The sequence below is a fragment of the Ranitomeya imitator genome, chromosome 10 (assembly GCF_032444005.1).
Source record: "Ranitomeya imitator isolate aRanImi1 chromosome 10, aRanImi1.pri, whole genome shotgun sequence".
Classification (NCBI taxonomy): domain Eukaryota; kingdom Metazoa; phylum Chordata; class Amphibia; order Anura; family Dendrobatidae; genus Ranitomeya; species Ranitomeya imitator.
Window position 1 is genome coordinate 124,599,509 of NC_091291.1, and position 72,089 is coordinate 124,671,597.

Below are 72,089 nucleotides of genomic sequence, written 5' to 3' on the forward strand. Positions count from 1 at the left end.
AGCCCCCCACATATAATGACTGTTAGCAAGATGAAAAGACAAACGTAGGAATGAAATAGATTCAGCAAAGTGAGGCCCGATATTCTAGACAGAGCGAGGATAGCAAAGAGAACTATGCAGTCTACAAAAAACCCTAAAACGAAAACCACGCAAAGGGGCAAAAAGACCCACCGTGCCGAACTAACAGCACGGCGGTGCACCCCTTTGCTTCTCAGAGCTTCCAGCAAAAGTTAATAGCAAGCTGGACAGAAAAAACAGAAAACAAACTAGAAGCACTTATCTAGCTGAGCAGCAGGCCCAAGGAAAGATGCAGTAGCTCAGATCCAACACTGGAACATTGACAAGGAGCAAGGAAGACAGACTCAGGTGGAGCTAAATAGCAAGGCAGCCAACGAGCTCACCAAAACACCTGAGGGAGGAAGCCCAGAGACTGCAATACCACTTGTGACCACAGAAGTGAACTCAGCCACAGAATTCACAACAGTACCCCCCCCTTGAGGAGGGGTCACCGAACCCTCACCAGAACCCCCAGGCCGACCAGGATGAGCCACATGAAAGGCACGAACAAGATCTGGGGCATGGACATCAGAGGCAAAAACCCAGGAATTATCTTCCTGAGCATAACCCTTCCATTTGACCAGATACTGGAGTTTCCGTCTAGAGACACGAGAATCCAAAATCTTCTCCACAATATACTCCAATTCCCCCTCCACCAAAACAGGGGCAGGAGGCTCCACAGATGGAACCATAGGTGCCACGTATCTCCTCAACAACGACCTATGGAATACATTATGTATGGAAAAGGAGTCTGGGAGGGTCAGACGAAAGACACCGGATTGAGAATCTCAGAAATCCTATACGGACCAATAAAACGAGGTTTAAATTTAGGAGAGGAAACCTTCATAGGAATATGACGAGAAGATAACCAAACCAGATCCCCAACACGAAGTCGGGGTCCCACACGGCGTCTGCGATTAGCGAAAAGCTGAGCCTTCTCCTGGGACAAGGTCAAATTGTCCACTACCTGAGTCCAGATCTGCTGCAACCTGTCCACCACATAATCCACACCAGGACAGTCCGAAGACTCAACCTGTCCTGAAGAGAAACGAGGATGGAACCCAGAATTGCAGAAAAATGGAGAGACCAAGGTAGCCGAGCTGGCCCGATTATTAAGGGCGAACTCAGCCAACGGCAAAAATGACACCCAATCATCCTGGTCAGCGGAAACAAAACATCTCAGATATGTTTCCAAGGTCTGATTGGTTCGTTCGGTCTGGCCATTAGTCTGAGGATGGAAGGCCGAGGAAAAAGATAGGTCAATGCCCATCCTACCACAAAAGGCTCGCCAGAACCTCGAGACAAACTGGGAACCTCTGTCAGAAACAATATTCTCAGGAATGCCATGTAAACGAACCACGTGCTGGAAGAACAAAGGCACCAAATCAGAGGAGGAAGGCAATTTAACCAAGGGCACCAGATGGACCATTTTAGAAAAGCGATCACAGACCACCCAAATGACCGACATTTTTTGAGAAACGGGAAGGTCAGAAATGAAATCCATCGAAATATGTGTCCAAGGCCTCTTCGGGACTGGCAAGGGCAAAAGCAACCCACTGGCACGTGAACAGCAGGGCTTAGCCCTAGCACAAATTCCACAGGACTGCACAAAAGCACGCACATCCCGTGACAGAGATGGCCACCAGAAGGATCTAGCAACCAACTCCCTGGTACCAAAGATTCCTGGATGACCGGCCAGCACCGAACAATGAAGTTCAGAGATAACTTTACTAGTCCACCTATCAGGGACGAACAGTTTCTCGGCCGGACAACGATCAGGTTTATTAGCCTGAAATTTCTGCAACACTCTCCGCAAATCAGGGGAGATGGCAGACACAATGACTCCTTCCTTGAGGATACTCGCCGGCTCAGATAACCCCGGAGAGTCGGGCACAAAACTCCTAGACAGAGCATCCGCCTTCACATTTTTAGAGCCCGGAAGGTATGAAATCACAAAATCAAAACGAGCAAAAAATAACGACCAACGGGCCTGTCTAGGATTCAAGCGCTTGGCAGACTCAAGATAAGTAAGGTTCTTATGATCAGTCAAAACCACCACGCGATGCTTAGCACCCTCAAGCCAATGACGCCACTCCTCGAATGCCCACTTCATGGCCAGCAACTCTCGGTTGCCCACATCATAATTACGCTCAGCAGCAGAAAATTTCCTGGAAAAGAAAGCACATGGTTTGAACACTGAGCAACCAGAACCTCTCTGTGACAAAACCGCCCCTGCACCAATCTCAGAAGCATCAACCTCGACCTGGAACGGAAGAGAAACATCAGGTTGACACAACACAGGGGCACAGCAAAAACGACGCTTCAACTCCTGAAAAGCTTCCACGGCAGCAGAAGACCAATTAACCAAATCAGCACCCTTCTTGGTCAAATCGGTCAATGGTCTGGCAATGCTAGAAAAATTACAGATGAAGCGACGATAAAAATTAGCAAAGCCCAGGAATTTCTGCAGACTTTTTAGAGATGTCGGCTGAGTCCAATCCTGGATGGCCTGAACCTTAACCGGATCCATCTCGATAGTAGAAGGGGAAAAGATGAACCCCAAAAATGAAACTTTCTGCACACCGAAGAGACACTTTGATCCCTTCACGAACAAGGAATTAGCACGCAGTACCTGGAAAACCATTCTGACTTGCTTCACATGAGACTCCCAATCATCTGAGAAGATCAAAATGTCATCCAAGTAAACAATCAAGAATTTATCCAGATACTCACGGAAAATGTCATGCATAAAAGACTGAAAAACAGATGGAGCATTGGCAAGTCCGAACGGCATCACCAGATACTCAAAATGACCCTCGGGCGTATTAAATGCCGTTTTCCATTCATCTCCCTGCCTGATTCTCACCAGATTATACGCACCACGAAGATCAATCTTAGTAAACCAACTAGCCCCCCTTAATCCGAGCAAACAAGTCAGAAATCAATGGCAAGGGATACTGAAACTTAACAGTGATCTTATTAAGAAGGCGGTAATCAATACACGGTCTTAGCGAACCATCCTTCTTGGCTACAAAAAAGAACCCTGCTCCCAATGGTGACGACGATGGGCGAATATGTCCCTTCTCCAGGGACTCCTTCACATAACTGCGCATAGCGGTGTGTTCAGGTACGGACAAATTAAATAAACGACCCTTAGGGAATTTACTACCAGGAATCAAATCGATAGCACAATCACAATTCCTATGCGGAGGTAGGGCATCAGACTTGGACTCTTCAAATACATCCTGAAAGTCCGACAAGAACTCTGGGATGTCAGAAGGAATGGATGACGAAATAGACAAAAATGGAACATCACCATGTACTCCCTGACAACCCCAGCTGGTTACCGACATAGAGTTCCAATCCAATACTGGATTATGGGTTTGTAGCCATGGCAACCCCAACACAACCACATCATGCAAATTATGCAGTACCAAAAAGCGAATAACTTCCTGATGTGCAGGAGCCATGCACATGGTCAGCTGGGCCCAGTACTGAGGCTTATTCTTGGCCAAAGGTGTAGCATCAATTCCTCTCAACGGAATAGGACACCGCAAAGGCTCCAAGAAAAATCCACAACGTTTAGCATAATCCAAATCCATCAGATTCAGGGCAGCGCCTGAATCCACAAACGCCATGACAGAATATGATGACAAAGAGCACATTAAGGTAATGGACAAAAGGAATTTGGACTGTACAGTACCAATAACGGCAGAGCTATCGAACCGCCTAGTGCGTTTAGGACAATTAGAAATAGCATGAGTAGAATCACCACAATAGAAACACAGTCTGTTCAGACGTCTGTGTTCGTGCCGTTCTACTTTAGTCATAGTCCTGTCGCACTGCATAGGCTCAGGCTTACTCTCAGACAATACCGCCAGATGGTGCACAGATTTACGCTCGCGCAAGCGACGACCGATCTGAATGGCCAAGGACATAGACTCATTCAAACCAGCAGGCATAGGAAATCCCACCATTACATCCTTAAGAGCTTCAGAGAGACCCTTTCTGAACAAAGCCGCTAGTGCAGATTCATTCCACAGAGTGAGTACTGACCATTTCCTAAATTTCTGACAATATACTTCTACATCATCCTGACCCTGGCATAAAGCCAGCAGATTTTTCTCAGCTTGATCCACTGAATTAGGCTCATCGTAAAGCAATCCCAGCGCCTGGAAAAATGCATCAACATTACTCAATGCAGAATCTCCTGGTGCAAGAGAAAACGCCCAGTCCTGTGGGTCGCCGCGCAAAAAAGAAATAATAATCAAAACCTGTTGAATAGGATTACCAGAAGAATGAGGTTTCAAGGCCAAAAATAGCTTACAATTATTTCTGAAGCTCAGGAACTTAGTTCTGTCACCAAAAAACAAATCAGGAATCGGAATTCTTGGTTCTAGCATCGATTTCTGATCAATAGTATCTTGAATCTTTTGTACATTTACAACGAGATTATCCATTGAGGAGCACAAAGCCTGAATATCCATGTCCACAGCTGTGTCCTGAAGCACTCTAATGTCTAGGGGAAAAAAAAGACTGAAGACAGAGCTAAGAAAAAAAAATGATGTCAGGATTTCTTTTTTCCCTCTATTGGAAATCATTGGAGGGCTCCTTGTACTGTTAGGGCTGGCAATCAGGCAACACAGCGTGCAGTAATCAGCGCACATACAGAAATCTGGCAATAACCAAAAACAATAGGACGAGCTCTGAGACGTGGAATCTCTGTAGACTGCAGTACCTGATCTATCCTCACACAACTATAAGCAGCAGTGGATTGCGCCTAACAACTACCTATGCAACTCGGCACTGCCTGAGGAGCTGACTAGCCTGAAGATAGAAATACAAGCCTGACTTACCTCAGAGAAATACCCCAAAGGAATAGGCAGCCCCCCACATATAATGACTGTTAGCAAGATGAAAAGACAAACGTAGGAATGAAATAGATTCAGCAAAGTGAGGCCCGATATTCTAGACAGAGCGAGGATAGCAAAGAGAACTATGCAGTCTACAAAAAACCCTAAAACGAAAACCACGCAAAGGGGCAAAAAGACCCACCGTGCCGAACTAACAGCACGGCGGTGCACCCCTTTGCTTCTCAGAGCTTCCAGCAAAAGTTAATAGCAAGCTGGACAGAAAAAACAGAAAACAAACTAGAAGCACTTATCTAGCTGAGCAGCAGGCCCAAGGAAAGATGCAGTAGCTCAGATCCAACACTGGAACATTGACAAGGAGCAAGGAAGACAGACTCAGGTGGAGCTAAATAGCAAGGCAGCCAACGAGCTCACCAAAACACCTGAGGGAGGAAGCCCAGAGACTGCAATACCACTTGTGACCACAGAAGTGAACTCAGCCACAGAATTCACAACACTGTGCCCCATATAGTGCTCTGTACCGTTCATTATTGCCCCATAGCTGTGCCATATAGTGCTCTGCACCATTCATTATTGCCCCATAGCTGTGCCCCATACAGTGCTCTGCGCCGTTCAATATTGCCCTATAGCTCTGCCCCATATAGTGCTCTGCACCGTTCATTATTGCCCTATAGCTGTGCCCCATATAGTGCTCTGCACCGTTCATTATTGCCCCATAGCTGTGCCATATAGTGCTCTGCGCCGTTCATTATTGCCCTATAGCTGTGCCCCATATAGTGCTCTGTACCGTTCATTATTGCCCTATAGCTCTGCCCCATATAGTGCCCTGCGCCGTTCATTATTGCCCTATAGCTGTGCCCCATATAGTGCTCTGCACCGTTCATTATTGCCCTATAGCTGTGCCCCATATAGTGCTCTGCACCGTTTATTATTGCCCCATAGCTGTGCCATATAGTGCTCTGCGCCGTTCATTATTGCCCTATAGCTGTGCCCCATATAGTGCTCTGCACCGTTCATTATTGCACTATAGCTGTGCCCCATATAGTGCTCTGCACCGTTCATTATTGCCCTATAGCTGTGCCCCATATAGCACTCTGCACCGTTCATTATTGCCCCATAGCTGTGCCATATAGTGCTCTGCGCCGTTCATTATTGCCCTATAGCTGTGCCCCATATAGTGCTCTGCACCGTTCATTATTGCCCTATAGCTGTGCCCCGTATATGCTCTGTACCGTTCATTATTGCCCTATAGCTGTGCCCCATATAGTGCTCTGCACCGTTCATTATTGCCCTATAGCTGTGCCCCATATAGTGCTCTGCACCGTTCATTATTGCCCTATAGCTGTGCCCCATATAGTGCTCTGCACCGTTCATTATTTCCCCATAGCTGTGCCATATAGTGCTCTACGCCGTTCATTATTGCCCTATAGCTGTGCCTCATATAGTGCTCTGTACCGTTCATTATTGCCCTATAGCTGTGCCCCATATAGTGCTCTGTACCGTTCATTATTGCCCCATAGCTGTGCCCCATATAGTGCTCTGTACCGTTCATTATTGCCCCATAGCTGTGCCATATAGTGCTCTGCACCATTCATTATTGCCCCATAGCTGTGCCCCATACAGTGCTCTGCGCCGTTCAATATTGCCCTATAGCTCTGCCCCATATAGTGCTCTGCACCGTTCATTATTGCCCTATAGCTCTGCCCCATATAGTGCTCTGCACAGTTCATTATTGCCCTATAGCTGTGCCCCATATAGTGCTCTGTACCGTTCATTATTGCCCTATAGCTGTGCCCCATATAGTGCTCTGCACCGTTCATTATTGCCCTATAGCTCTGCCCCATATAGTGCTCTGTGCCGTTCATTATTGCCCTATATCTGTGCCCCATATAGTGCTCTGCACCGTTCATTATTGCCCTATAGCTGTGCCCCATATAGTGCTCTGTACCGTTCATTATTGCCCCCATAGCTGTGCCCCATATAGTGCTCTGCACCGTTCATTATTGCCCCCATAGCTGTGCCCCATATAGTGCTCTGTACCGTTCATTATTGCCCCCATAGCTGTGCCATATAGTGCTCTGCACCATTCATTATTGCCCTATAGCTGTGCCCCATATAGTGCTCTGTACCGTTCATTATTGCCCTATATCTGTGCCCCATATAGTGCTCTGCACCGTTCATTATTGCCCTATAGCTCTGCCCCATATAGTGCTCTGTGCCGTTCATTATTGCCGTATAGCTCTGCCCCATATAGTGCTCTGCACCGTTCATTATTGCCCTATAGCTGTGCCCCATATAGTGCTCTGCACCGTTCATTATTGCCCTATAGCTCTGCCCCATATAGTGCTCTGCACCGTTCATTATTGCCCTATAGCTCTGCCCCATATAGTGCTCTGCACTGTTCAATTATTGCCCTATAGCTGTGCCCCATATAGTGCTCTGCGCCGTTCATTATTGCCCTATAGCTCTGCCCCATATAGTGCTCTGCACCGTTCATATTTCCCCATAGCTGTGCCCCATATAGTGCTCTGCACCGTTTATTATTGCCCTATAGCTGTGCCCCATATAGTGCTCTGCACCGTTCATTATTGCCCTATAGCTGTGCCCCATATAGTGCTCTGCACCGTTTATTATTGCCCTATAGCTGTGCCATATAGTGCTCTGCACCATTCATTATTGCCCTATAGCTGTGCCCCATATAGTGCTCTGCACCGTTTATTATTGCCCTATAGCTGTGCCCCATATAGTGCTCTGCACCGTTCGTTATTGCCCTATAGCTGTGCCCCATATAGTGCTCTGCACCGTTCATTATTGCCCTATAGCTGTGCCCCATATAGTGCTCTGCACCGTTCATTATTGCCCCATAGCTCTGCCCCATATAGTGCTCTGCGCCGTTCATTATTGCCCTATAGCTGTGCCCCATATAGTGCTCTGTACCGTTCATTATTGCCCTATAGCTCTGCCCCATATAGTGCTCTGCACCGTTCATTATTGCCCTATAGCTGTGCCCCATATAGTGCTCTGCGCCGTTCATTATTGCCCTATAGCTGTGCCCCATATAGTGCTCTGCACCGTTCATTATTGCCCTATAGCTGTGCCCCATATAGTGCTCTGCACCGTTTATTATTGCCCCATAGCTGTGCCATATAGTGCTCTGCGCCGTTCATTATTGCCCTATAGCTGTGCCCCATATAGTGCTCTGCACCGTTCATTATTGACCTATAGCTGTGCCCCATATAGTGCTCTGCACCGTTCATTATTGCCCTATAGCTGTGCCCCATATAGTGCTCTGCACCGTTCATTATTGCCCCATAGCTGTGCCATATAGTGCTCTGCGCCGTTCATTATTGCCCTATAGCTGTGCCCCATATAGTGCTCTGCACCGTTCATTATTGCCCTATAGCTGTGCCCCATATAGTGCTCTGCACCGTTCATTATTGCCCTATAGCTGTGCCCCATATAGTGCTCTGCACCGTTCATTATTGCCCTATAGCTGTGCCCCATATAGTGCTCTGCACCGTTCATTATTTCCCCATAGCTGTGCCATATAGTGCTCTGCGCTGTTCATTATTGCCCTATAGCTGTGCCCCATATAGTGCTCTGTACCGTTCATTATTGCCCTATAGCTGTGCCCCATATAGTGCTCTGTACCGTTCATTATTGCCCCATAGCTGTGCCCCATATAGTGCTCTGCACCGTTCATTATTGCCCCCATAGCTGTGCCCCATATAGTGCTCTGTACCGTTCATTATTGCCCCCATAGCTGTGCCATATAGTGCTCTGCACCATTCATTATTGCCCTATAGCTGTGCCCCATATAGTGCTCTGTACCGTTCATTATTGCCCTATAGCTCTGCCCCATATAGTGCTCTGCACCGTTCATTATTGCCCTATAGCTGTGCCCCATATAGTGCTCTGTACCGTTCATTATTGCCCTATAGCTGTGCCCCATATAGTGCTCTGCACCGTTCATTATTGCCCTATAGCTCTGCCCCATATAGTGCTCTGTGCCGTTCATTATTGCCCTATATCTGTGCCCCATATAGTGCTCTGCACCGTTCATTATTGCCCTATAGCTGTGCCCCATATAGTGCTCTGTACCGTTCATTATTGCCCCCATAGCTGTGCCCCATATAGTGCTCTGCACCGTTCATTATTGCCCCCATAGCTGTGCCCCATATAGTGCTCTGTACCGTTCATTATTGCCCCCATAGCTGTGCCATATAGTGCTCTGCACCGTTCATTATTGCCCTATAGCTGTGCCCCATATAGTGCTCTGTACCGTTCATTATTGCCCTATATCTGTGCCCCATATAGTGCTCTGCACCGTTCATTATTGCCCTATAGCTCTGCCCCATATAGTGCTCTGCGCCGTTCATTATTGCCGTATAGCTCTGCCCCATATAGTGCTCTGCACCGTTCATTATTGCCCTATAGCTGTGCCCCATATAGTGCTCTGCACCGTTCATTATTGCCCTATAGCTCTGCCCCATATAGTGCTCTGCACCGTTCATTATTGCCCTATAGCTCTGCCCCATATAGTGCTCTGCACTGTTCAATTATTGCCCTATAGCTGTGCCCCATATAGTGCTCTGCGCCGTTCATTATTGCCCTATAGCTCTGCCCCATATAGTGCTCTGCACCGTTCATATTTCCCCATAGCTGTGCCCCATATAGTGCTCTGCACCGTTTATTATTGCCCTATAGCTGTGCCCCATATAGTGCTCTGCACCGTTCATTATTGCCCTATAGCTGTGCCCCATATAGTGCTCTGCACCGTTTATTATTGCCCTATAGCTGTGCCCCATATAGTGCTCTGCACCGTTCATTATTGCCCTATAGCTGTGCCCCATATAGTGCTCTGCACCGTTCATTATTGCCCCATAGCTGTGCCATATAGTGCTCTGCGCCGTTCATTATTGCCCTATAGCTGTGCCCCATATAGTGCTCTGTACCGTTCATTATTGCCCTATAGCTGTGCCCCATATAGTGCTCTGTACCGTTCATTATTGCCCTATAGCTGTGCCCCATATAGTGCTCTGTACCGTTCATTATTGCCCTATAGCTGTGCCCCATATAGTGCTCTGCGCCGTTCATTATTGCCCTATAGCTGTGCCCCATATAGTGCTCTGTACCGTTCATTATTGCCCTATAGCTGTGCCCCATATAGTGCTCTGTACCGTTCATTATTGCCCCATAGCTGTGCCCCATATAGTGCTCTGTACCGTTCATTATTGCCCCATAGCTGTGCCATATAGTGCTCTGCACCATTCATTATTGCCCCATAGCTGTGCCCCATACAGTGCTCTGCGCCGTTCAATATTGCCCTATAGCTCTGCCCCATATAGTGCTCTGCACCGTTCATTATTGCCCTATAGCTCTGCCCCATATAGTGCTCTGCACCGTTCATTATTGCCCCATAGCTGTGCCATATGGTGCTCTGCGCCGTTCATTATTGCCCTATAGCTGTGCCCCATATAGTGCTCTGTACCGTTCATTATTGCCCTATAGCTGTGCCCCATATAGTGCTCTGTACCGTTCATTATTGCCCTATAGCTCTGCCCCATATAGTGCTCTGCGCCGTTCATTATTGCCCTATAGCTGTGCCCCATATAGTGCTCTGTACCGTTCATTATTGCCCTATAGCTCTGCCCCATATAGTGCTCTGCGCCGTTCATTATTGCCCTATAGCTGTGCCCCATATAGTGCTCTGCGCCGTTCATTATTGCCCTATAGCTGTGCCCCATATAGTGCTCTGCGCCGTTCATTATTGCCCTATAGCTGTGCCCCATATAGTGCTCTGCACCGTTCATTATTGCCCTATAGCTGTGCCCCATATAGTGCTCTGCACCGTTCATTATTGCCCTATGGCTGTGCCCCATATATGCTCTGTACCGTTCATTATTGCCCTATAGCTGTGCCCCATATAGTGCTCTGCACCGTTCATTATTGCCCTATAGCTGTGCCCCATATAGTGCTCTGCACCGTTCATTATTTCCCCATAGCTGTGCCATATAGTGCTCTGCGCCATTCATTATTGTCCTATAGCTGTGCCTCATATAGTGCTCTGTACCGTTCATTATTGCCCTATAGCTGTGCCCCATATAGTGCTCTGTACCGTTCATTATTGCCCCATAGCTGTGCCCCATATAGTGCTCTGTACCGTTCATTATTGCCCCATAGCTGTGCCATATAGTGCTCTGCACCATTCATTATTGCCCCATAGCTGTGCCCCATACAGTGCTCTGCGCCGTTCAACATTGCCCTATAGCTCTGCCCCATATAGTGCTCTGCACCGTTCATTATTGCCCTATAGCTCTGCCCCATATAGTGCTCTGCACCGTTCATTATTGCCCTATAGCTGTGCCCCATATAGTGCTCTGTACCGTTCATTATTGCCCTATAGCTGTGCCCCATATAGTGCTCTGCACCGTTCATTATTGCCCTATAGCTCTGCCCCATATAGTGCTCTGTGCCGTTCATTATTGCCCTATATATGTGCCCCATATAGTGCTCTGCACCGTTCATTATTGCCCTATAGCTGTGCCCCATATAGTGCTCTGTACCGTTCATTATTGCCCCCATAGCTGTGCCCCATATACTGCTCTGCATCGTTCATTATTGCCCCCATAGCTGTGCCCCATATAGTGCTCTGTACCGTTCATTATTGCCCCCATAGCTGTGCCATATAGTGCTCTGCACCGTTCATTATTGCCCTATAGCTCTGCCCCATATAGTGCTCTGCACTGTTCATTATTGCCCTATAGCTGTGCCCCATATAGTGCTCTGCGCCGTTCATTATTGCCTTATAGCTCTGCCCCATATAGTGCTCTGCACCGTTCATATTTCCCCATAGAAAGCTGTGCCATTGTCGCTGCTGCTGCTGCTGCAGTAAAAAACAAACAAACCACATACTCACCTCTCTTGCTTGCAGCTCCTGGCGTCTCGTTCCGGCGTCCGGTCCCGGCGTCTCTGCGCACTGATTGATCAGGCAGAGGGCGCCGCGCACACTATATGCGTCATCGCGCCCTCTGACCTGAACAGTCAGAGCACAGAGACGCCGGGAAGATGGAGCGACGCCCGGCGGCTGGAACGTGGACAGGTGACTATACGATACTTACCTGGTACCGGCGTCCGGCTCCTTCTCCCGGACAGCTGGTCTTCGGTGCCGCAGCTTCTTCCTCTATCAGCGGTCACCGTTACCGCTGATTAGAGAAATGAATAGGCGGCTCCGCCCCTATGGGAGGTGGAGCCGCCTATTCATTTTTCTAATGAGCGGTCCCACTTGACCGCTGATAGAGGAAGAACTGCAGCACCGAAGACCGTGGGACGGCAGGGGGAGCGTCAGGATCGCTGGAAGCAGGTAAGTATTCCTCAGCGCCCTCACCCCCTCACTCGCCGACCCTGCCACCCACCTTGACTCGAGTATAAGCCGAGAGGGGCACTTTCAGCCCAAAAATTTGGGCTGAAAATCTCGCCTTATACTCGAGTATATATGGTATATATATATCACTGCCTACCTGTTGCAGTAAAAAAACAGTGTCTGCAGACAAGTGTGCTCTTGTATATCACATAAAAATACCTGTCAAACATGTCCTCACCAAAACAGCTATGGCTAAGGGCCATACTTATCTCCTGGTGAGGTGGATTCCATAAGACATAGGTCAAAGTGAGCAACACGGGCTGAAGGCAACGGCAAAGGAAGCAATCCTTGCCAGATGGCAGGCGAATTTGAGATGCCCAAGGACCAAGACAGCTGGTATGAAGGACTTCAGGCAGAAAAGTGGAGCTGGAAAGGCTAGAAGACACAGAAATAGGAGTATAGACGTACACAGGAACTGCAGATGTGTAGTCAGTCCAGGATTTGCAGCAAACAAATTTATTAAAGACAGAGTGATATGCTATAAGCAGACAGATGCTTTTTGGTCATGATCTAGACAGCAGTAATAAACAGTTAAATTTAATACTTGCGTGCAGAGAAGATGTACACTGCTGAAGCAGCGCTGAAGTGTGAACAGCACCAGAGAAGAGTTCTTTATGCTTACAGCAAAGGGTCACTGCAGGTCTGAGCCAGGATGTAAAGGCGGATAGTTGATAAACAAACAAGATTTCACTGAAGAAACGATTGAAAGCTGAGAGAAATTAGGCAAACTCCAGAACATGGTAACTGAATTCATGGAATAGTCAGACAACACAAAGCTTAAAAGGTATTGGGTGATTACGTCACATTAATTCACTGGGCTACTTGTGAAACCATGGACAGCAAGAAAGGTTGGGGTCATAGAAGAAGAGAGCAGGACCCGGCACTGAAGCAAGAACCCGGAGTAACATTCATCTCTTTCCATACCGTCCAGGAGGAAGGCACACGTGAGGCTCCTCACCCATAAACACTTCCTTCTGGATAGAGTTTGGGGCTGTGTGATGTTCACACAGGTTCTGTTTGCAACCTCCATATTCATTCTCAGCACACTGACCTACATGCAGCAGAATGTTTTCTATCTATAGGTCAAAAAAATGGATGACCTTGATGGACCACCCTAAAGTGGTCAGCCATTTGGACTTCTAGACTTGGGATCCATTTTTTATCAACAGTGATGCTGCATTAGATAATGGTAGACCTGCCTGTACTGAGGAGCGTCTATGCCAGCTTATAGAATCATCACGGCCCCCATTATTGTGCTGAGCCCAACCAATCAATCATTGATGACATTTGCTAAGGATTAGCCGCAGCAGCAGCACATCTCTAGGAACCAGTAGATGCTTTGTTTTGGGTATGGAATGTCACTGGTCGAAATCATCCAGTAAATGGTTTACTCATTACATTTATGTATGTTAGCCCCAGTGGAGAATGACTATAATAATAATTGTCTATGGGAGAAAGACACTTTTGTGTTATTGTAACCCATAAAACCAAAAGTCCCATTAGCACAATTGGGCTGCAGAGGGAAGAGCACTTAAAAAATCCATATGTCAAAGAGTAAACAAATCAGATAGCTAATTATTGGTCTATTCAATTACCCGTCCGCACTCACTCACCGAAACGAGGCTCATTGTAGACGGGTCATTGTAGTAAAACCTAATGATATAAGACAATAAGCTGCTACCTATATTGTATGCGGGTATGAACTGGTGTATAAGCCCCACGTGTTATTAAAGCCTGGTGTATATGCAGCATGTCTTATTATCAGCTGCTATACGGTGTTAGGTGTGATGATTTGTGAGACCCTTACTTTAATGAAAAAGCCGATTGAGGTTGTGATGAAGACAGACATTCGGTAATAGAGTTTGAAATGGACGTGACAACAATAAATACGGCTGATACCCGGGGCAGATGGATAGGTCATGAGGACTCAAGTGCAACATCTGCTTATAGATTAGTACTTAGCCTCCTTCTGCTCCCTGGGGGCTGACTTCACGTTTTCTTTTATAGTTCACTGATGTCTTACACTTCACATATAACAATCAACGTACCGATCTGAGACTGAAAGTGACCGTTGTCTATCTCATTATCATACTACTAAAATAATCTATCATCCATCCATCTATCCATCCTTCTATCCATCCTCCTATCCATCCTTATATCATCCTTATATCTATCCATCCATCTATCCATCCTTATATCCATCCTTCTATCCATCCATCCATCTATCCATCCATCTATCCATCCTTATATCCATCCTTCTATCCATCCATCCATCCATCTATCCATCCATCTATCCATCCTTATATCCATCCTTCTATCCATCCATCCATCTATCCATCCATCTATCCATCCTTATATCCATCCTTCTATCCATCCTTGTATCATCCTTATATCTATCCATCCATCCATCTATCCATCCTTATATCCATCCTTCTATCCATCCCTCCATCTATCCATCCATCTATCCATCCTTATATCCATCCTTCTATCCATCCATCCATCTATCCATCCATCTATCCATCCTTATATCCATCCTTCTATCCATCCATCCATCTATCCGTCCATCTATCCATCCTTCTATCCATCCTTCTATCCATCCATCCATCTATCCATCCATCTATCCATCCTTATATCCATCCTTCTATCCATCTATCCATCCATCTATCCATCCTTATATCCATCCTTCTATCCATCCATCCATCTATCCGTCCATCTATCCATCCTTCTATCTATCCTTATATCCATCCTTCTATCTATCCATCCATCCATCTAAACTTCTTACTATCTATCCATGCATTCATTTATCCATCCATCTCTCCATCCATCCATCCTTCTATCTATCTATCTATCTATCTATCTATCTATCTATCTATCTATCTATCTATCTATCTATCTATCTATCTATCCATGCCTCCATCCATCCATCTACCCATGACTCCATCCATCCATCTATCCATACCTCCATCCATCCATCTATCTATCCATGCCTCCATCCATCCATCTATCCTTGCCTCTATCTATCTATCTATCTATCTATCTATCTATCTATCTATCTATCTATCTATCTCATCTGTACACCTGTGTTGTGCCTTTATCCTGTTGGCCAGATACTTGATGGTGGTGAATACTTAATTTTCTTAATTTTTGAAAAAAAATCATGGACAGCCAGCATTTGTATGTGGACACATTACAAAATAATAATAATAATAACTTAATAAAATATAAAGATTATAAGGATAAGGTATGATCAGGCCATGTTTTTTGATTTGCACAAGTCGAATCTAACAAAAATTTTTTTTAATTTGGACGAATCTGGATTTTTTTTAACAAAATTTGCCTCAAATTTGTTATTATTTAAAATATACATAAAAATGCATTTAATATATGTTCCTTTCGTTTCCTCTATGAACCTTAATTGATAAGATCCATATATTAAACTTTATAGCGATATAAAAGTATGATGTTTTTCAGACATTAGGCAAATACTTCTCTCTACATGCTCCCTTGTCACAAACATCAAGGGCCCTATTTTGCTTTTTTTATGCCTTGCGGTATTTGTTCATAAATTTTGCGCCATATCAGATATGCTCTTTTTATTTGCCTTTACCCTTTTGCAACTTTTTAGTGCAAGAAGTCTCATCATTTGTAAACTTGTCACAAAATTTGATAAAAAAAAAATATATTCAGGCATACATAAATTCACCCCTGGAAGGGGTGAATTGACAAAAATTTTGCAAAAATTTAGCAACTTTTTAAAAAGTTGCAATTGATGTATCGGACTCAATCATCTGCAAATCAGAAAACACGCCTATAATGGCAAACATAAAAACAAGCAAACAAGCGGATGCACAAAATAGGCACAAATTAAAAGGAGTATATGGGGCAAATGTAAAGCAGGTAAAAAAGCAAAAAAAAAGACAAAAAAGATGCAAATAGAACTTTACCGCATTTAGACAACTGGTGTTAATAACACGCCATTAGCGGCACAATCTAGACTTCCTGTGTTACAATGGTGTATAAAAAAAGATCTATAGAAAAGATCAGACGTCTGAAGTCTTGTTAAAGGCAGAGTAATATCAAAAATACAGGACAAAATGGGACGAGAGGAAATGAAGCCTCTCTCCCGTTCTCCGCTCATCAGTTTTACTATGCTGCAGTATATAAATCCCGTACAGTGGAAATACCAAGTAGTAAGCAACAGCCCATGAATTTTCTACATTCGCAAGTTATCAACAGTGAAGTCAGAGGCGAGAAGGCTTCACCTAGGAACAAGTAGTGAGAAAATAAACCTAGGCTTCTGTTTACATTCATTTTATATATTTTATTCCATTGTTAATCCCCTAATGTGACAGAACAAAGAGGCACCTGAACTCCGATTCTGGGCTAAAGTTGATATTTCTCTTTTGATATACAGTATAGACTGCCTCCTTAGCTAACACTTCTACGGATTCCATGGACAGCGAGGATCACCAAAGGAGATGTCTTGGACCAAGCCAAAACAGTCGTTGGAAACCAAGATAACCAAACAAAAATTAGCAGATTATGGAGTCATTATGCAGAGTCAGTTTTTGGAGAAAGACATCATGCTTGGATCAGTCAGTGGCAGGAGAAGAAGAAGACGGCCAAGAACCCACTAGATCGACACCATCAAGAGCGACCTGGGAATGACCATCGGAGAACTGATAGAAGCAACGTATGATAGAACTGCCTGGTGAGCGATGATCGATAGAATGACCAAGAGTCGTACTTGACCGAACGGATAAGAGTGAGAGAGCTTAAAGGGAACCTGTCAGCAGGATTGTGCACAGTAACCTACAGACATTGTCAAGTCGGCGCCGTTATACTGATTACAATGATACTTGGTAATGAAATCCGTCTTGTGGTTGTTGTGTAATCTTTATTTTCAGCTTTTAGTTAATGATATGCTCGTGCTTTGGGTTGGGCTGTGGAGGGGTCTTCATGTGGTGCTCTGATTAGCTAGTCATAATGATGGCTCAGTGACTCGCCCCATAGTATACATAATGAATATTATATATAAATACTAAAAAAAAACTTCTGCAGGCAGGTTTCATGATTACATGTGTACTGTGTATAATTATTATGGTTGAGGGTATCCTGATATTAAAAAAAAAATCCATTTGAAAATGGCACCCATCGCACCTGCACAGTAGCAGCTATCGGTGTATATAGAGGTGATTTGATGGTTATTACTGCGCAGGTCAGTCGCCCACTAGGGCCGTGGGGTACTCGGTATCGGGTCTGTTACTTAAAGGGACGTGTCACAGCCGCAGTGACCCGGTCCGTGGCCCTGGGCGCCCATGTTAAATTGATAGTCTTTAAAGGGATTTGTAAAATAATAAATGTTCGTGATGCCACCTCTTGTATTCGGTCAGAGATGACCAACGCTGCTTAAAGGGGTCCTGTGGGGTGATGTTATGGCAGCCAGATGGTATAACTTCCCACAGGTGAAGTAGGTTCCCAGGGCTCCCAGTGAATAGATGGAGGATGGTGAGTGGTGCAGTAAAGAACGAAGGGCACAGTTGTGCAGTCTGTTTACCTGGTTTACTGATGGTAGCAGGTAGCCACAGTCCAGAGCACCAGATCACAGGTACAGTCAGGGTCCGGCCGGCTTGGAAGCGAGTTCAGAGTCCAGCTTTATCAGGTGGAGTTAAAAGCCTTCCTTCTAGCGCTGTGTAGTTACAGTCCCTTACTGCCTATGGCTTTGTAGCAAGGATCTCTCAGTTATCTCTGTCCTTTGTTGAACTGGGACACAAATTCATATGACAGGTGACTCGAGCATTTTTACAGGGTCTCTATCATGACCCGGGCTCTATGTTTCACTGTGTCTCTTGGGTGTTAGGTTGAACAGGCGATGTATAATCCAGCTGTCCTGCTGGTTTCTGCTTTGTGTCTTAGAGTCCCACAAAAACCTCAGTTTTCCGGCTACTGTTGTCTGCGCTCAATCCGGGATGTAGCCCAGTCCCAGCTATTCTCCCCTGTTGTCACACTCCTGTGCTTCGCTCTCTGGCACGTTAGCTACAAGCTGTTCTTCCTTCTGTATCTCGCTATCTGGGAGCTACAGCACCTCAGGCTGCGGCCCCTCACTCGTCCTTCTGCCTCAGACTGCTCCAGTCTGCTGTCTGGCACCAACTGTCTAATTCTTCCCAACTGCCTAGCAACTGCCTAGCAACTAACTCCTCCTCCCGACCAGAGAGAGCAGCTCCCCTGAAGTCGGGTGTAGAGCTCCACCTTCTGGCCTGGAGTCCAAAGCGTGTTGTATGTACTGATTACCTGTCAAAAAGGAATCCTCCATCGCTTCCAAGCATGACAACACTCTCCCCATGAGGAAAGCAATGGCACTGTGACAACCAGGACCCTGGGGCATCACACTGGCGTTGGCTGCACCATCTTGCTAGAGAAAAAAAATTCTCCTCCAAGATGGCGCTGCCGGTGCATGCCCAATAGCATCTATCGGTGTATATAGAAGTGATTGGATAGCTGCTACTGCGCAGGCTATATGTGACACCTAGTGAAGGACAATGTAGATACTAGTGGGGTGTACCAATATGTCAAGAACATGTAAAGCCACAGCACATGAACAGCTGCTTACTCATTGTAGGTCCTGACCACTACAGCCTCCCTTGGGGCCCCTGATGTGCATTTTACATGCTTGTTTCTCAAAGGAGAGTAGACAGCATGTCCTGTCTCATACCAGCATTATATACAAAATAGGAAGGCGCCAATAATTGCAGCGCATGCGCCCTGGACTCCAACCTGACTTGTAGGCATGATACAAGATCGACTTAAGTTTAGCAGTAAAGATCTGCTTAGGATTTTGAGGGAATGCATGGTATGTATTCTTATTTTTCAACTGGAGAAAAGCCTCCCTTTCGTACTTCTTGATCGGCCAGACCACGACGTTCCCTCCTCTTGTCTGCTGATTTAATAGCCACAGTGTCTAATGATTGTAATTCTCTCAAAGCTTGTCTCTGCACGGTTGTGAGATTGTCATTCTGTATATTCTTGGGTATCTTTTACAAATCCTCAGTTACTAGTCCACAGAAGATATCTAGCTGTGAACATATAGACAGGGGAGGGAACGTAAATGTCATGAGGAGCAATGGGAGAACAGGAGATAATGAACCGGGGCCTCTGAACTGCCCCTCAGGCTAGGGAAGCCCTGACTTTCCTTAGCTCAGGGGTACCCTTGATGGTAGGGAGGCCTAAGCAATGACCTGTCCCTATCTCCTGTCCAGCCCTGAACCAAACCCTCAACCCCCCAGGATGTGAACCGTAATGGAAACTACAGACAATGACAGACAGGGATCGTTGGGTACAGCCGGGACCAGCTGCTTGGAAAGAATCACCAAACCAGGGATTCAAGCTTGAGGAGGCTAATTTGCATATTCCAGGTGCCTTCTGGGAAAAGCGAAGAGTCTCCCTAAGCTAGAAGATCGTTGGGTACAGCCGGGACCAGCTGCTTGGAAAGAATTTTTGCCTGTAGGACATTAATGCAAGAGAGCTTGGCTGAGTAGATTACACAAGAAGGAAAACACACAGCAAGTCAGCAGGATCTAGGAGCAACATGGCAGATGTGACAACCTACATGGTGAGCTGCAGCATGTGCTACATGTTCACAGATCGACCAGAAGAAGAATCAAATTTCACCTGTCAGAAGTGTAGACTAGTGGCCCTTTTAGAAGAAAAGGTGCGGGGTCTGGAAGAAAGAATAGCAACTTTGAAACTCATCAAAGAGAATGAAGACTTTCTAGACAGAACAGAAGCATCTCTACTGGTCACAGAAGGTGAAAAAAGTGTCAGAGAACCTCCAAAAGCAGATGAGTGGAAGCATGTGACCAAAAGAAGCAAGAAGACCATGGAGAAATCACCAACCACACAACTGAAGAACCGATATCAAATCTTTGTAGAGGATGAAGATGGCACACCTAAGGATGAAGCAATACCAGCAAGCAAAAAAGAAAAGGGCACACAGCAACAAGTGACAGCAAAAAGTACAGCCAAGAAGCAACGAAGAGTGGTGGTGGTGGGAGACTCACTACTGAGAGGCACAGAAGCAGCCATCTGCAGACCGGACATAACTGCAAGAGAAGTATGCTGCCTTCCAGGTGCGATGATCAAGGATGTGACCGATAGGATACCAAAGCTCTTCAGCTCCAAGGACGTCCACCCATTTCTTCTGATACATGTTGGCACCAATGACACGGCAAGGAAGGACCTACCGACAATCTGCAAAGACTTTGAAGAGTTGGGGAAGAAAGTAAAGGAACTGGATGCACAGGTAGTTTTTTCTTCTATCCTTCCAGTAGATGGGCATGGCACCAGGAGATGGAACAGGATCCTTGATGCAAACAACTGGCTAAGACGATGGTGCACACAACAAGGATTCGGATTCCTGGACCACGGTGTGAATTACTTGTACGATGGACTCCTCGCCAGAGACGGACTACACCTCAACAAACCTGGGAAACACACATTCGCCAGAAGACTCGCTACACTCATCAGGAGGGCGTTAAACTAGAAGAAGAGGGGACGGGAAGAAAAACATTAGACTTGAACAAAGAAGATCCAGGAAAACATACTCAGAAGGGAGGTAAGAACATTTCTAAAACAATCCACAGCGAGGAGATTGGAACAAAACAAAATCCTCTAAACTGCATGCTCGCAAGTGCCAGAAGCCTGACAAACAAGATGGAAGAACTAGAAGCAGAAATATCTACAGGTAACTTTGACATAGTGGGAATAACCGAGACATGGTTAGATGAAAGCTATGACTGGGCAGTTAACTTACAGGGTTACAGTCTGTTTAGAAAGGATCGTAAAAATCGGAGAGGAGGAGGGGTTTGTCTCTATGTAAAGTCTTGTCTAAAGTCCACTTTAAGGGAGGATATTAGCGAAGGAAATGAGGATGTCGAGTCCATATGGGTCGAAATTCATGGAGGGAAAAATGGTAACAAAATTCTCATTGGGGTCTGTTACAAACCCCCAAATATAACAGAAACCATGGAAAGTCTACTTCTAAAGCAGATAGATGAAGCTGCAACCCATAATGAGGTCCTGGTTATGGGGGACTTTAACTACCCGGATATTAACTGGGAAACAGAAACCTGTGAAACCCATAAAGGCAACAGGTTTCTGCTAATAACCAAGAAAAATTATCTTTCACAATTGGTGCAGAATCCAACCAGAGGAGCAGCACTTTTAGACCTAATACTATCTAATAGACCTGACAGAATAACAAATCTGCAGGTGGTTGGGCATTTAGGAAATAGCGACCACAATATTGTGCAGTTTCACCTGTCTTTCACTAGGGGGACTTGTCAGGGAGTCACAAAAACACTGAACTTTAGGAAGGCAAAGTTTGACCAGCTTAGAGATGCCCTTAATCTGGTAGACTGGGACAATATCCTCAGAAATGAGAATACAGATAATAAACGGGAAATGTTTAAGAACATCCTAAATAGGCAGTGTAAGCGGTTTATACCTTGTGGGAATAAAAGGACTAGAAATAGGAAAAACCCAATGTGGCTAAACAAAGAAGTAAGACAGGCAATTAACAGTAAAAAGAAAGCATTTGCACTACTAAAGCAGGATGGCACCATTGAAGCTCTAAAAAACTATAGGGAGAAAAATACTTTATCTAAAAAACTAATTAAAGCTGCCAAAAAGGAAACAGAGAAGCACATTGCTAAGGAGAGTAAAACTAATCCCAAACTGTTCTTCAACTATATCAATAGTAAAAGAATAAAAACTGAAAATGTAGGCCCCTTAAAAAATAGTGAGGAAAGAATGGTTGTAGATGACGAGGAAAAAGCTAACATATTAAACACCTTCTTCTCCACGGTATTCACGGTGGAAAATGAAATGCTAGGTGAAATCCCAAGAAACAATGAAAACCCTATATTAAGGGTCACCAATCTAACCCAAGAAGAGGTGCGAAACCGGCTAAATAAGATTAAAATAGATAAATCTCCGGGTCCGGATGGCATACACCCACGAGTACTAAGAGAACTAAGTAATGTAATAGATAAACCATTATTTCTTATTTTTAGGGACTCTATAGCGACAGGGTCTGTTCCGCAGGATTGGCGCATAGCAAATGTGGTGCCAATATTCAAAAAGGGCTCTAAAAGTGAACCTGGAAATTATAGGCCAGTAAGTCTAACCTCTATTGTTGGTAAAATATTTGAAGGGTTTCTGAGGGATGTTATTCTGGATTATCTCAATGAGAATAACTGTTTAACTCCATATCAGCATGGGTTTATGAGAAATCGCTCCTGTCAAACCAATCTAATCAGTCTTTATGAAGAGGTAAGCTATAGGCTGGACCACGGTGAGTCATTGGACGTGGTATATCTCGATTTTTCCAAAGCGTTTGATACCGTGCCGCACAAGAGGTTGGTACACAAAATGAGAATGCTTGGTCTGGGGGAAAATGTGTGTAAATGGGTTAGTAACTGGCTTAGTGATAGAAAGCAGAGGGTGGTTATAAATGGTATAGTCTCTAACTGGGTCGCTGTGACCAGTGGGGTACCGCAGGGGTCGGTATTGGGACCTGTTCTCTTCAACATATTCATTAATGATCTGGTAGAAGGTTTACACAGTAAAATATCGATATTTGCAGATGATACAAAACTATGTAAAGCAGTTAATACAAGAGAAGATAGTATTCTGCTACAGATGGATCTGGATAAGTTGGAAACTTGGGCTGAAAGGTGGCAGATGAGGTTTAACAATGATAAATGTAAGGTTATACACATGGGAAGAAGGAATCAATATCACCATTACACACTGAATGGGAAACCACTGGGTAAATCTGACAGGGAGAAGGACTTGGGGATCCTAGTTAATGATAAACTTATCTGGAGCAGCCAGTGCCAGGCAGCAGCTGCCAAGGCAAACAGGATCATGGGGTGCATTAAAAGAGGTCTGGATACACATGATGAGAGCATTATACTGCCTCTGTACAAATCCCTAGTTAGACCGCACATGGAGTACTGTGTCCAGTTTTGGGCACCGGTGCTCAGGAAGGATATAATGGAACTAGAGAGAGTACAAAGGAGGGCAACAAAATTAATAAAGGGGATGGGAGAACTACAATACCCAGATAGATTAGCGAAATTAGGATTATTTAGTCTAGAAAAAAGACGACTGAGGGGTGATCTAATAACCATGTATAAGTATATAAGGGGACAATACAAATATCTCGCTGAGGATCTGTTTATACCAAGGAAGGTGACGGGCACAAGGGGGCATTCTTTGCGTCTGGAGGAGAGAAGGTTTTTCCACCAACATAGAAGAGGATTCTTTACTGTTAGGGCGGTGAGAATCTGGAATTGCTTGCCTGAGGAGGTGGTGATGGCGAACTCAGTCGAGGGGTTCAAGAGAGGCCTGGATGTCTTCCTGGAGCAGAACAATATTGTATCATACAATTAGGTTCTGTAGAAGGACGTAGATCTGGGGATTTATTATGATGGAATATAGGCTGAACTGGATGGACAAATGTCTTTTTTCGGCCTTACTAACTATGTTACTATGTTACTATGTTACACAACAAAGCAAATTATAAGGAAGACATAATATGTGAGTAGGGAGGGACGCAATACAAATAGAGAGAAGGACAAACAACAAGGTATACTTCACCAGAACATAAATTAAGATATGAGTATCAACAGCTAAGCCAACACAGGACCAGTATGCAAGAGGCACGCAAATTCTATAGTCCGCATCCAGGGATGTTCTAAGCCATACTTAAAGGGAGAAGGCATTCCCAGCAGCCCCAGTCTTCAATTGACACTAATCAAAAAGTTAACTCCTGCAAAGCTGAACATCAGAGAGCAAACCACCGCCGACGCCCAAACTCAAGCTGAGCATCAGGAAAGTCTAAGACTGCACATCCGACTCCCTAGTGAGTCCGAAGTCGGCAGGACAGTAAGTGATTTGGGCACGATCGAGTGTGGAAAATTACCAGTAGTGTCAGATTGTTGTTCTGTTAGCAAATCCTCTAGTGCCACTAGTGCTTGTTGTTCCACAGTGCTGGTGAGGCCTGAATGTAACCCTGCCTGGTTATGAAGTTTCTTTAAAACCAGTTTACGGCAGAGGAGGTGCACGTCTTTTAGGGCTGTGAAATCAAAGGTACATCATTTAAAGGGAATCTGTCACCACAAAAATCGTATATGAGATAAGGCCACCGGCATCAGGGGCTTATCTACAGCATTCTGTAATGCATTCTGTAATGCTGTAGATAAGCCCCCGATGTAACCTGAAAGGCAAAAAAACCAGGTTATTATACTCACCCAGGGGTAGTCCCGCTGCCATCCGGGTCCGATGGGTGTCGCGGTCCAGGTCCGGTGCCTCCTATCTTCATAAGATGACGTCCTCTTCTTGTCTTCCTGCCACGGCTCCGACGCAGGCGTTCTTTGTCCGTCCTGTTGAGGGCAGAGCAAAGTACTGAAGTGCGCAGGCACAGGGAAAGGTCAGAGAGGCACGGCGCCTGTGCACTGCAGTACTTTGCTCTGCTCTCAAAGGGCAGACAAAGTACGCCTGCTCCGGAGCCGCGGCAGAAAGACAAAAAGAGGACGTCATCGTATGAAGATAGGAGGCCATCGGACCTGGACCGCAGCGGGACTGCCCCTGGGTGAGTACAATGTTTTTCTTACCTTTCAGGTTACATCAGGGGCTTATCTACAGCATTATGGAATGCTGTAGATAAGCCCCTGATGCCAGTGGCCTTATCTACGATTTTTGGGGTGACAGATTACCTTTAAGACAAGCTTAAGGAGTTCACATTGTGTCAAATAATATTGCATATTGTTCTGATTTGTTAGCAAACGGACACATGGCTTTGAATAGACATGCCTTTAAATAAAATTCTCATTGTTTTACGGTACGTTCTGCCTCGCAGCTATCATTACAACAGATTTGGCTGATTTCCATCCTCAAAGTCTTTTGGGTTTATATATATATATATATATATATATTTTTTTTTTTCTTTATTAGAACTTATTATCCTGGCAGAACCTTTCACTGTAAACAAGTTCTGAACTATCCGGAATGTGCTACATTTTTGTCCTCTCTGAAATAAGCACAATAATAAAATTATGGGCTGTTATATTAAGGCAGAACATGTGCTCCCCTTCAGGGGTGATAGATATGTGGTAACAAAGGGGAGGAGCTTTCTGACCTTAACGCACCTTTCATTTATACATCTTAGTGCATAAATACATTTCGAGAAATGACAGGAAAAAGCTCGCAGTGTGAGGTGAAAGGCACCGGCTGTTACTCAAAATGGCCATTCATCTGAGTGAGAAACCCATGCACACACTGCAGAGCCCATTTAAGTACATGGATGAATCTTTAACTTCAGAAGTTTTTGGAATGAATTTGCCATATGCGATCTTACCCTTCCTTGAATTGGTCAGCAGTTTCTATTTGGTCCAAATTGAAATCTTCCTGATGGCTGTCATTATGCTCTGAGTTCACTCTAGGCCATAAGCAAGAACTATAGAGCTTCAGGTATGATTTAAAATACAATGTTATGCCTACCTGTCCTAGTAATACAAAAACAATGAAAATATTCAGCTCACCCTTGATGGAAACCAGGTAAGGTTCTGGTGTGGAGGAGACTGGAGTCTCATCTCTGCCAGACATTGGTATTGTTTGTGAAGGAAGTGAATCCAGCTTTAATCCATAAACTCAAATCCTTTATTCCATTATTAAAATACAGTAGATAAGTAGATATGGCAACACTAAAATATGCCTAGGCAAGATTGGGGATGAGGGGTGCAAGGAGGTGAAACCAGACACATTTCGAATGACTGCTGCATTCTTAAACTCGGTCCTTCACAAGCACTACCTGTCCTAGTTCCATTCCTCACCTGTCCTGCTGCTTCAGCTCTCTGCCCAATTCTCTGCTCGTTTCAATTCTTTGACCATATCTTTGTTTTCTCATCTTTGATCTCGTCTTTGGTCTTCTCATCTTCGGTCTTCTTGACTTTGCTCTTTTGTTCTTCAGTCTTCTTGTTTTCCAGTCTTTTCATCTTGTCTTCTCATCTTAGATCTTCTCGTTTTTTAGTTTTCTCATCTTCAGCCTTCTCTTCTTCTGTCTTCAGGTTTTTGGTCATATCTTTGGTCTTCTTGTCTTTGTACATTAATGTGTGTCTAGCCCCAGATGACCACTTGAGACATAGAAAAATAGAGAAAAAGAAAAGAGGAACAAAGACAGGAAGACTAAGAACTGAAACAAGTAAAGGACTGGAAGCTACCTCCTCAAACATCTAATGGGACCTAGGACAGGTGAGTGCAATCTTATATTATTTTTAACCCCTTCCTGGCCTTACAAAGCATCCATCCCACTCATGTGCCACGGCATGGGTGCAACTATCATTTCTGAACCCCTTTAGCTAGGCCACCCTTTTATAAATGTTACTTGGAAGACAGGGGGCTTGTTATCAATTTTTAATTGGGGTAAAGGAGCTTCAAGTTTCACGTCTTACCTTTTCTACTCTGTAGGTACTCTTGACACTGACAAAACATTATTATCACTCTGTGATTATTAATATACATCACAAGTGTGTAGCGGACTACAAATGTCTTCAGAGTGGTAAATATCACATTTATCATTTTTGGTCCTCCCATTCGAATGTTCTTCTTCTGCCACCTCGGTGCAGACCGAACTCCTTGAGGATTCACTGTTTATTCATTATTTGACAATAAACATTTATGGTAAGGACAGGTGTCCAGCCCTGGTCTGAGGAGCTCAAACAGAGTGGCCTCTCAGATTCCAACCTACGCATATGTATGAGGTCTGTTTGCATACAATTAGAGAAGGCTGCATGTAAATTAATCAACTTGGTGATTTTGGCAGCAGAGAATACAGCCACAAAATATCCAAATTTCTACAGGGGTGGAAACATAAAGATGAAATGATTCTGCTTGAAGATTGATGTCATATTTTAGAAATGTCACTTTTTGAAGACTGACATTTAAGATTTTTAATAAATGAAAGTTCACACTTACACACGGGTTTAAGATTGTACATGAACCTTGTATATCTCTGTGTATACAGAAATGACCTTGTTTATTTCTTTGTAAATTATGTTCTTCACATAAAAAATATAATTCTATAAAAATAAAGAATCAATATTCTTATGGACAACTTGATCTCATGTGATAATTAATGTGCTACATAGAAAATCTCCAAAAAACTTTATCTTAAAATAATGTTGTTTTAGCCTCGAAAAATCACTTCAAAGTGATAGCCACTATCTCCCTTCTATATACTGTAACTTGTTGTTGTTGTCCACTGACTTTTATTAAAGCACAACTCAGGTTTTTTTTTTTAATTTTACCTCTGGAGTGGTATTAAAATCCAAGGCCCCTGCCCCCTGCCTGATACTCACCTTCTGGCATTTTCATCTTTTTTCGCCGCCGCTCTTGTCTGCCTTCTGCAGTTTGTAACCTCCCGGCTGCTTCCAGTGTTTTAGGGAGTGCGCCGAAGGTCACTAATCAATGTAAGTCTATGACAGCTTCGTTCTGACTCTAATAGACTTGTAACTTCGGAGTTCCGGACCCTCAGAATCTGCGCTCAAAAGGTGGCATCATGGGACTGCTGCTGTGCTGAAAAATGGTGAAGACGCCAGAGGATGAGTTTATGACCGATGGTGGGGGCAGGAGACTTGTGCTTAAAGCACCACTCCAGTGGTGGAAAAGAAAAAAACTTCTGGAGTGTGGCGTTAAATGTAATCTATCTTTAACAGAATACTCCAATTACAAGAAGTGGTGGCAAGTCTTTTCTTGCTACAGGAAGTGGGAATGGGTCTTTGTCTCTCTACAGGAAGTAGGGGAAGGACTTTATCTCAATATAGGAAAGGCCTAGTTCTTTGCATCTCTTCAGGAAGTGGGAGTGGGTCTTTGTCTCTCTATTAGTTGGACTAAAGCGCTTTATTTGGTCACGGTTTTCTTGACTGTGCACGGCCAGTTCCTCCCTTCCATTCTTGGTATCCTACTCTGATCCCTATCCTTGACAACTTGTTTATATTGACAGATCCCTTTTGTTGGATGTTTTACCTTGATCACATAATTTTTGCTTTATTCTCAATACTGTTGCAAGGAAAAACTTGAAAGTTTATGAAAACCCTGTTAGTCTAGTACCTATAACCATGCTATGCTCAAATTTGCTCAGATCACTCAATTTTCTTTTTCTAACGTGGATTCACACTGAAACTGATCTGTAGAATATATGCTCTCCTGATTCTCTTATGTCTCCCAAGGTCAGGTGTCTAATTACCATATATGCAAATTGCCTCTTCAAAGAGGAAGAGGACTTGAACTCTAGTGCCACCTCCTAGGAGTAGGAGTCCTGAAAGTCAATATTAACCTTTTAATAAGCCTTGCCGTATGACTCGTTAAAAAAGGTCGATATTGACTTTCAGGACTGCTACTTCTAGGAGATGGCACTAGAGTTGAAGTCCTCTAACTCTTTGAAGAGTCAATTTGCATATTTAATTTACCAGAATATCACTGCACTGCCTATAAGTCTCCTTAAATTCATTGCATTGAGATGCCAAGCTAGATATGTCACTCTCCACAATGAGAAACTTTACCCCTTAAAGGGTCAAAACTGATTAGTCTACAGTCTCTCTGTGTGACTGCAGACTTATGAATCCCCAAGCGCACGCATTGTGTGCTGCAGGGAATTGCCAATTTTAGACCTGGGACCGGGGGTATTATAAGTTATACATAACCTGTCCATTGTTCACAGGCTCCATCTCCATACACTCATATGGAGAGAGGCTGCACCTTCTAGTCAGACATGCCCACTGGCCTGCCGCATCACTAGAGCATAGAGCGAGGCTGCGCCCACTGGCCCGGGGTATGTATAACTTATACATAACCTCCGTTCCTGGGTCTGAAACAGGCAAATCTCCACAGTGCAAGCCCTGGAGGGATTCATAAGTCTACAGTCACACAGAGTGACTGTACACTTATCAGTTTTGACTGGACAACCCCTTTAATTTTCATACAGAATTGATCTAATCGTGAAAACACAGGTGTCTCTAATAAAGTAGTCACTCAGTTTGTACTGTTAGGTACATATATATATATATATATATATATATATATATCGACAGAGACAACATTTTTCTAATTTTGATTATAGACATTACCACAATAAATTTTAAACAAAACAATTCAGATGCAGTTGAAGTTCAGACTTTCAGCTTTCATGTGAGGGTATCCACATTAAAATTGGATGAAGGGTTTAGGAGTTTCAGCTCCTTAACATGTGCCACCCTGTTTTTAAAGGGACCAAAAGTAATTGGACAATTGACTCCAAGGCTATTTCATGGACAGGTGTAGGCAATCCCTTCGTTATGTCATTCTCAATTAAGCAAATAAAAGGGCTGGAGTTGATTTGAGGTGTGGTGCTTGCATTTGGAAGGTTTTGCTGTGAAGTAAACATGCGGTCAAAGGCAGCGTCGGACTGGAGCACCTTGGGCCCACCAGAGAAAATCATTCTTGGGGCCCACTATGTAGCTACATAGAAATAGATACAAGACCACCAATTGTGCGGTAAAAAGCGCTAATATCAGGGTATAATATAAGGTAGTTCATGTCTTAATAATGTAGCAAGGGTTGGGGTAGCCCCCTCACAGAATATAATGTAGCCCCCTCATAAAATATAATGCGGTCCCCTCTCATAGAATATAATGCAGCACCCCACAAAGTATAATGCAACCCCTTCAGGTATGACACAGTCCCCACCATAGAATATTATGTAGCACCCCCATAGGGTAAAATGCAGCCCCCCTCATATAGTATAATGCAACCCACCACAGAATATAATGTAGTCCCCTGAGAGAATGCAGTTCCATCACAGAATATAATGCAGCCCCCCCATAGAGTATACTGTAGCCCCCTCATATAGTATGATGTAGCCCCTCATAATATAATGTAGTCCCGAGAGAATAATGCAGCCCCACAACAGAATATAATGCAGCCCCCCATAGAGTATACTGTAACCCCTCATATAGTATGATGTAGCCCCCCCATAATATAATGTAGTACCCTGAGTATAATGCAGTCACCCCACAGAATATAATGTAGCCCCCAAGGGCCGTATTTAGAGTTTCTGCTGCCCTAGGCACTTTTAGTGCTGCCTCCCCCTTTGGTGAGTATGACACTATCGGCACAGAATCGCTGATGTGAAAGTCGCCTTTTGCAGTAGATCAGGCAGTTTTTCTGCATCTGCCGTGTACCGGATCACTTACAGCAACACTGCATTCGGCCTCATTCATTCCCTATGGGATTTGCGGCACTTGCTGTTATCTGGCAAATGCGGTACCATACCTCCCAACTTTTGAAGAAGGGAAGGAGGCATAAAGTTTGCGGCGCGCATAGTGCGCCGTGGCAAATTTTAGGCCACGCCTCTGACCACACCCATTTCACAACTAGTCACACCCATATCCACGTCCCAACCACAGCCATTTAGCACTGCTGATCACACTGTTTTATATACAATAATTATAAACAAAAAAAAAATATGGCCACACTTAATAGCCACACATGATGCTCAATACTGTATAATGGCCACACATAATGCTCCATACTGTATAATGGCCACACATGATGCTCAATACTGTATAATGGCCACACATGATGCTCCATAATGTATAATGGCCACACAGTGCTCCATACTGTATAATGGCCACACATAGCGCTCCATACTGTATAATGGCCACACATAGTGCTCCATACTGTATAACGGCCACACACAGTTCTCCATATTGTATAATGATCCCATATGATGCTCAATACTTTATAATGGCCACAAATGATGCTCCATACTGTATAGCGGCCACACATGATGCTCCATACTGTATAATGATCCCACATGATGCTCAATACTGTATAATGGCCACAAATGATGCTCCATACTGTATAACGGCCACGCATGATGCTCCATACTGTATAATTTCCATTGGCCACACATGATGCTCCATACTGTATAACGGCCACACATGATGCTCAATACTGTATAATGGCCCCACATGATGCTCAATACTGTATAATGGCCACACATGATGCTCAATACTGTATAATGGCCACACATGATGCTCAATACTGTATAATGGCCACACATGATGCTCAATACTGTATAATGGCCACACATGATGCTCAATACTGTATAATGGCCACACACAGTTCTCCATGTTGTATAATGATCCCACATGATGCTCAATACTGTATAATGACCCCCCCCTCCTGTATGCATGGCTCATATTCCCCCCCGAATGCATGGCTCATATTCCCCCCCTGAATGCATGGTTCATATTCCCCCCTCTATGCTTGGCTCATATTCCCCCCCTGAATGCATGGATCTTATCCCCCCATGTATGCATGGCTTATCTCTCCACCCCCCTGCTCCCATCTTGCATGGCGCGCCGGCTTATGTCCTCCTTCAGACCCCCCCATGTGTGTGACAGCACCCCCTCCTTCCTCACAGACCCACCCCATGTGTGTGACAGCACCCCCTCCTTCCCCACAGACCCCCCATGTGTGTGACAGCACCCCCTCCTTCCCCACAGACCCCCACGTGACAGCACCCCCTCCCTCCCCACAGACCCCCACGTGACAGCACCCCCTCCTTCCCCACAGACCCCCACGTGACAGCACCCCCTCCTTCCCCACAGACCCCCACGTGACAGCACCCCCTCCTTCCCCACAGACCCCCACATGACAGCACCCCCTCCTTCCCCACAGACCCCCACGTGACAGCGTCCTCTCCTTCCCCACAGACCCCCACGTGACAGCACCCCCTCCTTCCCCACAGACCCCCACGTGACAGCACCCCCTCCTTCCCCACAGACCCCCACATGACAGCACCCCCTCCTTCCACAATGACCCCCACGTGACAGCACCCCCTCCTTCCCTACAGACCCCCATGTGACAGCACCCCCTCCCCCACATTCAAAAGTCACCCTGCTCTCTGTACAGCCCCCATGTAGGAACGTCCGCTTATCTGTGCCCCCACAACCCTCAGATCAGCCCCATGGAGTACTCCTGTGTACAGAGCCCCCACCATTGCACCGCTCCTCAGCCTCTCCCCAAAGCACAGGAGGTCTCCTGCTATCAGCGCTGCACTGGAGGATGCCCCGCCCCCGTCCCTCATACTCACCTGACCTGACCCGTCCCTCAGACTCACCTGTCCTGTCCCACACACCGCACGGCCGCGTCGACATGGCTCCAGGATCTGTCCCGACTTCCGGCGCAGCACCTTCTTCCTGCTTGAGCGGTCATGTGATACCGCTAATTAAGATCATGAATATGCGCATATTCATGACCTTAATGAGCGGTACCACATGACCGCTCATTCAGGAGGAGCTGTGCTGCAGACGCCGAGACCAGCCATCGCTGGAGCAGGGTGAGTATCGTCTTCAAGGAGGAAGGGTGGAAGGGAGGCGGGGGGCCTGGAGCAGTGGGGGCCCACACAGCAGGTGTCAGTGCCTGGGCCCACTGGAGAATCCTCCGATTCTCCGGTGGGCCAGTCCGAGCCTGGTCAAAGGAGCTCTCCATGCAGGTGAAACAAGCCATCCTTAAGCTGCGAAAACAGAAAAAACCCATCCGAGAAATTGCTACAATATTAGGAGTGGCAAAATCTACAGTTTGGTACATCATGAGAAAGAAAGCACTGGTGAACTCATCAATGCAAAAGGACCTGGGCACCCACGGAAGACAACAGTGGTGGATGATCGCAGTAAAATCGCCATGTTGAAGAGAAACCCCTCCATAACAGCCGACCAAGTGAACAACACTCTCCAGGAGGTCGGCGTATCAATATCCAAATCTACCATAAAGAGAAGACTGCATGAAAGTAAATACAGAGGGTTCACTGCACGGTGCAGCCACTCATAAGCATCAAGAATAAAAAGGCTAGACTGGACTTTGCTAAAAAAAATCTAAAAAAGCCAACACAGTTCAGGAAGAACATTATTTGGACAGATGAAACCAAGATCAACCTCTACCAGAATGATGGAAAGAGAACAGTATGGCGGAGGCGTGATACAGCTCATGATCCAAAGCATACCACATCACCTGTAACACACGGCGGAGGCAGTGTGATGGCTTGGGAATGCATGGCTGCCAGTGGCACTGGGTCACTAGTGTTTATTGATGATGTGACACAGGACAGAAGCAGCCAAATTAATTCTGAGGTATTCAGAGCCATACTGTGTGCTCAGATCCAGCCAAATGCAGCCAAACTGATTGGTCGTCGTTTCATACTACAGATGGACAATGACCAAAAACATAAAGACAAAGCAACCCGGGAGTTTATTAAAGCAAAGAAGTGGAATATTCTTGAATGGCCAAGTCAGTCACCTGAACTCAATCCAACTGAGCAGCATTTCATTTGTTAAAGACTAAACTTCAGACAGAAAGGCCACAAACAAACAGCAACTGAAAACCACAGCAGTGAAGGCCTATGACTAAGGGCGCCGTGGTGCGCCAGAAACGTGTCAGGCAGAGAGAGTCTCCCTCTCTCTTTTTTAATATTGTTTTTTAAAATGCTTCAATAAATTTTGGATATTTTACTTACACTGGATGGACGTGCTGGATATTCCCTTTTCCTTTCTTCTACTTCAGCTGAAATCACCAGCAGGTACTGCACCCACCAGCTATATTCATTTGCAACGGCTTACAGATGCATGTCTCAGCGTGTCAAGCTCCTAACTTTCCCTCTCCCCCCCTCTTCTTTTCTTGAGCGTCTGGTGATGTCCATGAGTTCAAGACTTCAGGCAGTCATTGCCAACAAAGGGTTTTCAACCAAGTACTAAAAATGAACATTTTATTTAAAATTATTGAAACTGTCCAATTACTTTTGGTCACTTTAAAAACAGGGTGGCACATGTTAAGGAGCTGAAACTCCTAAACCCTTCATCCAATTTTAATGTGGACACCCTCAAATGAAAGCTGAAAATCTGAACTTCAACTGCATCTGAATGGTTTTGTTTAAAATTCATTGTGGTAATGTTTAAAACCAAAATTAGAAAAATGTTGTCTCTGTCCAAATATATATGGACCTAACCGTATATATATATGTACATTTATAGTCATATCTTGTCCAGTGCAGTTGCATTATGATTCATTTTGACGTTGCCGGTGACTGATCAGGCTTTCAGATTACAAAATATCAATAAATGTTTTGCATTAGCTTGGCGCATACAGTATGTTCAGTGATCGTGTAGGTCAAGGAAACCTGTACTGTGCATCCACAGATAAATAATAGCTACAGAATTAGTTAGAATATGTCATTGGCTTCAATCTGACAGCGAGTACAAACTCTCTCTTTTATTAGCTGAAGCTAACTGATAATCTCAGTTTGCAACAAACATAAAGCAGGAAAGTAAAGTTTTAAAAGCCAAATAGTGCAATTTTTTTTTATTGTAACCTGGAAGAAAAAGCTTTCTTTGAAAAGCAGTCTGGTACTCTTTAGGCCCCCATACACATTAGACCAAGGGCGGCTGAACCTGCCAACTATTATAATTATTTATTATTATAGCGCCATTTATTCCATGGTGCTTTACATGTAAGGAGGGGTATATATAATAAAAAAAGGTACAATAATCTTAATCAATACAAGTCATGACTGGTAGAGGAGAGAAGACCCTGCCCGTGAGGGCTCACAATCTACAAGGGATGGATCAGGATGCAATCGATGGGTTCAGCTGATGGTACGGGCCTACTGATGGTCGGGAGAGCTGTCGATCAGGCATGTCCAATTTCAGACTGCCGATTGCATGGTTTCCTTGAGATAAGGATGCGGTCAAAGGGTCAAAGAACATAGGCGTGATCAGCCGAAACAGCACTCCTGTACATTGGAATACTAATTCTAAATTTAAAGGCTATCTGTTAAATAAAAGTTGTCCTGTGTGTACACAAGGAATTATACAATTCCTAGCAATTATATTACTTTTATCCTGCATTTTCTCAAGTTTTCCCCTCTGTAGGCTCTATCTCCTAATTTGCAATTGACTCTGAGCTGCTGGATGGAAACTAGTTGCTCTGGTGTCTTTCATACACAGCACAGCACACAGTCATGTGGGTGTCATTCCTTTTATAACATGCAGAGAAAAGTAGCAGCAGCATGGAGGACAACATAAAGCAGTACTGAGCTGTGTAGATGTGAAAACAGCTGTGGAGTGAGGTACGGGACTTGTTAGAAAGCTCAGTATGATCTTCCTTTGTTTCCTCTGCTTTTTTCATCACTCCTGTTGGCTACCACCTCTTTATACAAAATAATTGGAGGTGTGATCTGTGTTGACATTCAATCTAGTTTTGAGCAAGATGAAGTCGAGCTGTTTTTTTCTGAGGGGATGACAAGTTCTGAAGGCAGTGGGGAAGAGAAGTGGCTCATAAGTGGGCAAGGAAGCAGATATCGCTGATAAGTTATATTACTAAGTTTCTTATTGGCCTTTGTCATTGATTTATGAAATGTTTGTTGAAAATACCGTTCCATTTAATATTCTTATTAAGTTATAATTCTGGACAATAACTTTAAGCATTTTGAAGTGTATTTCATTTGCATTTTTAGCTGCTTATTTTTGTGTTGACTATTACATCAAACAATATGGGAAAATATTTAAAAGTCCATATTTTTTTTTTTTATCAAAGTGCAGCCTGTTTAAGATTTAATGGTTTTTTTGGGGCATTTTTCCAACATTTCATTTTTACGTTGCATAAGCTCTTCTAGAGAAATAAAAACCATATAATAAAACATTTCTGCAGTACCTACAAGAGCATGGTATAATGTATGATATCTGTCAGCGCAATCACTGAGTGAGCAGTAAACAGATCTACATCTGGTGATCTGTGAATGTGCCGTATGCTGCCTTTATGAGCTCTCAAGGTCGTACTTCCAACATAAGGTCTTTATTATCTTTCGCCCTTCTGATCCTGATAATAAGACTACTAATAATCAGTGAATAATATCTCCAGTGGTGTACAATTTTTTTCTGTAATTTTAGCTTTGTAGACCATGAGGGTAATGGACGGTAAAGATCGAGATGTGAATCTTATTGAATGAAGTACAGAGACACATCACATCCACTCCACAAGACATTAATGGAGTTTTCTGGTGAAAACACACTGTCTCTTATTCTCAGGACTAGTGATGGGTGAACCCATGGATGTTAGGATCTGGTAGGTTCAACCGAACTTCTTAAAAAATATTCAGTTTGGGTAACAGAACAGTACTCGAACCTGGACCCCCTAAGCTCCCTTACATCCCTAGCGTCCCTAGATGGGTTCTTACATCCCATGCACAGATCATGTTCCTATCCTTGTCTTACTCTGAGAATGACCCTGACTACTCCATAGGGCAGCAGGAACGTTAGTCCTATTCTAACATAAAGACACAAAGGGAAACAGACAAGGATAAAAGAAATAGTAATCTTTCAATACATTCCCAGGGGAAAGGGAAAAGAAAAGGTGAGGCTAACCAAATAGGAGATTAGGTAATGGAAGACACTCAAACACATTTCCAAATAAATCTCCAGAGACCACTCCTAAACAACCTCTCTTCACACAGCTCACACCTACAGCTCCAAACCAGGTTATAGCAAGCTATTACTGGCAACTACTCAAGCTAAGAGGAGAGGATTTAGGGAAAAAATCAGAACAGTTGACATAACTCCGAACAGAGAGCTTTAGGAGACAAACAGAAGTGTTTAACCCTTGGAACAAGAGATCATGGGAAATCTACACTGCTAACTGGAAGGCAAGGCACATCCAACCAGTGCAGGTGCACGTGTAGCCAGATACTGTGATCTTCTGACCCCTTTTTGTCGTGGTATCCCCATGACACATTGCAACCTCACCATCACAAGGATATAGATGGCCACTCTGATGTGGTTCCCAAAAGTTCATCTGTCACCAATCCACAAGTTATCATGCAAAAATACCACTTCATTTGAAATCTTTGCAAAAAATGCCACTTTTTTTTTTTTTACATTTTTCAGCGGATGAATGCTTTGTGCTTTCTTTGTGCAGCCTGATATTACTTTAGGCTATGCATTAAATACAGTTTGAGTTAATTTTATTCTTGTGTTTTGGTTGCATTTTTTAGGATCAGTGGCCTTTATTTTCAAAATGCAGCATGCCTGAGGTAGGGAGTTTCTTTTTGGTATTCTTCCCGCAGATTTCTCAATAGGAATTGATCAAAAGCCAGTAAGAAACACATGTACAAAGTGACACTAACAAAAATCAAACTACAACACCTTGAAAAACACATGATACATATCAAGAAAATGCTATTTCATTTTTTTGTATGCATTTTAATATACAAGAAATATACTCTGTGGGAAGAAGCCCTGAAAAGGATTCACCAAATTTTGTCATTCCTCACACTACAGTATTATAGCAGAGGTGCACTTATAGTTTTAGGATACTGTCACTGTGATGTATGGAGACTGCTGAGGCATAAAAATGCTGGAGAGCTTTAACCTGAGTCCTTGGATAAACGGACAAAGTATATGTAACATAGATGTGCATCTCCCATCTGTTTCTACATAAGCTTATGCAACGTCACATATATATGTACAGTATATGTATATATAAACATATATATATATTTTCTTTTAATGGCCTTTGGTTCGATCTCGAGCAATGGCGACTTGATGGAGGAATGATCTATAGGAAGATTGATCTTGTGCAAGTCTAGATAGGTCTACCAGGGTCTTCTCCACCGTTATCTTGATATATTCATATTTACAGAAGGTCGTATTATCCTGCTAATTGTGTACAAAATAGACTTTGTACATAGTAATAAAAAAAATTAAGCTACAATATATGCCTAACAGCACACCACACCAATAGTCACACAATATTTGTATATCTATTGTGCACCATTATTTTTTCAGAATTTAGGCTTCATTTTATGCAGCAGAAGGATCTCTGCAAGAAAAACCTCTCTTCCAAAGATCTGTACAAGAACAGTATAAGTCGTGCATTAAGACGATAGTCCTTCTAAATTAAAGAATTGGAGTTCTGCCGTGACTTTGTCTATTGCATTATAGTAGTTATAAATGATGTGATGTTTGTAATGTCGCTTTAAACCCAACCCAACTGTCTACCTTCCCGACTTATGAAAACAATAGAAAACTTTTTCATCAGTTCTGCATTTTAACATTTTTTATTTCCACCCCATCTGTCTATCTAGCTATAATTAATTGAGGTTCTGATTATAGACAAGTGGGTTAGACCTGTCTTATACGGAATAGGTCAGTGTTTTGTGTTATGGCTATATTTGTGACTTTTTAAATGCTTTTAACTAGCTCTTTGGCTTGTTGTAGGTGATCCCTATTGTGTACATACCTTCTTTTTTTCTTGATTTCTATATTTTAACGCATTACCAATGGTAAGTAGAATGAGTTGTTGGCTCAAAAAAGCTACACCGGTCAGAATTGTCACAAGCAATTCCTCTTCTTGGAATGCTGAAGTCTCCTTCGTCTTCATGCTTTACCTCCTATAGAAAGATCTTGACTTACAACAGGGCCCCCTTGGTTGCACCCATGGAGTAGCTGCTGGCCAGAAGAGCAAGCTTGAGGCAAGAGTCATGCAGTGAAAACAACAAGATTTGGAGATATTGCAAAGTCGGAAGAGTAGCTGGGGTCAGGTACCAGGTGGCCAGTCAAAGTGGAGTCAATTTTTGAGGAAATCAGAAAGTGAGATTAAGTCAAGGGTCATAAACCCAGTTAGGATCAGGATACAGGTAGCAAGAAGTGGATACCAGGAGTGAAGGGATAAGCCAAATATAATAACTTGGTCTTGCCCTATTAGACACAGAAGGAGGTAATCATATCTGCTGTCCAGCTTAAAAATTGGTTGGCGAGCAGAACCACATATAACCTGGCACCACAACACCTATTCACTTAGCTGGATGATCTAAACAAAGGATATGAAAAGGCCAGCAACAAATAGGTTCTACTTTCTGACGTAGTGCTTGTGCCACCCAGGGCTTCCAGGATCACTGCCCATAAAGTAAGTGTGGGTGTACTTGATGACAGAGATAGATGTTGCAGAAGCAAAGTCAGGAAAGTTTGTTACACCAATGTACCAAGCACATACAAAAAAATGTAAAGGAAACTCATCCAGTCAGTGTTAGGGGTCGAGTTCCCACCTCTGCACAGGGGGAATCTCGGGCCATCTCCGCTGCGGTCTCCCATTCTTCTTCTGCCACAGTGGAGCCTGCTCAGGGGAGACGTTGGTCCCAGCATCTTGCTCGGTCCGACTCTGTGCAAAGAGTTACTGCTGCTTTTCCTGCTTCTGCCATTGAAGTCAGTGCTGGGCAGCGGCGAGCAGACGCTTCTGGGACTAAGTCCTGCTTTTCTCACTCTGTGCATGCCCAGAGTAAGATCTCTCAGTGGAGATCGAGGGTCACATGTTCAGATACTGCAGCTAAGTCCATTGGTCCTTCTAGGAAGGTCCTGTAGGTGCTTTGGCTTTGTGGCAGCCTCTCATTGGTCCTTCTAGGAAGGTCTTGTACGTGCTACGCTAGTATCAATCCTAATATGTGCTTTGCGCTAGTGGTTATGCATGAATGTGTTCAGGGACCCGGCTGAAATAATCCCCTAGAATACCGGCACATCCGGTGAGGAGATTGCGTGTGTGCATAACTACTGACTGCTATCAGTTCAGCAGCAAGCTTGTGCTCCTGTGAGGCTAACAGGGCGCAGTGCTTTCCTTTCACGGCTACTCTGTGAGGTAACAGAGTTAGTCTATACCGCCAAACAGTGCCACCATTCACTAGCAGCAGGTTCCTCCTGCACGGTGGACCCCGGGCTGCGAACGCACCATTCATAATAAACATCTTTATTTACTCAGTGCGTTCCGCTAGCCCTAACAGTCAGTTTCTTAGTTTCCAGTGAAGACATGGATAAAGATAAAGAATCAAAAACTTCTGTTGATTGATGAAACAGATTTTACAGAACATTGATGACCAATGATAACCAGATATTTAAAGTAACTGTGTTGTCCCGAGAAGACACTTATGTAGTTTATAGTTACGGTAATTTCTTCAGTGACAGCACTGCAGAAATATTGAACACCTACTTCCAGGTCTCCCAACTAATTACAGATAATCACTTGTGGGGTCCTAACAGGGGAACATTGGGAAGGGTCCCTTCTAACTAATCACTGGGTAATCTGTGTAATGCAGGACAGGAAAGATCCTTCAAGGAGACACTCTTTGGAACTCATCTCAACTTTGGGCAAGAACATAACTTTCTAAAGAGAGTACCCCCCCATCAATTAACTTAAATTCCTTAATTGGAATTTCCACTAATCTTCAGCAGGTGGTTTACAAACAGCAGAATAGCCACACTTATTTTTATCCCTGCTAGAACGGGGCAGCAGGTCAGATTCTCAACTGCCCTTCGATTCATTTTCTATGGAATTACTGTAAGAAACCAAGAGCAACACTTGGCCGCCCTATCAGGAATATATGGGGAGGCTGAGCATGTGCACTACTGCTCTATTCTAATGGGGATAAAAGTGTCCTGTTTTGCCCATCAACTTAATGGATCGCCCCCACTGATCAACAAGTTAACACCTATTAAGCAGATACGCGACAACTTGCTCTCATTGGACAACCCCTTTAATTACTGTTATTAATTCACACTTTTGGGCACAGCTTATGCATGCATTGGCCCAGTTTATGCCCAAATTTACAGGAATTACTTTTTAAAATTGGGTACATTCTCAGAAAATTTGGGACAGATGACAACCATAATCTATCCAGGCTTCGATGGAGACTTTGAGGGTCCCCTGACATTACTCTCATGAACCTTAACATCTTTGATGTGCCAGGACAACCAATGGAACATGACCAATTATTGTCTATCAGATGTATATAGAAAATGACAGGAAAAAAATCCATAGGTCGTTGTGGCCAGGGAAATCTGTATTTAATTGTTATAGTCCATCTAAGTGTGCTAATATGTAAACCCATAGAAAATTAAGTGCCGTACCTCTGACTTCAAGGTGACTTGTTTAAATGCCTTTATGTTCTATCCTTTTATCATTAAAAGCAGATAAAATGAGTATCAATTATAAATGGCTAATTAGAAAGCGTAATAGTCTCCTAATGACATCTGTAAAATAGATTTTCTGTAATTCATGGACAGAAATTTGAAGGGTGGACTTTCCTCTATCCCACCGATATTACTGCAACCTCCTAATGAAAGATCTACAGATTCTGTCTTACAACTTAATTTAGATTAATTCCATCCTTCATATTGTGGGGGATGAATTGGTATAGCCCGTATAGTGTTTTAACTATCGTAAGAATTATTCAAACATTTAGGTCATATGAAGTTTGTTTCCAAAATAAAAGATGAAATCTGTCAAAGTTATTTGACAAAAATTGTAGGCATTTACGCTTTCAGGTAGGCATTAGGTAGCGTTCACACAGGCACTTGATTTTTGTGTTAAAACACTGCAAAGTTAATTTCCACAGGTTGCACAGCACCCAAACAAAATCCTAAACATAAATCCCTAGCCATGTCCAGGCACTAACTAAACAGTACAGACATTGGCTTCTCATACACAACTAAGCCAGTCCCAATTTGGTCAAATAAAACAGCAATCGTCCATAACAACCACAGATACTTGCAGTTTGGCACACACGGCCTGTGCAGTCTCTTCTCAGAGAGATTTTGGCTTGTCTCTCTCTTCAGCATCAATACAAATCCAGTCTGCTCAGCCTCCCCAGCAGACTGACTTAGATGAACACCTTGCCTAGTTATGTGCAGAGCTTAGCTTTGTGAGGACTCTCAATTCTAAATATTTTTGTACCTAATCAGACTCTGCAGAGCTAGGATTTAACCTTACCCTACCAGAATTGCTACATATCCCCCCCCTTCTGCCCAAAGCCAAGGGCTGGGCACTATCTGCCAACCCACAATGCCAACATCATAACCTTGTCACTAAACTTCATTTGGCCTTGTCACCACACCACAGTTGGGGCAAAATTACAGTTCCACTGTATGAAAAGCTTGCCTACTCATTCTACTTCTACTATCTTACTGTAGGTCAGTATATGAGGATCCTCTCTACCCCTCCGCCCCTCAGAATGTCCACACCGCTCACGATTCTATCCCATCGTGGGGGAACACTACAGACACACTATCTCTATACTTAATACACTAAGACTACTCTCCTGAACTCTGCTCCCAGGTCCTCCGAACCTACCATATTACATTATTCTTCTTGGTGTTCATACATTAAAATAAAATATATCTAGGTGACATTAATTATATGGTAATGATGTTATTGTTAGTATTAGACAACGGGGCTAATTAAGTTGTTCATGTAACTGTTGATATCTTAGTAAGTTTTATTGTCACTTGTTTATATGTACAGCACACTAATTTTATATGTATTTTCTTACAGTGAGGTTTCAAGAAGACTCGGGCTGAGTCGAAACATAACCTTCACTTATTCCGATTTTCTAATTTCTGTGGTGAATAACTAAATGTACTTGTAATAAATACGGACACTTTTTTTTGTAACTAAATAAGCATTTGAGTGCGGCTGATTCCTTTTTCTCTTGTCACCACAGCCAACATATCGGCATAGCGGACTACTGGGCGCTACCACTTCAGCCCACAAGTCCCATAGCATGCAACATGCCCTTTGACCACTTCCACTTTGTGAGACATGGATCCACAGTCTGTGCATATGTCGACCGGGGCCATAGGATAGTTCTTGGCATCTCCACAGACATACCTTACCCCAACCCTCTTCCCAGGGACTAACATATTCAGAAGTGTGGTCCTTTCCAGGGTCACCAAACTCCCTGAGTCCCAAAGTCCTATCACTTGGACACTGTTCACAGTCACCTGGTATGTGTGAGACACTGCAGGCAGGGTGAGAGAAGTAGGAGTTGCGCCGGCCAATGCTGCAGTCCATTGGTTCTGAGACTTTGTCAGTTCCACCATCTCTCTATACTGATGCTATGACAACCTCGCTCCTAGCATTGCGGACCTTTGTTCTCCCTCACATAATTCAACTCAAAGAGACAGCTTCCAGCTTCCCTTAACCATACCGGTGATTCCATGACACCAGAGAGATGTCACCTTCCGGCAGGACAGCCCCTCCATGCTTTCAAACTGTGATTGCAATTTTTGCAATTCTGTAGCCAGCTTTACTCTGGATCTTTAATCTTTACACTGCAGTTGCCTGTGGTCTCTGGGACATCATACCCGCATTTCATGCACCAATTGTAGGGATTCATTCTCTCGGGTAGGCATTAGGTGTCGTTCACACAGGCACTAGATTCCTTTGTCCAAACAATGTGACCTTTAATTCCACAGGTTTCATAGCACCAAAACAAAACCATAGACATAAATCCCTAGCCTTGTCCAGGCACTAACTTGATAACACAGACCATGGCTACTCATACACTGGTGAGCTAGTTCCAATCCGGTTAAACAAAACAGATATTGTTCATATCAACCACTGATACTTGCAGTTTGGTACTTGTAGTTGTGGTTTGGTGCATGCTACCATCATCACTGGATTTTGTCACCATGTGGCAGTCGGAAAGTGAGACCAAAGAATCTAATTCTAAGAATTAATGTGAGAAGTAGAGGTCACACCGTAATTCGGGCAACGATGATAGTGTTGTGGCCATTAAGTAGGCAACTTTTGCTATTCATGTAAAGTACACGGATTGGCTTACGTAAAGAAAATCCGTCAGAGCAATGTAAGAATTAAATTCCGGCATTGCACTCAGTAACACTCTTTTAATCTCTTAACTGATGGATACGTCTATTCCTTCTTATGTTGAAAGACAATTTAATAATACATATTAAGGCAGCGCACCAGCAGTTTAGATAAGATTGATGTATATCTCTCTTATAACCACCGCCCTGACACGCACACATATTGCGGCTGAATGCAAATCCTACCAGATCAGAATAAGAAAAAAAACAGAATTTATAGAGTCTGAGGAAGGAGTAGGTAGACGGAGATAAATATTACCAGAGCCCATGGGGGTCACATTACATTTTTGCATTAGAAAGCGGAAATTGTGATTTTTATGGTGTTTGTATATTACAAAACCTGATTAAATCAGTCACGTTTATTAAAAAGAATAGATAAGTGAACTGCACACACAGCAATTTACTCACTTTCAAAATTGCTACATTTACAATTTTATCAATTAATTGGTAAATTCCTACCCCAAGTGTAAGCCCTACCCTTAATCCAGCCCCCTCAAACTGAATGTGGTGACACTTTTAGATGGGATTTACTCAAACCTCAAGTAGAGATAAGAGAATCGATTCATTACAAATTAAAATCGCTTTGAGCAATTAAAAAAAGATATTCAGGTTTTTTTTTTTTGGAATTCGGTACAGGTAAATTCAGCAAGACACTGGATTCAACAGGGTGGGAATGAGGTGATGGATGCATCTTGTTGAGGTGGGATGGTTTTTATGCTTTTTTGATCAAAATAATGTTAACTAAGTACCCAGTTACTTACATGTACTATTTACCTTTTACTGATTTATTAGCTGTACGGCATATGCTCATTTTTGTTTTTTTTCTAATGGCCACAGAGTGAACGCGCAAAAACACTTTGCGTGTATATCAGCTTATAATCCAACTCCGTTTTTTGGATTTGCCATTATATTAATAAAAACATTAAAGTCTCCCCTCTCACTCTGCTCAGTCCTCTGGGCATCTTCTACTTGTCTCTGGTCGTCTTCCGCCTTCATCTGATCCTTTTTTGCCTTCACTTAGGTTTTTGGCACCTACAATACTGACTAACTCTCGCAACGTGTTGATGTCAGCGTTGAAGACCACTGTGAAAATGGAAAAGAACAAAAAGCACCTAGAAGAGGAAAGGCCACAGAGAGGTGAGACTATATACTGCATATTTTACAATGTATTTTGCTTTTTGGGGCTGTCACAGTCACAACCTTTTAAGGTGAGCAACTCCATAATTCCCTTCTCGTGTGTATTTTATTTGTTTAGCGGACTTCGGCTCAAGGTCGCACCATAGTGACTTGTAGGATGAACGATCTGTATGAAGATAGACCTTGTGCAAGCCTACATCGGTCCAACTGAGTCTTCTCTGCCATTATCTTGATATCATCAAGCCATTGAGGTTGCTGGCCTACCTCTTTGCCTTGTTCCTTCTCTTCTGTTAACCTTGATGTCCTTCTCCAGTGATTGCTCTCTCTTCGTATAATGTGTAATCTGTATTGTCATCTGCACCTTTCAATATCACCCTATGTGCACTTGCGTCCCCCTCTTTTTTTCTCAAATTTGATTTTTTTTAGCAGATTTGCTCATCTCTAACCCCTAACTTTTTAGCCTGGGACAGTCCATATCTGTTAATTTGTTATTTGCTTAGATACAAGAGAAGTTAGACCACTAGATAACATTGGTGTGGTGAAATCTGGAGGAGTGTGATTACTTCACTGTATTTTTTGTTGGTTCTATTTTGGGATCCAAAAAAAGAAATGTCCAGCTTCACCGAGTCCGTAAAAATTAAGGGAGCCTAGTCTCCAGAAACGCGTTGAGATTCTTACCCATATGGTTGTGCTGAAGTCTGTATCCTCCATGTTTAAAGTTTGTGAATAAAGAAAACGCTTTTTTACGGACTCGGTGAAGCTGGACATTTCTTTCTTTTTTTGGATCTTGTACGCCTGGACACAGCGGGTCCGTGCTCCCGAGGTTTGGTTGTTGAATCACGGGTGAGCTGGTTTATGTTCCTTCTTACAAAATCAATTTTGGGATACATATGACATTTTTATTGATTTTTCTTGCATTTTTGGGGACACTTTGGTAATCAAAAAATGACCATTCAGGTCTTTTGATTTTTTTTTTCACTTTACTGCATTTAACATTGAATTTATTTAATTTTTTTAACTATTTTTTTTTTACATTTTCTTTTAGTCTTGAACTTTGATTGGTTGCACTGATACTGTAATCCATTACAGCACATGGTTAAATTAGTTATGGTAACTCTTATGAAGCAGCACAGACACAGGCTGGGCTTTAAAGGAATATCAAGATGGTGCTGATGAAGACTTTTTGTGGGCTTCTGGCTGTCAATGTAACCCTCGTATCTAGGGTTGACCATCTACTGAGCTGGCTAACGTCCTTCAAGAACATGCATGTCGCATGGAGGGAAACTTTTGACGAACTGACACAGGTTTTCACATTATACACCATCATCAACCCAGTTCCCCCCAGCAAAACCATGCCCCTTTTCCGCATAAACCATATCAGAAGAAAAAACTAGATGACCAATTTTTGCCAAATTTTGTCCCAATATTTTTCTAGAATGGTTCCGTTACAGAGTTTAAGCCCAGTCCTTAAATTAGCAGAATATAGGCTGTTTTGGAAGAGTATGTAGATTGTTAACAGACTAAAGGATTGGTCATCAGTGCATAAGCAATATATTATTATATATTTATTATTATGGGACATTTGTGTAATTTCTTAGAATTTTTCTTCCATAGACTCAATGTGAATATTCACTTTAAACATACGGTAATCTATTCAGACACCTGTCAATCTCAAAGCAGCGATCAGTCCTCTGCCTCCATGTAATTGATAGGTAGCATTCACTGCTACCTTCAACACCTCTTCATTAATTGTACGCCCACATTAATCTGCATTTATACTTTCATAAGAACGGCAAAATATTTTTGCAGGACAGAATTTCAATGAGTCTTCCGGCGTAAATCCTCTCTAAGTGCCTTTTGTAGTTCACTGAACATACAAAACCCCATTACATTTTCATGTCAATATATTTTATTTTTTATTTTTTTGCCGAAGCATAAAATAGCTGTCGAAAGTAACAACGCATTCTTGACGGGAGAAAAGGGAAAGGAAAAGGCAATTTGTACATTTTTTTTATCATCTAAATGAGTCTGTATTTTTTTTTTTCTTTACAGCCAACCTGAATTCAAAGATCGCTTCTTATCACCATTATGTTTAAAAGGTTATCCTGATGGGCCAACAAGTGAGAGAAATTAACTGCCCAGAAAACAATTTCCAGGAGCTCCGAGGAGTGGAATGTTTTGCTGAAATGGAATGAAAAAGCCATGCTGGGAAAATGTGAACTCGCAAATCCGAACAGAACTCAATTTACATAAAGAAACATTGTAAATATGCCCGGGAAATAAATGGAACAGCTCTCTGGGTGGACGGACTCGTCAAATTTGCTGTAGGATACCAATAAAAATTGCAATTAAGAAGCATTTTTGATTCTGGCATCTGTACATCATATTGGCCAGCTGGTCCAAAATAACCTCTGGCGATTCAAAAAGTTCTGAAAAAGAAATTACACATAGTAATAAAACTTTTATAAAATGACTTCTGATGACTGTGACGTCCTTTCCAATGTGGTTGCGCAGTTATTAAACTCTCTTGATGACTAGCCCTGTTGAATGACAGAGAAACCTTATGGGGAAGTGTATATTTTGGTGTAAAATATCAATTAATTGACATGTGCGAATCCAGAGCATAATAAAAATAAGTAAAAGATATAAAAAAAAACCTTAGACGCACCTTACTGCTTAGCTCTCTGGTCCCTCTTTTCTCTGGTCCCTCTGGTCCACATGTCCAGTCCTTCAGACCACCATCACGCATGCAGAAACCAGTAAACGTCTGCGCATGACGCGCACGCTCACGTGCTTTGGAAGAATCCTCCTGGGCCTCATCAAATCAAAAAGTCCACCTCCAGCATGAGAAGTCTGAGAATTTCAGTGTAAGTGGCTGGGATTTGAAGATGTGGCGAGGACCGGATGGTTAATATTAAGTAGTGGAAGAGGAAGAAAAGTGAGTGGTACAGAGAATTTAAGGATTTACTTAATTTTTTTAACATTTTGATGGCCAGCGACGGTAATTTTTCTGAATCCAGTCCATTCCTCCTTTACTGAGAAATCAGAGTTTGAATTTATATGCAAATGAGGCTCAAGAGCTATAGTAGACCTGAAGCCTATGTCACTCCAGCTCTCTTCCCTGCCCAGTGCTGCCTCCAAACTGCTTGACTGAAATCCTCTGCGCTGTGTGACTTCAGGCAAAGGAGCCGTCGGTCATTCAGGAGTAGGCGGCACTAGGGAGGGAATAAAGCTTGAGTGAAAGAGGCTTCAGATCTACCATAGCTCTTCAGCCTCATTTGAACAGACTGGCCTTATAAAGGTATTGCTGGACTTGTCTTTCAAAGAGGTACATGCACATACAAATAATTTGAGGGAGGGAGGGTGAAATCCTGCTGACAGACACCCGTTAAATAAAGCTGATAGGACATACCAAACACTTAATTTAAGTGTTATAAAAGTTCCAAGTTTAATATTTACTTTCCTGTTGCTTTTGGCCATAGGAACTAGGTATACATACTACTAACCCATTCCTACTGGAAATGATTTAGGTAATCAAACACCAAGTTTTCTTTTGATCCCGAAAATTACTTTTTTCACAATACTCATCCAAAAAGATTCTTAAAGATTATTGTAAAGACACTTTATAGAAAGAAAGCTGTGTGTTTAATTGAAAATTCAGTATCACTATGTAAAAATGATACGTTTGGTAGAAATCCACAAGGGAAAGGAAGAAGGAATAAGGGAATTAAGATGTATAGATATAGCATTTTACTGTTACCCTGAATCTCTTACTGTAATGGAGAAGGATTAAATGGTATTTAGTTATGTGCAGCTTAAAGGAAATGGATTTCCAGTGCGATGTTCTAAGAAATTCTTTCTTACCTATTCGGTAATATATGACTGTCGAAGTTGCAATTACAGAAAAATATTATATATCAAGTGGCGAGTACATCAATGAAAGGTAGACCTGGAGACCAATCACAAACTATTTAGGTACATGTCTACCAACCATTAAAAATTCAAGAACATATTAAGAAAGTTCTCTTCAATAATTTAATGAATATTTTCAAATAATGCATCCAAGAAAATTGTGGAAAAGAAGCACTCGCCAGGTATGTGATTCAGAAGTCCTTTATTTCCAGTACATTGGACCAGGATCTGACTGAGTGGAGGGCAGGGAGTGTGCAAGGGAAGGAAGGAGAATGACGGCCATTTTGCATAGCTGTGCTTCAACGGGTTCAACTTGAATCCATTGAAGAGCAACTGCGAGAGACAGCTGTCATTCTCCTTCCTGCCACTGCACCCGCTCTGCTATCCCCTCAGGCAGATGCTCATCCAATGTACTGGAAATACAGGACTCTTGAATAGCATACCTGGTGACAGCTATTTTTCTTGGATGCATAATTTGGACCTCAAATGTGAGCACCACCTGTTAGGGGTTGAGTTCCCGCCTCTGCACAAGGGGAATCTCGGGCCATCTCCGCTGCGGTCTCCCATTCTTCTCCTGCCACAGTGGAGCCTGCTCTGCGGAGACGTTGGTCCCAGCGTCTCGCTCAGTCTGACTCTGTGCATAGGGTTACTGCTGCTTTTCCTGCTACTGCCATTGAAGCCAGTGCTGGGCAGCGGCGAGCAGACGCTTCTGGGACTAAGTTCTGCTTTTCTCGTTCTGACCATGCCCAGAGTAAGATCTCTCAGTGGAGATCGAGGGTCACATGGTCAGATGCTACAGCTAAGTCCATTGGTCCTTTCAGGAAGGTCTTATAGGTGCTCTGGCTTTGTGGTAGCCTCTCATTGGTCCTTCTATGAAGGTCCTGCACGTGCTGCAACTATTTAAGACTTGCATGGCCGCACGGCCATGTGCTAGTATTGTTCCATGTTATGTGCTTTGCGCCAGTGTGGTCACGTAAGAGTGTGTTCAGGGACCCGGCTGAAATAAGCCCCTAGAATGCTGGCACCTCCGGCGAGGAGTTTGTGTGTGTATGTATTCATGGACCTGGCTGAAATAAGCCCCTAGAATGCTGGCACCTCCGGCGAGGAGTTTTGTGTGCATGCGTGACCACTGACTGCTCTCTGTTTGGGCAGTTAGCCTGTGCCTCTGTGAAGTCAAACAGGGCACAGTGCTTTGCTTTCACGGCTACTCGGTGAGTTAGTCTATACCGCCATATAGTGCCGCCGTTTGCTAGCAGCAGGTTCTCCTGCACGGTGGACCCCGGGCTGCGAACGCACCAATAACAATAAAAACATCTATATTTTCTTGGTGCGTTCCGCTAGCCCTAAAACCACCTATATATACGACACAAAAGTTTGCTCTGCAAGCAAGGGTTTTAAAGGTACTGTATATACACGGCTAAGTTGGGACTGGTGTCTAATAAGCTTTTCTGGTCATTTATTAATGAATATTTCACAAAGTGACTATAAATGAGGAATATTCTGTATGACTATAAAGCTTTAACCTATGGAGAGCATTAAACCCATACATTTTACCTGGAGGACCTTTGTCCTGCTATATCTGTTAGAGTTTGATGATCTGCTGTCGCCAAGCTTTAATACTCTTCACACTCTGGGAATGTCTACTACTGTGAAAAAACCCTGAACTTTCCAATTCATGATCAGGAAGGGGACAACAGGGAGCAGTCTGTGGGAGTGGAAGCAGACCATGTGGAGGAGTCAATGAAAAAGGAAGGCCATAATAAGTGTCAGTTTATGAGCTAGTAAGGGGGCCATTGGGAGCAGTCTGTGAGACAAGAAGGGGACAAAAAGAAGTAGAAAGTAGGAAAGGAAGGGGACTATGGGGAGCAGTCTTTTTGAGAAGAACCAGACAATTGGGAGTAGAATGTGGGAAAGGAAGGGGACTATGGGGAGCAGTCTGTGAGAGAGGAAGAGGACAATGAGGAGCAGTCTGTGGGAGAGAAAGGGGACAATGGGGAGTAGAATGTGGGAAAGGAAGGGGACTATGGGGAGCAGTGTGTGAGAGAGAAAGGGGACAATTAGGAGTAGAATGTGGGGAAGGAAGGGGCCTATGGAGAGTAGTCTGTGAGAGAGAAAGGGAACAATGGGGAGTAGAATTTGGAAAAGGAAGGGGCCTATGGGGAGCTGTCTGTAAGAGAAGAAGGGGACAATGAGATGTAGAATGTGGGAAAGGAAGGGGACCATGGGGATCAGTCTGTGAGAGAGGAAGAGGACAATGGGGAGCAGTCCGTGGAAGAGGAAGGGGACCATGGCGAGCAGTCTGTAGGAGAGGAAGAGGCCTATAGGGATCAGTCTTTGAAAGAGGAATTGAACAATGAGGCGCAGTCTGTGGAAGAGGAAGAGGACTATGGGGCGCAGTCTGTGAGAGAGGAAGGGGACAATGGTTAGCAGTCTGTGGGAGAGGAAAGGGATTATAGGGAGCAGTCTGTGAGAAATGAAAGGGACTATGGAGAGCAGTCTATGAGAGAGGAAGGTCCATGTGAAAAGAAAATGTTTGTAACAGTACAGGGAGTGAGGAGAAAGCTGTCTAAAAGGGGGTTTTATCTATCTTTCCTAGTCTCAGACTCCTTTTTACTTGGAAACCACTCCCATAGGTATTAATATTATCCTTTTTCTACATTACACCACCGGGATTGCAGTAATTAACCCCTACTTGTTCGCAAACACAAGAGATATTGACATTACCTTCTGAAATTACATATTTTTTTTCTGTTTTTCTCTTTTTGTAGTATAAATTGGGGAATGTGGCCCACTCCTTATCCAATTATCTTTCCCACACTAGGTTTTAATTACGAGTAATGCATGTTTTCCTTTCACTTACTCATTTGGATGAAGCCTGGTTTGGCACAAGGAGAAATAGGACATATAGTGTTTAGGGTCCATCCATATCTAGGTACACCTTGACGGAGTTGGATGACTTTAGCGCTCGTTGATCAAAAACGCTAAGTACATTATGTTTTTAACATTTACAGCAATACCGGAGTCCATATATTGATTAGTCGCAGTGTGATGATGCACGATGTATTATATGTTTGTATATTGTCCACACATCCTCATTGTGCACCATTCATTTAATACTACAGGTATGCAGGCCCCTTTTTTCCCCATTTTTTGTATTACATTCTGCTTTGTCCCAACCCCCGGGATGTTAACATAAATCCATTAATTCCAATAGCTAATTATGGCAAATGATTTGGAGCAATACATCAATATTTATTGTCTGCTGATGTGAAATGAAGCTAAATGAAAGTGTTCAATGATATATTATATAAATTGCATTGTAAGTGTAACACCTCCGGTAACAAAATATCCAGGAATAAAATGAAACCACTGAAGCTGAATAGAAAAGTACTGAATGTAATAAGACAAAAATAAAAGCATTTTTAAAACAGTGTAGGCTGAGCGTTTAGAGAAAAGGGAAGAAAGATCTCAGTAGAAAATGTAAAAATGAAATGAAGTTAGCAAAGTTTTCCATAGGAAAACAAATCAAAATAAAAATAACAAAAACTATATATATGTATATAAAGACCAAAGATAAATATAAAATAACTAGATTGTGGCCCGATTCTAACGCATCGGGTATTCTAGAATATGCATGTCCCCGTAGTATATGGACAATGATGATTATTATTATTATTATTAAGATTCCAGAATTCGCGGCAGACTTTGACCATCGCTGATTGGTCGAGGCAACCTTTATGACATCATTGTCGCCATGGCAACCATTATGACATCATCATCGCTGTGCCCGTTGCTGATTGGTCGAGGCCTGGCGGCCTCGACCAATCAGACGCAGATTGTCTACGTCCTTTATGTCATCATCGTCGCTGTGCCCGTCGCTGATTGGTCGAGGCCTGGCGGCCTCGACCAATCAGAGACGTGGGATTTCTACGTCGATACTGTGCCCGTTGCTGATTGGTCGAGGCCGCCATCAAAATAAAAATAACAAAAACTATATATATGTATATAAAGACCAAAGATAAATATAAAATAACTAGATTGTGGCCCGATTCTAACGCATCGGGTATTCTAGAATATGCATGTCCCCGTAGTATATGGACAATGATGATTCCAGAATTCGCGGCAGACTGTGCCCGTCGCTGCTTGGTCGAGGCAACCTTTATGACATCATCGTCGCCATGGCAACCATTATGACATCATCATCGCTGTGCCCGTCGCTGAATCAGAAACGTGAGATGTCTACGTCCTTTATGACATCATCGTCGCTGTGCCCGTTGCTGATTGGTCGAGGCCTGGCGGCCTCGACCAATCAGAGAAGCGGGATTTCTACGTCGATGCTGTGCCGGTCTCTGATTGGTCGAGGCCTGGCGGCCTCGACCAATCAGAGAGCCGGGATTTCCAGGACAGAAAGACAGACAGACAGACAGACGGAAAAACCCTTAGACAATTATATATATAGATATGATCATTGGAATATAATTGTGAAGCACAAAGAGAAAGCTGATCACGTGTGCCCGCTATTTAAAGGAATGAATATTCACTGCGAACATGGTGAATATTTATTTCTCTTTAGCAGCGGGCACACATGATCACCCGACCGCCGCAGCTGCTGGCATAGACACAAGACGCTGCTAGGGAGTGCAGGGACGGTAAGTAGGGTGGTTTATTTTTTTTAATGTTTTTCTGATGTGGGCCATTCATACCAGGATAGGGATGAGGGGGACATGTATAACAGGATAGGGATGAGGAGCCATGCATACAATGATGGGGATGAGGAGCCATGCATACCAGGATGGGGATGAAGAGCCATGCATACCGGAGTAGGGATGAAGGGCCATGTAGACCAGGATAGGGATGAAGAGCCATGCAAATGTGGCACCCCTAGGGGTATTTGCCACAAAAATAGTTACTGACACTAAACACAAATATTAAGATAGCAAAACTGCACTACCACCTCCGGCCAGAAGGGGGAGCTCCAGAGACTCCCCTTAATCCATTCTGGTCTGAGAGAAGAAATGGCAGTTGGGCCAAGGAGCTGATAGTGAGAGGTCATACAGTTGAATCTCTAACAGCCCTGTGACTGTTACCAGGCCTAAATCACCGGCCTGAGGAGAAGAGGGATAGAGAAAAAGGACATTGTGAGAACCGGGTAGCATTAATCACTACCCAGAACAGGCGCAAAGACGGATACCGGATCCGTGGCTGTATTCATTATATATAATACAGCAACCGGAAAAACGTGAGGTGATATCAGCTTCACTAGGGCTGGACGCAGCAACAGACACAGAGTTCAGCGGTACTCCTGGAGGGGGTAAGCCGATAAAAGGACTCGGGTTGCCCGTCGAACCAGGACCCGGAGGGGACAGATTGGGCCGGCAGCCAGTTCACATACAGCAGCAGGGCCACACAGAAATTGCGCACAATAAGAGGCGAAGACCCCGGCAGGGTCAAAGTAACTCAGAGTTCCCATACAGACTCCGGTGACAGGACTGGTTGTAAATCCCTTTATGTTGAAGTAAACTGGTTAAACGTTTCAGTGCCTCAGTCTTTCATTTGGACAATAGCCATCTATCCAGGATCAGGATCGTCACCGCTGGGAGAACCTGCTGCTGATCAAGTAAGTGCCTGTCCCCTCATGATACCCCTTACACTGTGCATTGCCTGAGGCCACAGCACCGGGTCAAGCCACCCGTGACATCCCCCTCAAGAGACAGACTCCATTGGTCCGGTGCTGGGTATCCCGGTCTCCTGGGCGTCACAATTGGCGTCACGAACAGGATCTGGCCAGCCCGTATACCGGGTATTGTGTGCCGTGATTGGAGCCCAAAACTGTGAAAACTTGGACGAAAAATCTTGAAAATTGACTTTATTAAAGAAAAATCCATTCCCCATTGAAAACTATTGAAAGTGACTTTTCCCCATTGGTTATAATGGAGTAAAGATGGCCGCCATCCCCTGAGGTAATCACCTCATAACCGTTAGGCACAAGACTGTTAATTGAGCTACGCCATCACCTGAGCCCCAGTCTAACTGAAAAACTTCAGAATCCACCATTACAGAGCGCGCGGCCGGCAGGAGCAGCAGGGGGCGTGTCATTGTGGGCGGCACCAAGCTGAGCGCTCTGACATCAGAGCAAGGGGAAAATCGATCCTGCTGCACAGCGGAACGAATCTACACTATCCCGACGGAAGCGGAGGACCGGAAGGGTCCGGATTAACTAAGGGGGCACAGTATGTCGCAGCACGGAGACGCCGCAGCACTCGGCAACGCTAATGCAGCTGAAAGACAGAGTGTCAATAGAGAGTCCGGCAGCGCAGCGGTGCAAGGAGTGGCGCCCATCATGCCGGTGCTGATGCCATATACCCCGGGTGGCCCATGGCTTCCAATGTATGAAGGTGAGCCTAATACCCTTGATGATTTCAGAGAAAAGATGCTGGCCCATTTTGACATGTTCCCTGTGGGTGAAGTTCAGCGTGTTAGTCTCCTGATGATGCAGTTAAGTGGCCATGCTAAGCGAGAAGTCACAGCATGGGCAGCTGATCTAATAGGCACTGTTGAACGCATATTTGCTGGATTAAAAGCTACATTTGAAACCACGGCCAGCAGCAAAGCTAAAATACGATTCTTTAGTTGCTAACAAAAAGCTAATGAGGGCGTGAGAGACTTTGCCTTAAACCTGCAGGAAGCCCTTAAATCACTTACACTGGCTGAACCCATTTTTAACACCGGAGCGGATAAACTGCTAAGAGATCAATTTATGGAGGGACTCTACACCCCTTCTCACCGGGGGCATGTGAGCATGCTTGTTTTTAAGAACCCTGAATTGACATTTGCCCAATTAAAGGAGAGCGTTATACGTCTCCAGCTGGCAGAGGCACCTCGGGATCAGGATCCTGCGCAACTCATGGCAGAGGCTCCTCAACAACATGGAGTACCAGTGACATCAGCTATGTCCGGGGCCATTGCTAAGCCCCTGGGGCCCAGTACTAATGAGGCTTTTCAACAAAAGCTTGACTCTTTAACTGATGTTGTTGCTTCAATGGCTAAAACCATGCAGGAGATGAGAGGACCCAAGATGGAGTTGTCAAACCGTAGAGAAGGTGTTCCATGGATGAGACCCCGGAGATACCCGACATGGAGAGGACGACCCCGCGACCGCTACCAACCGGATGGACAGCCCATTTGCCGCCGTTGCCAGCAGCCAGGCCACTTTGCACGAGATTGTGATTTAAACGGGAATCCCCTGGGAATGCGGGCCGCTTCGCAGGAATTAACTTTCAAGGCCCAACACCCTGGCACGACAGGTACATCGGAGGACGACCCATTATCCCTATCGTGCTGGACGGAATGCCCCTCAACGCTTTGCTGGACACAGGTTCCCAGATTTCATCTATACCGTATATCCTTTATAAGAGGTACTGGGCTGATGCAGATATTGATAAAGGGCCCTCTGATGTTGAACTAGATATATGGGCCAGTAATGGTAAGTTGGTACCGAAACTAGGATTCAGGGAGATGACCATAAAGATTGGTAAAGTAGAATTGAAGAAACAGGGTATAATTGTTGTTGATGTTGACCGGCGGAACTGTGAACCAACTGTATTGATAGGAATGAATGTGTTAGAGAACTGCTTTTCCGAAGTCATTTCTGTCTTACAGCAAATTGCTGAAACTGCCCAATCCTGCCAGCAGAGAGTTCTCCGGAGGGAAATAAAAGTATTGATGTTAAGGCAACAGGTAGAAGTTGCAGGTGGAGAAATCGGCAGTGTGAGGGTAAGTGATCCAACGTCTATTGTAATCCCACCAAAAACAGAAATGCTGGTATGGTGTAGAGCAGCCATTGGTACTAAGGGACGAGATTATCAAGCCTTAATAGAACCAGTGTACACCGACAGCAGGCCCACTATACTCACAGCACGAGGGATAGTCGAGGTACACCGGGGACGAGTGCCGGTACGACTTTTGAACTGTGGAGAGGAAGAGGTCACTTTGCCAAGGTATGCTACAATGGCAAAGCTATATACTGTTGACAACAATGCCATCACAACCATTGAGCCCTTAGAACCAACCTGTCAGGTGGAAGGCAATGGCTCAGATGGAGAAATGGAGGATTGGTGCCAACAGCTACACGTGGGCATAAATTCAACACCTACCCATCAAAAACAAGGGATGTATAGGCTAGTGACGGAATATGAACAAGTCTTCAGTAAACACCCATTGGACTTCGGACGGATAGAAGGGGTAGAACACACAATCCCCACAGGTGACCATCCCCCAATAAAAGAAAGATATAGACCCATACCGCCCGCTCACTATCAATGTGCAAAAGATATGCTGAGGGAAATGAAACAGGCCGGGGTAATAAGAGACAGCTGTAGCCCCTGGGCGGCCCCTCTAGTGATTGTCAAAAAAAAAGATGGAACTATGAGAATGTGCGTAGACTACCGGCAGATTAATAACATCACCCATAAAGACGCCTACCCCTTGCCTAGGATAGAAGAGTCCTTGACTGCTTTGAAATCTGCTAATTATTTTTCCACCTTAGACTTAACAAGCGGGTATTGGCAAGTCCCTGTGGCTGAGAGAGATAAGGAAAAGATGGCATTCACCACACCAATGGGTCTAAGTGAATTTAATCGCATGCCGTTCGGACTCTGCAATGCATCCGGTACCTTCCAGCGGCTGATGGAATGCTGCCTCGGACACAAGAACTTCGAGACCATCCTCCTGTACCTAGATGATGTGATCGTCTACTCAAAGACTTACGAACAACACTTAAAAGACTTGGCAGAAGTGTTCGAAGCCTTATCCAGGTATGGCATGAAAATCAAGCCATCCAAATGTCACCTTCTCAAGCCAAAGGTACAGTACCTGGGACACATCGTGAGTTCGGAGGGAGTAGCACCGGATCCCGAGAAAATAACCGCCATAAGGGATTGGCCGAGACCTACCAGCGCAAAAGAAGTGAGGCAATTCCTGGGATTGGTGGGTTACTATCGCAGATTTATAAAAGGATTTACCAAGTTGGCAGCACCCTTGCAAGACGCCTTGGTAGGGCAGACGAAGAAACCTTCAAACCGAAACCCTCCTTTCCAGTGGAACGACGAAAGGGAAGACTCCTTTGAACAACTAAAGAAGGCACTAACCGGAGAAGAGGTTCTGGCATACCCAGATTACCATCAACCTTTCATCCTCTACACCGATGCCAGTAATGTGGGACTAGGAGCGGTGCTGTCACAAAAGCAAGAAGGTCGGGAGAAAGTCATCGCCTTTGCAAGTAGAAAGCTCCGGCCTACTGAAAGAAATCCAGAAAATTATAGCTCCTTCAAATTGGAACTACTGGCAGTAGTTTGGGCTGTGACGGAACGTTTCAAACACTATCTGGCCGCTGCAGAATTTATTGTCTATACTGACAACAATCCGTTGACCCACCTGGACACAGCCAAATTAGGTGCATTAGAACAGCGATGGATAGCCCGGTTATCTAATTACAACTTCAAGATCAAGTATCGAGCAGGTCGCAAGAATGGAAATGCCGATGCCCTATCCCGGATGCCACACTTGAGAGATGTAGAAGAAGAAACGGGGGAGCTTGAAGAAATTGAACTACCAGCCTTCCATCATCCCAAGGCAAAACATCATCAGTCAAGTACCTATCAGAAACAACAAGAGGTGAATTTTAATCCGTTAGCACACCATAGATGGGCTGACACCCAAGACAGCAATCCGGCTGTGAAGTTGGTGAAGGAACTGTTAACTGAGCAAAGTGCATATCCCGATGAGGATGCCCCAGAAGAGACGCATCAACTCTGGAAAGAGAGAGGCAAAATGTTCCTGTATCAAGGGAAGCTCTGTAGAAGGTACACCAATCCGAAAACACATGAATTGGTTTGGCAGATTATCGTGCCTAAACAAGATGTCAAGATGGTCCTCGAAGCTTACCATAATGGTGCTGGTCACTTTGGTTGGAAAAAGTTAGAAGTACTTCTAAGAGAAAGATTTTATTGGGTCGGGATGAGAAAATCAATCGAACAGTGGTGCAGAAATTGTGGCCCGTGCAACCTCAGAAGAAACGATCAAAAGAACCAAAGAGCACCACTGCAGCCCATAATCACCAAACAACCACTTGAACTTGTAGCCATAGACCACGTGAAGTTAATACCAAGCCGGTCCGGCTATGTCTATGCCTTGACCATCGTGGACCATTATTCACGCTTCTTGGTAGTAGTACCCGTAAAAGATCTGACAGCAAAAACAGCAGCCAAAGCGTTCCAAACGTACTTTTGTAGACCCCATGGATATCCGGAACAGGTTCTCACCGACCAAGGTACAGCCTTTGAATCAGAAATCTTCAGAGAATTCTGTAATATGTATGGTTGCAAAAAGATCCGGACGACGGCCTATCATCCACAAACAAACGGCTTATGCGAGAAGATGAACCATATTATAATAGACCTACTAAAGACTTTACCTGAGACAGAAAGGAATCAATGGCCAGAGAAATTGCCTGACTTGGTAGATCTATATAATCATGTCCCGGTAAGCTCCACCAACTGCACCCCAGCTTACCTTATGCGTGCAAGACCCGGCCAATTACCAATCGATCTAGAAATGGGAATTCTGAAACCAGACGCAGAAGTTCAAGACTCCAATTGGGATATCATACGGCAAAAGCAGTATCGCCAAGTGCAAGAGAGTGTGGAAAGAAGCCTTCAGCAAACTAGAGAAAGACAAGAGCGAACTTTCAACCAGAATGCTCTAGCGACCCCATTAAGACCGGGTGACCAAGTGCTCAAGAGAAATCGTCGAACCAATAAACTAGACAATCAGTGGGAAGCCGTACCCTACACAGTTTTACCAACAAGAATGGATAATCCTAAAATGTGTCTCATTAGCAAAAACGGGGGCTTATCATCTGTACTAGTGTCAAGAGACAATCTTAAATTATGTCCGGAAGCATTGAAAGAGACAGAAGTTGTCCAGCCAGAACCAGAAGTTATTCAACCCATGCAGGTCCAACCAGTAAAGGAAAAAGAAGAGGAAATGTATCACACCTGTATAGGAGACTTTCCCAAAACCCTACTAACATACCATGGTGCAGTAGTGGTTCCCATGGTGGCCTTTTACCCAACACCGAACCCAATACCAGAAGTCCCAAGACAGGAAGAGGCTGACCCCGTACTACAGGAGATTCCAGGCCAGGAAGAACAGATTCCTGATCAGAGTGATCCCATTCACGGTGGACTTGCCAACTCCATAGTCGTGGAATTATCTTCAGCAGAGCGGGCAGATACTACATCCGCAGTAGACAGTAGTACACCACATGAAGAGATACCGCTATTACGTAGATCGCAGCGTAGTACCCAGGGCCAATTACCGGCCAGGTATGCAGATTACCAACTATAAAGCTCATAATGTGAATTGTATATATGTTATGCCATATATAGTTAAACAGAAAATGTAGTATAGTCATTGTTATCAGTCTGCAACGTTTAAGCCCAGTACCTACAGAGACTTGTCTGTATGAACTTCTTGCATATTCTTGAACTTGTTATCAACCCGGAGGCACTAAATTAAAGCTCCGGAAAGACTGCTTTTTGAACTTTGCTTTTTGCTCTTTTTGAACTTTCTTTAGACTTTCTATTGAGTACCTTCAAGGGTAGAACTGTATTAATGGACGCTATTTGAAGTGACTTTTTACAGAACTCTATTTTTGTTTCCTTGAGTGGTTTTTGTAACTTTTCATTTTTAAGACTCTGTACATATTAATTGTTATTTCAAAATGTTATCGTCCCACAGTCCCGGAGTACTGTTCTTAACTAAGGGGGAATGTGGCACCCCTAGGGGTATTTGCCACAAAAATAGTTACTGACACTAAACACAAATATTAAGATAGCAAAACTGCACTACCACCTCCGGCCAGAAGGGGGAGCTCCAGAGACTCCCCTTAATCCATTCTGGTCTGAGAGAAGAAATGGCAGTTGGGCCAAGGAGCTGATAGTGAGAGGTCATACAGTTGAATCTCTAACAGCCCTGTGACTGTTACCAGGCCTAAATCACCGGCCTGAGGAGAAGAGGGATAGAGAAAAAGGACATTGTGAGAACCGGGTAGCATTAATCACTACCCAGAACAGGCGCAAAGACGGATACCGGATCCGTGGCTGTATTCATTATATATAATACAGCAACCGGAAAAACGTGAGGTGATATCAGCTTCACTAGGGCTGGACGCAGCAACAGACACAGAGTTCAGCGGTACTCCTGGAGGGGGTAAGCCGATAAAAGGACTCGGGTTGCCCGTCGAACCAGGACCCGGAGGGGACAGATTGGGCCGGCAGCCAGTTCACATACAGCAGCAGGGCCACACAGAAATTGCGCACAATAAGAGGCGAAGACCCCAGCAGGGTCAAAGTAACTCAGAGTTCCCATACAGACTCCGGTGACAGGACTGGTTGTAAATCCCTTTATGTTGAAGTAAACTGGTTAAACGTTTCAGTGCCTCAGTCTTTCATTTGGACAATAGCCATCTATCCAGGATCAGGATCGTCACCGCTGGGAGAACCTGCTGCTGATCAAGTAAGTGCCTGTCCCCTCATGATACCCCTTACACTGTGCATTGCCTGAGGCCACAGCACCGGGTCAAGCCACCCGTGACATCCCCCTCAAGAGACAGACTCCATTGGTCCGGTGCTGGGTATCCCGGTCTCCTGGGCGTCACACATACCAGGGTAGGGATGAGGAGCCATGCATACCAGGGTAGGGAATAGGAGCCATGCATATCAGGATAGGGATGAGGAGCCATGCATACCAGGATGGGGATGAGAATGCCATGCATACCAGGGTAGGGAACAGGAGCCATGCATATCAGGATAGGGATGAGGAGCCATGCATACCAGGATAGGGATGAGGAGCCATGCATACCAGGACAGGGATGAGGAGCCATGCATACCAGGGTAGAGAACAGGAGCCATGCAGACCAGGATAGGGATGAGGAGCCATGCATACCAGGATAGGGATGAGGAGCCATGCAGACCAGGATAGGGATGAGGAGACATGCATACCAGGATGGGGATGAGAGGGCCATGCATTTTTCTGGCATCCCAGACACCCTTAATCATGGCATCAAATCAGATGCTATATTGTGGCTCCTTATGGCATCAGATTTTTTTTCTCATAGACTTGGTCGGTTCTTAGCTGATGAACAGAGGAAAACTGTGCTTGCTACAATTTTTTTCACACTCCGATTTTGTCACTGAAAAAAATTGTTCATCTGCATTGTTACATTGAATAGCATTGGTCCGTGTGTGATCTGTTGATTTAATGGATTGCAACTGAACTGAAAATACGATGGCGTGCAGGAGCCCTAAGGGTATGTTTCCACGTGCAGGAAACGCTGCATGTCTGACGCTGCACAGAGCCGCAGCGTCAGACACGCAGCGTCCAGATGTTACAGCATAGTGGAGGGGATTGAATGAAATCCCGTCTCCACTATGCGTGGTAACACGCACGCGGCGGCCCTGCGACTCCGGACATGCTGCGCGTCTTTTCAGATCGCAGCATGTCCGTATATCTTGCGGCGACGCTGCGTCGCCGCAAGATATAGCACAGGGCCCTATGGTGGGGAGCGATGATCCCGGATGTGTGCTGTGAACACATCCGGCATCATCGCGTCCCAGAAAGGGGGCGGGGCTTACCGCAGAGCGGCTAAGCCGCTCCGACGATGCCGCCGGCCATCCTGAACGTGGACACGCAGCCTTGAAGTGACAAATCTTGCATAGTGTTTTGTGATAAAAACAAACTTGCTAACAGAAGGTAGACTTAGGCTGGGTTCACACGATCATATATTTTCTCTGGGAGAGAATCGGATCGATTAAGTTAATTACACTCTGCCCAAACTTTGCTCCGAGTTTGAGCAGAATGTCAGCTTAGTGTGGTCTGATTCTCTGTCATGAGAAAATTGGAGCACAGGTATGGAGAAGATGGAAACTTTATTTCATTTCATAAACACTCCTTTAAATATATTCTTTAGAGGGAGGCAGAGGCGGACAAACCATTGGTGAAATCTGTGCAGCTGTACAGGGGCCCCGGAGGTAAGGGGTCAACTACCAGCTCCAAAGCGGTGGTGGAACTGTGCATTATGATGAACTATTGGACTGCAAAGGGCCCGTATATTGTTCTTACTGTCTGTATCCGCCATTGTAGGGAGGTACATTACTACTGTAGGCTACATACAGAAGCGAAGATCATACTTCTGGCCATGGTGAGCTATTCTCTACCACTTTACGACCAATGTGCCACACTTGGGTTCTTGCAGTCGATCTTGGTTGGGTTTGACAACAGCGGTCGATTTTTTTGCACAATAGTAAGACATAAATCATTTAGTATTGTACAGATGAAAACCTGTCTCGGAATCATGTTTTCTCCCATAAGATTGGGAATCCATATTTACTATCTATTTTAAGGAGAACTCGCCACAATTACAAAAAAATGCATGATTTCTGGTAAACAGGTTTTCTCCAATCTCTTTGATGAGAAAATTGCGCCTCCAAAGAGCTCGTGATAAAAGATAGCCATAGATAAATCCGGATCAGTGACTCATGTTATCCAGACTTCTTAACGGACCTACAGCCGTCCACAGCTTGTTCTTTGCCTGCGGATTTGTCCTATGATCTCCCTCTTTGGTCCCCTCATAAATCAAAGAAGATAGCTCCCGAGGCAATCGATGAGGAAAAAAAATGATACCACAACATTAGATTTCATCAGATGCTGCTTGAGCTATTATTTTCCTGTCGCATGGTAGGAGGAATCATGAAAATTAATGGCTTTTCCTCTCCAAACTGTGTATTTATAAGCGGAGTCTACATGCGTTGTATTCTATCCCGCGAACCATCAATTATTCTTCCTTTTCACTCTACGCACATTACAGGCCCAATCATTTTTATTTTAAGTAATTATTCTACCCAAAGATCCAAGCCTAATGGAATTTTTTTTTTCTCTCTTTTTTTTTTGTGTTTGCCTCTATTATGTGTCAGCGAGCAGCGGATTCCGCAGAGCAGTTCTGCTTGGATGAATCTTCATATAGTTTCCCATGCTGCCGCCGCAGCAACAAATTAGCATTTCAACCACTGAAAGGGCGTACTGGAAGAGAAGGGTGAGCAGATAGATGTTTTCACGATCTGTGACTTCGGAGTTCCTGATGGAAATCTTATTTAGCCATAGAAAGGAGAGTCAAATGTTCAGAAGTGATTCATGATTAGGTTGGCAATTTGTGGGATTCTGTTCCATTTGCAATTTAAAACTGGATTTATAATCATTACATAATATAAGATTATGGTAAATTGAATTATTTCAAGCACTAAACTGAATGATTATGATAGGTATTGGATATTAAAAGGTTTTTTCCACAATCGCAAGTTATACCCATTCCATAGGAATCAGTGGTGTCCAACTGCTGGTTACTCCAGAAATCCCCAAAGTAGAGCTTTAGCCCCACCTTGAATGGAGTGAGGATATGGATCCTTGGCCTCTATTCCATTCATTTTCTATGGGATTACTTAAAATTAGCCGTGCTGTGTACTTATTATCTACGGGATTGCCAAAGAAAGCTAAGTGGAACGTGCGTTACATTCAAGATGGAGCTCTGCAAAGCCTAGTTCTGCAGATATCTGGTCCCTAAAATCAGCATGTTATCCCCGCCTCCTTTGGATAGTAGGTAACTTGTGATGTTGGGAAAATCGCTTCAAAGCTAGGGTCACATGACCGTTTTCGCTTGAAAAATGGTCTGAACATGGGATCCGTTTTTCCCAAAGGTGGAGAGATAAAAAAAATTCTCCACCCTCTCGGATGATGTGCATTCCTAAATTTGATCCAGCAATCACATCAAAATTGGACAAATCAATGACTTTATCCTCGAACCACTCGTTCCAAGGAAATAATTGACCTATGTACAGCCCCATAGAATAACATGGGTACGAGTGCTGTCAAAACCACTGATAAAACTTGCTCAACTTAAATGGTTGTGTTGACGAGCCCGAACTAAGAGCAAGCTATCTGTTAAGCAGGTGAGCACTTGTGTGTGGCCATTTTGCCCTAAACAAGGCAACAAGCTCAAGGGCACCACATTGACAGACAGATCCATTATATTGGATCAGTGGAGATCTGACAGTTGTCAGTCCCATCAATCAGCTGTTAACACATCCCCTGCTTTTTTTTTAGATACAACAGTTCAGCTCTCATGGAATTCAATATGAAGAGATGCAGTGGCCACTATGCAATGTACAGAGATGTATTGCTCCTGCTTCAGATACTTCTGGTGGTCACCGGTCCTGCTAACAGCCGATTAGTGTGGGTAATAGGTGTCAAACTGTTCTGATGCGGATAGATCATCACAGGGGTCAACACAGAGACAGGGCCCCTGTGCAAGAACAGTATATGGGCCCTTTGAAATCCAATAGCTTATCATAGGGAACAATTCCATCAGCTTTGGAAGTGGTAGTCGCTCTCTTACCTCTGTGTGATTACACAGGTTGCACAAATGGCATATCCGCCTCTTGATCATCAGTATCAGGACGAGCCTTCAAAACTGGATAATAAAGACCAGATACCTGGAGAATTATCTTCAAGGTAAACAGAAGGAAGCAATTCACAAGGTCTTTTGATACAAAACTAATAGAACTTACATTTCTGCATGCACGTAATGCTTCATTTACCTTATTACCTTTCGCCACGCCTAGACAGATTCTCGTCCATTGGGAGAACTACAACATAAAGCACAGACCACTTCAGATCATTGTACTCACTAATTTATAGCTTGAATCTGAGCCAGCGCTGTGACCTTACACCTGTTTTCTATTCACTCTCCTTGACATAGGCAATAAAACATAGGACTCGCTGTTAACATCTCTATCAGCAGTGCAGGCAACCATTTTCGCTCCAGGAAAATACTGTCACTGTGTAAGGCGCACAGGGTGGTAGTCAGGGTCAAGGGGCTGTGTTTCCACAGCCTGGCACCCCACAAATAAAGTGTAGGGGTCCATCAATGTCATGCTGTGTACTCACTTTCAGGTCTGAGGCCTCTGCTGCATGAAACATCCTCTGTTTCAGGATCAGCCGCACACAAATCAGGGGAGTCGTTCCGCGGGCTAGGGGTACTCGGTACCAGGTCTGGTACTTCACGGGGGGATGTCACGGTGGCTGCGACCCGGTCCGTGGCCCAGGGCACTCATGTAAAAGGGAAAGGTCTTTAAAGGGATAGAGTTTGTGTTCATGACGCCACCTGTGGTATTCGGTCAGGGTGACCGACGCTGCTTTAAGGGGTCTGCTGGGGTGATGTTATGGCAGCTAGATGGTATACCTTCCCACAGGTGAAGTATGTCCCCAGGGCTTCCCAGTGTGTAGATGGTGGATGGTGAGAGGCGCAGAGAAGAACGAGGACACAAGGTTGCAGTCTCTTTACCTTTACTGAAGACTTCAGCATCCACAGTCCAGGGCACCAGATCACAGGGCAGGCAGTGTCCGGCCGGTTTGGAGGCAAGTCCAGAGTCCTCTTGTCCAGGTGGAAATCAGTAGCCTTCCTTTGCGCTGCATTGTTGTAGTCCCTTACTGCTAAGCATCTCATAAGGTCCTCGCAACTGTTGTAGATGTTATGGAAGTTATGTCTCTCTCTCTGTCCCCCGGATAGGATAGGACAAACCCGTATGACTGGTGGCTTGAGGCGGTTTATAGGGACTGTATCATGCCCCAGCCTCTAAGGGGTGCCACCGTGCCTCCTGGGTGTAGGGCGGACAGGTAACGTGAAATTAGCTGTCCTGCCGGTCTCTGGAGCAAGGCATAAAGGTTGTTACTCCCTCGGTGTTCTGGCTACCGGGATTCTGCACCTCAGAAGGAGGCAGCCTGTGTAGGGCTGGTCCCCTCCTGATATCCACTCCTTTGCTATGACTTCTTGGCATGCTCGCTGCAATACAATTCTGCCTTCGATGTCGCTTTCTGAGAGCTGCAGCTCTGAGGGCATGCACAGCTATGTGTCCTTCTACTTTGCTCTCTGACAGGATCCAACCCCTGCCAGGGACCAACTAACTGAGCGGAGCTCAGCCAGCAACTGACTAACTTTCCCTACCGGCAACCAGTTTTACCTATATGTGGGGAGTGACTTAATAAATAGGAGCACAGCTCCCCCTGGTGGCCTGGAGTGTGAAATGTGTTGCATGTTTGTGGTACCTGGATGCAGTTATCCTATCCTTCATTGCCTCCAAAAGTGGCATCACTCTCCCCGAGAGGAAAGCAATACCACCGCGACGACCAGGACCCTGGGGCGCCACACTCACTTCTTGTCAAACAGTCCAACTTTGCTTAACAGTCTGAGTTCAATTGATATTACAGCTGTCATGCTGCTGCAGTGCAGTGTAATGCAACCTCCACAAGAGGGAGTTTGAGAGGGAAATGAGACTGCGTACTCAGAGTAGCTCCACAGAGCAATAGCACAGGTGCCACCAAGTGGTGAGAGAGTGGTCAGACAAGCCGAGTAAATAAACGTTCATTGGCAAAGTAGAAAAAGGAGTAAGCAATATATGTGGTCAGGAGCAAGCCAGGTGGGTCAGCAACGGTCAGAAGAGGATAAGACAAAGACAGAAAGCAGAAGCGAGTCCAAATACAGGCCGAGTCAGAAATCAGAGAATCAAACCGAGAAACTGAAAACGCTAGGAAAAGAGCAGACAGAGGAAGACAACAGACACGGGGAAAGTCAGGGATCATAGGAGGACAAATCAAGGGTTACTAGAGTCAGGTTCACACGCCGAAGGCAGAACTATAGCTGACACCACCAGCAGGATGCCTGGGAGCTAAATAGCCAACCTGAACCCAGAGTGAGGCAGAGCAAAGTTAACCCTTGACATGATCTGCCCAGAAAAAGAGCAGACAGGACTAAACCCTGGAACGGATCATGACAACAGCAAATCTCAATACATTGCATTAATAGAGTATGTTAGTGTGTATAAAACTTTATGCAGTTTCACACATCATAACAATCGCAAAAATGCAAAAAGATCACACACCTTGTATAAATGCTGTATTAAGACGGAGAGACATATGACACCCACTAGCATAGAAATACATGCAGCTGCACTCTCCTGTCCCGAGTGCCGGCGGCAGTGCCGGGTATTAAGGCGAGAGACTCGTGCGAGTTTCTTGCATTACACTCGCAAGTGTGACCCGGACCTTACTGTCACTATGTAAAAGATTTCTTACATGACAGGCGCTGCACAGTGCTGCTGATCTGTGCGACCTATCTGTCAAAATGCTGCTCAAAAGTCTGTAGCTTGGGCATGAATTCCACGCACAAAGAGGTGTGTGGCATAAATAGTAAGTCAATGGGTCCATATATTTACTCTCACAGAGATGTCTACAGACCCATAAACAAATTCAGCATAGTATTTTGACTGATCAATGGGGGGTCTTATGACTGAGACCACTACTGATCATCAGCATGGTGCAACACCTGTCATATATCTAAAAAAATAATTCATAAAACAACAGTTATACATAAGTGGAGATGGTTCCACATGGGTGGTCATCTCTCCTGTTAGTGACTGACCTTCTCGCCAGGTCTAATATGTGGGATAGGGTCTCTAGAAAACTAAATTTGGCCCTGCAAGGCCAGAAGACTATTGTGACAAAGTCTCTGGTAAAGTGCTGGAGGGGATAATCGTTTCACTGAGGCTATTAGATTCAGTGATTTGAAACCCAGAAGTTTCCTACAATACACAATGTATTGAGAGGGGTTAATGAGCCATTTTAAGGCCTGGATTTTTGTGGACAACCATAGAGTAGGTGGGAGGGTGTCCACCTTATCTCCAGCCCAGGGTGTGATCTGGGGTTTAAATAATTGGCCTCCAGAGTCGTTCAGTGTTAAGTAGGACTTGAGAGAGGAACTCCAGCGTTTTGTGCCCTAAGAAGGAAAAACTGAACCAGTGAGTGGTTATTATCCTGACCTCACAGATCCCCACAAATGTAGAAACTGTATACCATTTTGGGGTTTTTTCCTGTTTTGCCTGAAGGTCTATGTTTATCTCCAATTCATGTTGGTTTATGCCACATGTCTAATAAATGAAGATTTAAAGAAACAGTGTACCTTTGTCTACCTCCATGTGTAGCTGAGTGAGCCGATCTACCACACGGTGTTTTACCTATAAAATACTAAGATGATTGCTAGGCTTAGCTTTCCAGAGAACAATTTTTGTGCTGCTTTAAACCCTTTTTTTTAATACCTAAGGAGTTTAGCTAATGGAGTGGGGAAGAAATTAACAATCACATTTTCCATCAACTCATGTGTAAACCAATGCAGCAATGGGTGTAAAAACAAATAGAGTTCCTTCCAAGGTCATAGAACTGCCATACAGCAACTTAGCATGGTCCGGCGCAATTGAAATAAGCGCACATGCACGCGTTCAGTATTTGGTCTGCATTTTACATCAGTATGTGTACGCCAAAATCAGGAGGGGAATAATAATAAGAAATGTAGAACAGAAACACGTCTCCACTTCTGAATTTTTTTTTGCCCTCTACTCGTTTTGGCTTACAAATACTGATGTAAAATACTGACCAAATACTGAACGTGTGAACGTGGCCTTATAGACACAAGCCACAAACAAGTATGGCACCATTTCTGGATAAAAAGTAAATCTTCTTTCCAAAGTCTTGGGCAGCTATTTAATATCCCTTTCCACACAATATCTTTTCAAACCATCAATGACAAGTGGCGAATAATGAAAACTATTGAGGTAGATATTCATGTTTGTTTGGTGAGGAGCATAATAGTTGCCTAATGAAGTTTCCCAAGAGAGAAGGAGCTGTGATCTTGGCAAAAATGTATTCTGGAAATATAAATGTTCATACGAAGGCACATACTGACTGCATCGACAATAATATTGATTTTTACAGCTGTATGAATGATCACAATTAACGATCATCTCTCGCTACCTCCAACAGACCTAACACTTATTGATCGTTTACAGTAAAAATCAAAAGGCTATGTCTCCAGAATTAGAGTTGAGTAGAGATAAGTGACCTTTTGAAATACAAATTTAGCTCCAAAATTTGATTTGCGGCAAATAAATGACTCTATAGGAGAGAGAGAGAGAGAGAGAGAACCCCACTCACCATAAGAGCTTACACTCTACAGGAAAGAGAGAGAGAGGACCCCGCTGACCATAAGAGCTTACACTCTACAGGAGATGAGAGAGAGGTCTCCACTGACCATAAGAGTGTACACTACAGGAGAGAGGACCCCACTGACCATAACAGCTTACACTCTAAAGGAAAAAAAGAGGACTCCGCTGATCATAACAGCTTACACTCTACAGGAGAGAGAGGACCCCACTGACCATAAGAGCTTACACTCTACAGGAGAGAGAGGACCCCACTGACCATAAGACCTTACACTCTACAGGAGAGAGAGGACCCCACTGACCATAAGACCTTACACTCTACAGGAGAGAGAGGACCCCACTGACCATAAGACCTTACATTCTATAGGAGAGAGAGAGAAAGATTGAGAGGAACCCACTGACCAAAAAAACTTACACTCTGCAGGAGAAAGGATCCCACTGACTATAAGTGCTTACACTCTCCAGAAGAGAGAGAGGACTTTACTAAGCACTCTACAAAAAAAGAGAGAAATCCCCACTCACCATAAGAGTTTACACTCTGTAGGAGATGAGAGAGAGGTCTCCACTGACCATAAGAGTGTACACTACAGGAGAGAGAGGATCCCACTGACCATAATAGCTTACACTCTACAGGAGAGAGAGGACCCCGCTGACCATAAGAGCTTACACTCTACAGGATAGAGAGGACCCCGCTGACCATAAGAGCTTACACTCTATAGGAGAGAGAGAACCCCACTGACCATAAGAGCTTACACTCTACAGGAGAGAGAGGACCCCACTGACCATAAGAGCTTACACTCTACAGGATAGAGATGACCCCACTGACCATAAGAGCTTACACTCTACAGGAGAGAGAGACAAGACCCCACTGACCATAAGACCTTACATTCTATAGGAGAGAGAGAGAAAGAGAGAGAGGACCCCACTGACCAAAAAGGCTTACACTCTGCAGGAGAAAGGATCCCACTGACCATAAGAGCTTACACTCTCCAGAAGAGAGAGAGGAATTTACTAACCACTCTACAAAAAAAGAGAGAAATCCCCACTCACCATAAGAGTTTACACTCTACAGGAGATGAGAGAGTTATCTAGTGACTCTGGAGATGGAAAACTATTCTGCCGTACAAACTTTTCTCCACTGGGAGCCGCTGATCTGTGATGGTCCTGGCACTGACCACCATTGTACAAAGTGTTATTTTCCACTAAAAGCTGCAGGAAATTATGGGGAGGCCATGCGGTCACACAAAAAAGACATTAGCCTGCACTCTGCTTCTTCAGAGATGTGGGAAATGCTGCTGGGCATTTTTTTTATTGCAAACTTTAAATAAAATGTCAAAAAGAGTTTGCATTCCTATACACTGCAAATTTCAGGAAGTTTGACTCGAACTTGATCCTCCATGGATCGATCAACTCCTCTCTAGAGTTGAGTAAAAAGAGACACAGTACCCTGGTCGAGAGATCACATTGGTAATCTGCAGCCGCTGGTCCGACACTTCATTTCATTAGTAGATCGGGAGTAAAGTCAAGTGAGATGACACCACACCAGGAATACTAATTAGAAGATGTGCCAGTGATGCTGGTAGGTAGGATGAGGTTTTCAGGACTCTGACTAGGCGGCCATGGACTACTGACATAGTTGCTGGACCAGGGTCAACTCTACACAATATATACATTTTACAAAAGATATAGATTTCGAGCCTATTGATATGAATAAAGGCGCTGGGGA

At 44.1% G+C, this 72,089-nt stretch overlaps 1 long non-coding RNA gene across 2 annotated transcripts; it reads left to right on the top strand.

Annotated features, from left to right (window-relative positions):
* Positions 1-25,615: 25,615 nt before the first annotated feature.
* Positions 25,616-47,627, top strand: LOC138651408 (uncharacterized). Of its 2 annotated transcripts, none has more exons than XR_011315481.1 (4): positions 25,616-25,884; positions 26,534-26,664; positions 45,175-45,290; positions 47,343-47,627. It is a non-coding gene; the product is annotated as an uncharacterized lncRNA (long non-coding RNA). The 2 variants fall into 2 exon arrangements; XR_011315482.1 differs by having other exon boundaries at positions 26,540-26,664.
* The last annotated feature ends 24,462 nt before the right edge of the window (positions 47,628-72,089 follow it).